Raw genomic sequence first — 55,396 nt, 5'->3', positions numbered from 1 at the left:
TAGTAATTATTAAAAAATATAAAATATATATTAACAATTAAAATTGTTAGCTAAAATAGTTTAGACATACTTATAACATTGAGTATGTATTGTATATATAGTGTATACTCAATGCCTGTAGTTATGCTCGTTATTACATTACATTCGAATTTTTATTAGTCCAGGACGCGGGGCAATGTATAATAAATACTTAAAACTAGGAGTGGTGATGTTTACAGCCTACCAGTAAGGTACTATATTGGATGTATTATGAACGTTTTGAATTGAGAGTTTAAAATAATATTAACCGCATACTCCTCTAATGGTGTGTTTAGTTGACTGTTTTATATGATCATCACTTTTAACCAACGCCAAAAAATAAAAAATGTATAAGTGGTTATCTACTTTAGCCAGCACCCCTATAGGGCCATAACAATACTAACCACCGCCTCTTAAAGAGTTAAAAATATTGATTGATTGAACCGTAGATTAATCACTGGCCGGTTTTCGATAATGCTTAAATTGAGCGCTGACGGTTGACGCCCAAGCGCAATACCATTTGTCATACGTTGTCCGCAACGACAAGACGTTTGCCAACGTACGGCGGTAAACATCCTGCCGCTGGGACCGTTGTTTGACAAATGGTATTAAAATCAAAGTATACATAAATTCTTTTTTAATTAAAATCGTATTTTTTTAATAAGTCTATTCGTTTTTTCGATATCAACTACTATGTAATCACTGAAAAATGAATTATTTTTGGTACAGTTTCATTCCACTCTCAGTAATTTTAGTCAGTTTATAGTATTGTGCCATTGTAATAAGTATGAGTGAATATCTGATACCTTTTCAGACCATTTATACATTTTCTTAATAAAATAGTTTAATAAAAAAAAAAAAAAAATGTAGGGGTTTAAATTTTAAAATTAAACTCTTCTTATAGTCTTTATATTATGTTTAGTCTTGTTATATTCCTGCTGATGTCCATATTTCTATTGATCTTTGGCAACAAATATTTAGTTTACTCTCCTTACTTGTTGGTGATTTCAATTCATTCTGCCGTGGCCTGGGGTTTGGACTTATCTTCCAATGTGGAAATCTTATTTACAATACAATTGAGATTCCCTCGGTATTTAATCTACTCCGGGTAATTAGCTCTGCTCTTGATTTATTGTTTTCATCGTCAGACCCCGTTTGGAATTTAACCTGATTTACACTTGATGAGTAAGAGTAGTAGATTTTTATCTAATGTGGCTGCACTGTAAAAAGTAGTCACTTATCAAACCTTTTTAATGGCGGCTCCTTTATATTATTCTATATTGTACAACACAATATCTATATTATTGACCGTTGTCCGTTAGCACGAATAAAAAAACATTACATACAATAGTATAGCACTATGGAAAATTTATTATTTATATAATATATATCACGCAGTATGCGTGTAATTGGTTTGCGAACGGCAACGCAAACACATATATAACTAGTAACGACCATAATACATACATATTATATTAATACATACTATGAATGCTGTACGTATATATGTATAACGTATTACAGCGATTGTGCACAATATGTATAATATGATCGGAAAATATTGTCGGACGGTCGAGGGACTGGCTATAAAATCGGTATTATGGCCAAGCCACCATCACCGCGATACACAACCAGTTTGATTTGTGTGTGTTCTATCGACCGGCAGAAGGGTAGTTTAACGGCGTAACAGGACGAGATACACGAGGGTTGTTGGCCGAGTTAAGTGCGCTTATGTTGTATAGCGAGCATACGCGCAGAAGAATGAACGAAGACGTTCCTCATCGATTCCACTGTTATACACAATTGAGCCGCTTTCGTAAAGTACAAATCGAATTTTCGCAGACACCTACTTTAATCGCCTTCCTTAGATTGAAACAAAAAAAAAAAAAGCTTGTACAAGGGTTTTATTTTGGCATGCAGTGGGGACAAACCATATTGGGTTTAGGTACAGGAATTATTACATCTAAAAGTGATAAAATCACTTTCAAATAAACGCTTCGACGCGAAACATTACATGGTAACGCTACAACAATTTTGGCAAAAGCGTTATAAAACATATAACGTGGTTAAAACTATATTTTAAGTATTAGGGAGGATATAATAAGGGTTGATCGTCTGGCTATGTTTCCGGGCGAGAGGCCTGGAACCCCCTTTCACTGGGAGGTGTTCCCCTCGTTAAGGCCCACACCGCAGGTTCTGTTTTCACCTAACTAAGGCCCTGTATGATGATGGTGTATTTGTGTACCTGTTCAAGTGTAAATGTTATTTATTTGACCCATTGCCGTGTATGGTATGCAAACATTGACGGCGGCGCAATTACGTTACTATGGCGGGCTTGATGGGCGTTGAAATCCATGTCGGTTTCGTTATTATTATAATAATTGGCGTTTCGAGTGCCGCCGCATAGCTATTCAACAATAAAAAAATTACTCGAGGGTAGAAAATAAATAGAGGACAAAAAATGGTTTTTAAAAATATCGTACCGAGATTATTTTTATTTTGTGCCGTTTATACGTTATATTGATTTATTAATAATTTTTTAAAACACGACATTATGACATTTAGTACACAGGGTGCCATTATACGAGTGTTGTCTACAGTCACTAAATGTAGCATACGATAAAAATACATACAATAATATTATTATATCATATATAAAAATAATAATACAACGTGTAATATAATATACAATTTATAATTGAAAATAAATGCACATCAATCGTGTAACATTCAAACATCCAAACATGTCGGTGTCTTTTCTTGAACACAATAATTATGTATTATTTCATATTTTATGGAAATAGAAGAAATCTCCCGTAATACATTTTTTCTTATTAATACAAATGAGAATTGTATTTTGGTTTTAAATTTTGTTCAGTTCAATGTTTTAGAAATGGTAATAGATTAATACAGCGGATCAATTATTACGTCGAAAATTTCGCTACTACAATATGTATACAGGACGGACAACAGTGAACGTAGTAACCCGTGGCTTGATGGTACCAACAGCTGGAGTCGCGATGCCACTGCGTTGCTTTCTTTCTTACTTGTCCGTCACGTTGAAAGAGTTGTACAATGAACACTCCTCAAGACATAGAATATCGTTTAAGTCTTAATGTTATGGTCTACCGTCTATTGTTATAGGTTTAAGAAATGTTGCCACCCCAATGAATACTTATATTAAAGGTCATATATACGTATATACATACAGGGTGATCCACTTATCGTAAACCACTCAATATCTCATAGGGTTTAATAAGAAATTAAAATATTTTTTTCATACAATGTGATCTCAATTTTTCACAATTGTTTTTGTTTTTACCCCTCTTCCAATGTAGTTTTTTTGATAGCGACTTTTGAAACTTAAACGGTAACGTATATATTTTATTAACTTTTTAAATTGAGAATAACGTATTAAAAATGTTGACTGGTCGATAACCAGTTTCGGATGACTATTTTTGAAGTTTCAAGTTTAGGGCAGGAGGAAAAGTGGAGTGTAAGTATTATTTTTATCTGCGCGCATTTCCCAACTGCACTTCCTCTCCCATCCTAACTTTAAAACTCGAAACTTCAATAACTTCAAAAATAGTTATCCGAAACTAGTTATCGACCAATCAACATTTTTAGTACATTATTCTCAATTTAAAAAGTTAATAAATTTTATACGTTACCATTTAAGTTTCAAAAGTTGCTATCAAAAAAACTAAATTGGGAGGGGGTTAAAAACCAAAAAAATTCTGAAAAATTGAGATCACATTGTATTAAAACAATATGAAAAAAATAATTTTAATTTCCTATTAAAGAGTGGATCATCCTGTATATATATATATATATTATATGCTTTGTTTCGAAGTAACCTTTTAACTTTATAATATTATTCTACACAAGACTAAATAGCTGATGTATAATCGTTAGTAAATAAGTAACGGAAATAGGCAATCCTAGGGCAGAGTTCGGGTATACCGAATAGCTGGAACAGTTGGAATATTATAACAGAAATAATATCGGATATCGATAAATGCAATAAAATAAAAATAAAACTATTGTAGATAAGAAGAAATATACAATAGGAAAAATTATATTATTACTTGCCGCCTAAAACCGGTTTTGGTCGTGGTCGGCGGCCGCCGCCTTCGTGTTCACGTGAATTGCAACCCGCTAGGAGCTGCCCCCACCACCACTGCCGCCGCCGCGTCACACCGCATGTGTTTTAAAGTCGCCGCTAGGATCGCCACAAACTGGCACTAATAACTACTAAAACATGTCTCAGGATATGCAATTTTCTGAGAAACTGAGGGTTTTAACGCATACTTGCCTATTAACAAAATTAAAGATGAAGAGTTTATCTACATATTAACAAAGGTTTTTTTCGATTAAAATGTTTTAAAACGAAGATATACGCTATTGAAAAATGAAAACTTCAAAGATCTATAACTCGGTTCCTAGTAACATAATCGAAAAAAACCTATGTTAATATGTAGATAAACTTGTAATCTTTAATTTTGTTCATTAGCAAGTATACGCTAAACCCACTCGGTTTCCCAGAAAATTGCATATCCTGAGACATGTTTTACGCGCCGAAAAAAAGTGGTGTGACGCCCTCTTAAGGCGGAATTTGTTTGAATGCAACACCAATGTTTTATATTGATGATATATATAAAGAGAGAGAGGCGTTATAACTATGGGTCATGGGCAATATAGGAGAGGCCTTTTTCATTACTATTATTAGACACGGGTTTCCATTAAAATACGTACCTATATATATGTATAATACAAAGCCGTATTGTGAACGATAGAAATAAAAAGAGTGATAGAGAACGAGAGAGAGAGAGAGAGTTATTTGATCAATCAACATTACGTATAAAAGGTGTAAAACCACAATATGTCTTTTATAAATTTATATATATATATTTTTTTTTTGCTTGTTAACATGTACGAATGTTTATGTTTATGTGTGTATATGAGGTGAAAAAAAGGAAAAAAAGAGAAAAAAAGTTGTCGCTTAGGTAAGGAAAAAAAGGGATTCGATCAATTGGCTCAAGGACGTTTGTGGCTGGTGTGACCCCCTTTTTCAGCCAGGCATTCATTTAGAGAGACCAGACGACCCCGAGGCGTCTGTCGGACGCGGAGGGCGGAGTTTCATCGACGGAGACGCATTACGACGTGAAGAGCAGTAGCGGTGGTCAAACTAATACCTCCGTTGGTGCACAAACATGCATGTATAGGTACCACACTAATAAAGGTATACTGTACACGTTCTTACATTTATACATAATAACCTTTGGCGAGTAAGTCAAAAGTTTTACGACAAGTTATGCATAGAAGTCATTTTCAGCATTGAAGCAAAGCAAAGCAAACTAAATTATAGTGTTACAACATATTCATTTATTTTTTTTTTGCTATGTGTATAGTTGCGCTATGCGTAGTATATACAGAAATGGATTGGTACTTGAAGGAATTAAAAGGCGAAATTTTACCAAAATATATTATACATAATTTTCAAACTCGATTTACAAATAGAATACATACATATAAATTCTTCGATATTCCCTACATTCAGACTTTCGTATTACAATATTATTTTCAATCGAATATTTGTAGTGTATCTACATTTATACATTTTTAAGTTCTACAATATAAAATCTTGATTATATTTAATGAAAACTGATTGTTAAAAGTATTCAAGCAGAAAATAATTTTGAAGAGTATATTAAAATGAAAAATATCAACCGTTTAACTAACGTGTTTAAATTGTTAGATTTATCTATGGACAGCAGAATGATATACTTACCTAGATAATGGAAATAATGTCTGGTCAAAAGCTACTTTTGAATAACTATTCCAAATCCTTAAAAATTTACCAGGCGGTTCAGTTTCATCGATTCATCTGATTTTTCATTTTTACCCCTATACTTAAGACAAATACCATACTTACGTTTTTTTACTGCTGAATGTTATACAATAATATAACACGTTTTCGTCTATTATAATGTTTCCGATTCTGAATATTTCTTCTAGCACTCACATCCAACCATTTTAAATCGTACGTCTCTTCTCTATTCTTTAGTCAATCTCCGATGTATAGACTTTCCATTCAAAATAAACGAATTCAATATCTTGGGTTTTGGGTCATTCGGTTAATAAGGTGGCTGATTATCTAGCATGGGTAAATTTTTCTAAATATGTAATTCATTCTTCTCCTCCAAAATTTCCTTTTTCCTATCTCCTAAATTTAATAACTGTATAATGAATGCCCGGCATTTCAAATGGTCCTTCCCCTCTTACTTTTGCTTCATGGCAAAGGAGTTAATAGTTAAAAATTATACCTTAATGCATTAAATTTGGGTTCAGGATTATAACGAATAATGATTATATTTTGGTATAAATGTGTCTAAGGAATGTAAAAGATATCATGACACAAATAATTAACAACAATGAATATAGATTATTAATTCTTCATTTATAGTACAAGTATAGTAAATATGTATAGATCACAATCTAAATCTTCACGGATAGTAGAATCCTTCAGTCATTAAAAGATTACTTGAAAATTTAGTCTATCATTACAAAAGATTTAGAATCGCTGTGAATAGCTTGGTCCTGGGCCATTCGGATTTCCTTGTTGTGAATACATCATTTGCTGTTGGTGTTGCGGTACATGATGAAAGTCTTGTTGATGTGGTTGTTGTTGCTGTAATTGTTGTTGTTGCTGTTGTTGTTGATGTTGTTGTTGTTGTTGCTGCTGCTGCTGTTGTTGTTGCTGTACTTGTTGTTGCTGTTGTTGTACTTGTTGTTGTTGCTGTTGTTGTTGTTGAACTGTACTCGGCATTACTGTTCCAGGATTAACACTAGGATGACCACCAAGTCCATTCATTCGCATTCGTTTTTGGTTTGCAGCATGTTGTTGTTGTTGATGACTATGATGACTTCCCGCTTGATCAGAATGAGCACCCTAAAAATGAAAAAAAAACATTAATACTTTATAGTAATAGGAAATATACCACTATAAAAATAAAACATTTAAGACAAAAAAAAAATATTTATACTTAAACTATTACATATCAATGAAATTATTTAAAAGCATTTATTATTCTTTTGGAGTTTCATTTATACAGGAGTATAAATTACTATATTAATCTGCACTATTGCAGTAAAGCAATAGTAAACAGGTAAAAAAAATAACCCTTCCTCCTTGTACACTTAAACGCTAAAAACCTCAAACAACTCATAGCTAGTCAACATTTTCATTAAAATTATCATTTTAATAAAGTAACGTAAAATGTTTATTAAACAAAAACATTATTATTTATTTTACTGACTACTAAATTATTTACAAAAAAAAACAGTTGGAAGTTAAAAATCTGAATTTTCCTAGGAAATACTATAAAACGTAAATCTTTGAGGAATTCCAAATGTGACTAGCAAAGTGAGAAATTGGGCTTGAAGCACAACATCCTATATAAGTAAGCCAAGTAGAAATTTCATGTCCAAATTTCTCACTCACCTAAAATAAACACATGGCTAAAAAAAAATGTAACATTGTTATAAAAAATTCTTAAGCTAATGTAATTTTGATTAATAAGAATAACTGTGTATTTTTTTTTTTTAGTACTTAATAATTTATAATACATATAACTAATAATAAAAGTTATAAAACTGATGTAAATTATACAATAGTTCTAGATACTTGAAGTTTGATTTATTTTAGCATACTGTAAAAATGTAAATAATTAATATAAACGTTTAATAAAATATTGTATATTATTGTAAATTATTCACAAATATGATACTTACATAAATTATTATCATATTAGAACTGTAAATTTATAAAGATTTTTAAAAGAAGTTTTCTAGGCCACTAGTATTGCATTTGTGTAAACACTCAAGTTGTTTTTGTTTTTTCAAGAACAAAAAACTCTACAGAAAAAGTGATTCACATGGATGTTATCATCATAACAAAAAAAAACTATGAAGAAGAAAATACATTTTTTTAAGCCTGTATCTCCGTCAATATTATTTTTTTCAAATCAACCTTGAGGTTATAATTTGTTTTTTTTTTTAAGGTGAACATTTTCATGTGAATCAATCTTCCTCTAGAATATTTTTATCCATGAAAAAAATTGATAACTTTTAAGTTTTTAATTTTTATATTGCAGTACTACTTTTATATATATATAAACATATATATATATATATATATATATATATATATATATATATATATATATATATATAAATATATATATATACTGTTTTAATAACAAAAAGAAAACAAGAAAGAAAAGCTTTTAAGAGGTTAACATGAAATTATTTTAAATTTAAAAGAATTAAAGTTAGAAAAAAATATCTGTTATATTTCTTTTTTTTTAAATTTTCTAAGATCTAAATATGTGTTACCTCCAGCGCAGTAGGATTAAAGCCATGCCAATTGTGCAAACTATTAACATAAGCGTTGTCGATTAAGCTATTACGACGTTCCTGGGCAATATTGTCAAATCTAGGTGTGATATTATCGTTCTTAATATAAGTGCGAGTGTTAGAACTATCGACTAAGTACCGTCCACGATCATATGCAAATATCTAGTAAAATAATATTTTTATCATACATTTTTTAAAAAATAGCATGCAAGTTAATATGATATTTTGAATATAAAATTTAAATAGCTTGTATTTGAAAAAAATTTAACCTGTAAAGCAATTAAAAAGTCATTAAGCATTTAAAACATTTTACATTTTTAGAGCACCAAGAAGTACAAATTTGATAGATACTTGAAATGTTTCTAAAGCTGCAATCAATTTCCGTAATAATCTATTAACAGTCCTAAGTATTAAAATGTAATCAATAACATAATTAATTTTACTGCTGTATTACTAGCTTTAAATTATATATATGGAAAATATATTGTGGATTATCCCATCATTAATACATTCATGTTTACATAATTGTCTGCAAGTATTTTCATGTTTAAAAGATTTAATAGTTAGGACTGTATAAACATTAATGTCTAGCTGTGTTAAACAAATGATTATAAGTTTTCTAAAAAAATAAAAAATTGAATTAAATCACATAAGTGTAATACAATTAGTTACTCGAGTTCTTTAAAATCATGCAAACAAAGTAAACTACCGTGTGAAATTTAAATAGATACTGATAAAGTAATAATGCAAAACATACATTCGTAGCTTGCTGGCGTTTATCTTTATCATCTTGATCATCATCAGTCAAAAATTCTCTTTTGGGATACGGAATCGGACAGCCAGCAAAAACACTGTTAAGTTCATTTTAAATTATAAATTAAATAAATATGGTAAAAAATATAATTTAAAAGAAAAAAAATTAGTACTCAGAAGTCGGTGTAGGATCTTCTTGAAAATATGAGTCTTGTTTTGCTTGCTCAGAAGTAATTCTTTTGTTTGGGTCCATTAATAGTAATTTTTGCAGCTAAAAGTTGACATTAAAAAATTATAAACTATTATCATATCTCAATAGTTGTGTTAAATACAATTATATTATGGCCCCTTAGAGGTGAATGGCAAAAAACTAAGCAGTGGTTAAGGAGATAACCTAAAAACAAAGATAAATAAAAAGAGTAATATAATGAAAAAAAGAAATGGTAAACACAAAGATGGAAAACAAGGAGGAGTCTTATAAAAATCTAGAAAGTTTTTCAGAAAAGCTAATAAAATTAGAAAATCGTATAAACCAAAAACAATAATAATAAGAAATGAGAATAACAGATTGATAACTGAAGAACAGATTATGTAAAAGAGTTCAATTGAGTATTCCAAAAACTGTTTGAGAATCGAGAGCAGGAGAATGTTAATTGCTATGTATTCATCAATGGAATAAAATTTATACACGTCAGAAATTGAAGAGATTAGTAGCTGTAGAAATGTTAAAGATTAATAAAGCTCCACGCGAGAATTTGATAGGAGCCTAATTATTTAAGAAGATTCTATTGTTAATGATATGTGGAAATTCATCAAGAAGATTTGGCTACTAGAGCAGAACAATGTACTACTCTGCTCCATTCATAAGTTTAGTTGGAAGTCAATATTTATAAGAATTCGAGACACTGGAGGAAATTGTCAGAAAGGTTCAAGAGACAGCAAATGTTGTTAGCTTCAATGTGTAAGAACAAGCACTACTAGCAGATGTGGAGGACGAGTGGCCAAATGTGGCAGTGTGTTAGTGCTCACCCTCGATTCGAGACTCGGCTACAAGTCATGGGTGGTCTCTCTTAGGGCAGGCAACTGAACTAGCATTTAAAACCTAATACTGATCAATAATAGCCATGTACAATAATAATAACTAGCAGATGACGTATCGGTACTTGGATCAAACAGGAGAAAATAAGAACGAATGACTAAATAAAAAACTCTTCAGAAAAGAAGACATAATCCAGTCATTTAAAAGAAGAAGAATGAACTAGCTAGAACACATATAGAGATTGAGTAACATAACAAAAGACATACTGAAATGGAAACCAGAAAATAAAGCAACTCTGGGCAGGCCGAAGAAAAGATACTTGGAGGAAGTAGTGAGTAATAGAGAGGTGTGGAGCAGTGATGGGGTTTTATGTCTGTTAAAGCTGAATAAGACGGTGATGTTTGATTCATACCAAATGAAATGCTTTACTCTCTGGTTTTATTTTATGCCGATCCATATACTTGATCAAAGAACAATTTGAATAGCTAAAAACAAAAGTAGAAATTTTTACAATATAAATTATTTCTCAATATTTAAAATAAAATTAGTCCTTTAACATACTTTGAACGTTTGAAGTCTTTCATTAAAGTTGTGTGTTCTGGCATTTTTTTTATGTCTTCCCAGTCTTTTTCTTGAGGAAAACCCATTACATTAAAAATTCTAAAAATTAAGAACCACATTAGCCATAAATAATGTTCTAAAAAATGATATATTAAATTTTTTTTTTTTATAGTCAATACCTATCTAGTTGATCGTGATGGTATGGATTACTTGTTTTAATATCTTCTTGGCGGCAATGAAAAATCGGTTCTGATGTTAATAATTCAGCAAATATACAACCGATAGCCCATATATCTATTTTACAAAAATCATTATTAAACTACTCTGTTTAATTATTTACAATACATACCTAGTTAAATAGCTATTTTTTATAATAAAAAGAACAATTTTTAAAATAATGTTTGATTACCAATAGCCTTAGTGTAATGTCTTGCTCCTAATAAAAGTTCTGGAGCACGATACCAAAATGTAACTACAACAGGATCGAGATCAGCCAGTGGTTTTAATGGGGCATTAAATAATCGAGCAAATCCCATATCAGCTATTTTAACTCGTCCTCTTTCTGGACCTTCTCCCATAACTAATATATTTGCTGGTTTCTGCAAATTTGTTTAATTGAAAATATATAAATTTTAACTTAAAATAAAAATTTTTATATATAATTAATTATTTATTATATATTTATATACGTATAAATAAAAACAAAAAAAAATAAAGTTACCAAATCTCTGTGTAAAACCCAATTAGAATGCAAATAATGTATCCCATCAAGTATTTGAAACAACAGTGATTTGACCATTCCTTTAGGAACCATAACAGGTTTCTTATTTGCTTTAGCAGCTCGATGAAATTTTATTATATGCTAAAGAAGAAAATACTGATTAATTATCATAAAATAATAAATAGTATTAAATTTATATGTTTACTTACCCAAAGATCATGTTCTGCATAATCAAATAGTAACCATACTTTTCTATCATTGTGTGACAAAAATACACGTATTAAATTTATTACATTTGGATGTTTCAGTTCTCTTAACAACTAAAATATAACAATAACTTAATAAAATTAAGAAAAAATAGTTCATCCACTACATTTAACTTACAGCAATTTCACGGCATGCTGACATTGACAATCCAGTGCCTTCAATTTGCTTTAAAGCAAAATCCTTGCTATTGTCTCTGTAATATATCATAATCAATTATTTAATTAATAATTATGTTTAATGCTCAGTTACTCAGAAAATTTTAATGACTTATTAAATTTTAATTAACTTATTACAAGTCAATAGATAATGTTTAAGGAACAACCAGAAAAGTTCTATTGATTAAAATAAATATAACTAGTATCTACATAAAATTGCAAAAAAAAAATTGATTTTATTGTTTTTAAAACTAGTATGTTCAACCTAAAGCATGTCCACGCTTAAGCAACATTGGTGTAAACATTTGTCGCCTACATATTTTTCTGTGTGTACTTTCAGATTTACTGAATGCCATCGAAAATTTTGGGACAGGCGTAGACAAAGCTTTTGATTATAAATCTAGTCAAAAAACAGAGTTGTAATTATTTCCTAATATTTATTTTTAGTAATTTTTAACTAACTTTTGAAAATAAGATAGGCAAGTAAATTGTATACTGTTTGCTTATCAAAAGAAATCAATCATTGTGTTATAATGTCTATCAGTCTATAATTAATAATAAATAGTCCCCAAACCAAATTCTTTAAAAGTCACATAAGACTAATGGCCTTTATACCTATTTTACTGATATAATTAAAATATTAACCACTGGTTAAAATTATAACAAAAAAAAAATATGAATTTTGTTTAGATATTTTAAAACTAAATGCTAGTAATACTGATCACATTTGGTATGTGTTTTTAAAATTTTACAATGTACATAATAATTGTTCTATTGTTTATTAAAAAATAAATAAATAGAAATATATACAAATAATAGTATAGAATGAGTAAGTAATTATTAATACCTATAATATGTTAAGTTAACAAGTAAGACAAGTCATAATAATAAAAACAAGTTTAAAAAAAAATCACTTTACCAAGCAATTTAATACTTTAATCATTATTTTAGTGTAGATGGAGTAGAGTATATATTTAATGAGTTAGCATTTGGCTAAATCTTTTTTTAAATTAATTAAATTACATAAATTACCCGTCTTTTCTCCGTGCTTTATACACATGTCCATAGGTACCTCTTCCCACTTTACAACCTTCATAATCAAAAAGTTCTTCTACCTTGGCTCTTTCATTGCCAGTCTTAATTTTGAACTCGTAATCCATTTAACTACGCTAAGTCTCGAGTATTTTTTTATGCACGTCTGTTATGACTATTTTTGTAAAGCACATATGTGAGAACATCATTTACTTAGCATACATTTTGATTAGTTACTCAGGATGACTAAAATTACATTAAAACAATAGGTTAATAAATAATTACCTAAATAGTTTTTTTTTTTTACAAATACCTAGTACCTAGTCATAATTAACACATACCTCATCTTGTTAGTCAATGAATTTTTTTTCTCAACGGTATATAACGTCAATAAAGCGTACCTGCTGAGATGTAAGTTAGACAATTTAAGCTGCAATAATGGTTTAAATACGTGTTTAATTAGAATCGGCTATTTGATTTTGTTTTTAGATTTTAATTTTCAAGTATACTTAATCAATGGAAATAGATAAGTATTGAAATTTGAACATTTAAAACGTAAACAAAAAATTCACTGAAACTGATAAGTGGGGCCGGATCATTGTGGCCAACGTTCGCCCAATATTTAGAAACAAAAACACTGAAAATTGGGAATAATTTGTGATTACACTGTACAATCATGAACTATGATAAGATTTAAAGATAAGATTTTTTGATTTTTTCAAAGTAATAAACTAGGATTATAAATCATAAGAATGGTTGTAAAATGTAATTTTAATAAATAATTGTAAAATTGTTAAATGTGCACTGTAAATAAAATAACTAATAGTAACATGATTATAATTGCGTGTTTGTTTAATAATGTTAAATGTATTGTAATGAAAAAAATAGCAAATAAAAAAAACGTGTTATTAATGTATTAAACAAGTTTTAGTTAATTTCCAAAGTTTTTCTATACAATCAATTGTAAATTTATCTGTTTAACAATTTAATCAGGAATTTTTTGTATGCAAATCTACTCATTTCGTCTCTGAAGATGTCTACGTGGAGTTTACAAACAAGCAGTCTCTTGAGGCTGATGCCTCGGTTTCAACTGTGAAAAAAATGTACATCCGTCTGTCATGTTGCCGTCTTTTAAGGCATCGAAAATTGATCTATATTTCTATCTTTGTTTCCATTCTGCTTTCGCTTATTTATGTGGTGATTATTCCTCTAGTTCTTAAATTCTTACAAAAACCCCAAACAAACACTCATACTGAACGGCAGTATGTTGTGCCTCGGAATAGCCCAGTGTTTCAAACAGTTGCACACTGTTCATTTCATGACTGTTTCAATATATATAGATGTGGCCATAAATTGAATGGTGATTTTAAAGTATACATCTACCCAGCAAGCAAGTATGTTGATTCAGATGGCATACCTGTTGGAGGAAAAATGTCCAGGGAGTATTATTCTATATTAAGTGCCATAGTAAATAGCCATTATTATACAGATCATCCCGAAGAAGCATGTGTTTTTGTATCTTCAATTGACACATTAAATCAAAATCGGTTCCGTGTTAAAGAAACATCACAGGCATTAGCAATGTTACCATAGTAAATAACTTAATTTTTTAAATTTAATTTAAATATTTATACTTCATTATTTATTTTAGCTGGAATGATGGGGAAAACCATATCATTTTGAATATGGTTCCAGGAGCAGCACCAAATTATAAAACTATAGTGGATTTATCTATTGGTAAAGCAATGGTAGCTGGTGCTGGTTTTGATACATGGACATATAGAACATCATTTGATATTTCAATAGGAATTTATAGTGAAACAGCATCACAGCTAAGCCACAACTATTCACTTACGCATAGGTAAGTAAAAATTACTTTGGATAAATGAAAAATTAAAATGTTTTTATAATTTTATTTTTATTGTTTTGTAGGCCTACTTTTATCACTACGGTTCAAACTAACTTACATTCAGATTTCATCACACATTTAAAATCAATTGAACAAAAAAGATCCATTCTAAGAGTTGTTGAACAATGTACTGATGACATACATAATAGATCAATTGTTTGTCATGGAAATGTTACATATGAATACACTTACATTCTAAGAGTAAGAAAGTTTCCAATTTATTTAAAAGGTTGTCTTTAGCAAAAATGGCAAAAAATTATAAAAATGTAGTATTACACAGCTGGAATAAAAGAAAATTTTTTTTTTGCTAGGTTATTTGCACTTGATTAAATTTTATGTATTTTAAGTCCCTGTTTCTAAAAATGATATTAATTTTACCCAATTAGCAATTGTTGCCAATATATTGCCTATACTCCATATATTGCACGTCATGTGTTTCAAAAGTGGCAAGTCAAAAATTATGTTTTGAGAAAATTGCGATATTTGTGACCATATTGTAGTATTGCTGGACACACTTTCATCTGTAAAACTTAACTTTAACTAGGTTTATGTTCTTATTTCACATAAAACACATGACACTTCACCTTATTTTTTCAATTTTCATACTAAAATTTAGAATTTGAAATTCTAAAAACTACCATTATTTTTGTAACACTTATTATAAATAATAATTGATTTTTCGACCTCATCACTTATCAATTGTCTTGATAATAATTAATATGTATTATTCTATGATCTTTTTTATCCTTTATCTACAATGTTTTGTTATACTACTCAGCTATGCTGTTCCTATTTAATTTTAAGTGGTTTCCAAAATAGACATTACTCTAATGATTTATGCAAATATATAAATAGTTATATAAAAATATAATACATTAAAAGTTCTAAATTATTTTATAGGATAGTATATTCTGTTTAATATTACCGGGTCCTAGGCTGATGGACACAACTTTAAGTGATGCCCTTGCTACAGGATGTATACCAGTCATAGCTATAAACCATGTAGTGTTGCCTTTTTTTGAAGTAATTGATTGGAAAAGGTACTTATAAATTGTATTGACAGTTTTATTTAGATTACTCGTTGTATTTTTATTTTATGATTATAGAGCAGTGATATTATGGAGTGAAACTGAACTGGATAATCTTTTAGATGTAGTTTCTGGCATACCATTAGATAGACGAAAAGAAATGTCATCTCAATGTCGTTGGCTTTATCATACATATTTATCTTCATTACAAAAAATTACTATGACTACACTAAAAATATTAAGTCAAAGGCTGCATCCGCATTCTGCAAGTTTTTATGAAGATTGGAATTTAAGACCAAACCCTGTAAGTCATAATACATTTATCAATTATTTTTGATAAATATAGATTTTATATATATATAATATATACAGGGTGATTATTTTATTGTGAACAACTCAATATCTCATAGGGTTTAGTAAGAAATTACATTTTTTTTCATAGTATACTAAAATGTTTGACTGGTCGATAACCAGTTTTGGATAACTATTTTTAAAGTTATTGAAGTTTCAAGTTAATTTAGGGCAGAAGGAAAAGTTGAGTATAGTATTACTTTTATTTGCGTGCAATTTCCCTCCCGTCCTAACTTTAAAAACGGTTGTTCAAAACTGGTTATCAACCAGTCAAAATGTTTTGTACAACAAACAAAAATAATTAATAATGTTCAAGCTCAAAATATGTTTCTTAAAATTAGTTTTTTTAAAGAGTAAATATATGTGTTAGATTTATGTATGGTAAGCTAAATGGTGTAATAGAAATAACGACTGATCAATAATTATTTTAAACCTTTTGAGCTTTTAACATGTAAAGGTATGGGTTAGGATGGAAGTGTATGTGAGTGGTGTGTAAATAGAACTACTCAGCTTAAGAAGTACTTATAAAAAATTGATAAACCAGCCAGTATATTAATTACAACATCATTCACTTGTTTACAGGTAATACACTTGTATTGGTTGTCAAATAACTTTTAAAAGTTACTTTATAAAACTACACTTCAAAAAAGTATTATATCAAAAATATTGTACTTTGTATTATATGAATATACCTATAACTGTGATTATTATATTTTCTAATATATAACTTTTTGAACATAAGACTTCATAGACTTACATTCTAACATATAACCTTAAAACAAGTGACCGCCACCCTTTTACAATAATATGTTTATAAGTTTTTAAAAATATAAATAAAGGGTGTCCCAAAAATAGCGCAACCGTTTAAATGGCGCAACTATGTTAAAAGTTGCGCTATTTTTGGGACACCCTATACTTCATGTAATAATTGTTATGATCTGTATTCACAGGAATCTGCGAGAAGTCCATTGTTCCTACCATACATGTCTGATTCTTCCGGATTTACTGCCGTTATATTATCCTATGATCGAGTTAGCAGTTTGTTCAAGCTAATACGTATGCTCAAAGGTGCACCAAGTCTGCAAAAAATTCTTGTTATTTGGAATAATCAGTTTAAATCTCCACCTCGTTGTAAGTACTTTTTTTTATTTTTGTTGTTCAACAATTCTTATTTATAGAACAAAATTAGTTTCAGTATGGCCAAAAACAGAAATACCAATCAAAATTATTCAAACCGCAGCAAACAAACTGTCCAATAGATTTTATCCTTACAGGGAAATAGAGACTGAAGCTGTGTTGTCATTAGACGATGATATACTTATGCTTACTATTGACGAGATTGAATTTGGTTATCAGGTCTGTTATTTTATATGTAAAAAATTAATATTTGTATAAGTAATTCTGTACAATTTATTTTTCATTTAGGTATGGAAAGAGTTTCCAGATCAAATTGTAGGATTTCCATCCAGATCTCATGTTTGGAATAACAACACTAAAACTTGGAAGTATGAATCAGAATGGAAGAATGAAATCTCTATGGTTTTGACTGGGGCAGCATTCTATCATAAAGTATGAACATTTTTAATTAATTTGGAAATAACATTGTAATCGCTATAATTTTTGTTTTTTACTTTGTACTAGTTTTGGAATCATGCTTACACATATAATATGCCTGGTAAAATTAAAAAAATTGTTGACGATAATATGAACTGTGAGGACATAGCAATGAACTTTTTGATAGCAAACACTACTAATAAGGCTCCAATCAAAGTAATTGTAGTTTTTTTATTCTATTAAAAATTATTTATAAACAAATAACATCCTTAATATATAAAAAAGGTTACGCCAAAGAAAAAGTTCAAGTGTCCACAATGTACAAACACAGAAATGTTGTCTGCTGATGAAGGACACATGGCTACTAGAACATGGTGTATTAATCAATTTGCCGAGATTTATGGAAGAATGCCATTAAAACTCGTTGAATATAGAGCTGATCCTGTTCTTTATAAAGACCTGTTTCCTAAAAAGTTAAAGAGGTATAACAATGTAGGAGACTTGTGATTGATTTGGTGGAGTAGACTGTTTAGACAATGCTCAAATCCGGTGACATTATTAGTATTTTATTCTTCTCAACTTCTTATGTTTTATGTTATTACAATATTGTTGATCTCTTTTGTATTTTTTTTTTTTATTATTATTATTGTAATTGTGTACTTTTAAATATTGCAAATTAGTTGTTTATTACCATGTTTAATATTGAGTATTTTAAAATTAAAACTAGTAAGCATGTTACCATTAATTTTATATAATGTGACATATTATTTTGCATTATTTTAAACTTCTAGCATAAACAAGTAATATAAATGTATTCTCCTCAGTTATGCAAAGAATTAATATACTACTTTTCTTTGTCAACAAACAAATTCATTTTTTATTTTCTTATACCCACTATTTGTCCAGCTATGTTAAAAATAATTGTGCTGCTTTATACAATAATTTAATATAGACTTTTAGTTGATACAATTTGTTTTTTTAAGATAAAAATTGTATTTTGACCATTTGAAATTGTAATTTTTTCGTTTGAATACAATTCAAGTAATAAATAAAACACTAAATTGTTCTTGCCATTTCATATAAACAATCACAGACTCCAACATTTGTATTTTGTACAGGTTAAAATTAATATGATCTTATAACTATTATATTGTGTAGCTATTTATTATTATTATTGTTGGTTATTTATGATATTTGTGTATAATAAAAGTTGAATTGTTGGTAATGTTTGTGAATAAAGAGTGAAGATAATTGATCATGAAACATAATAATTATTATATGAATTAAAAGTTAAAACTATAGTAAAATGTTAAAGACTGCGTTCAACTCTTATTATTGTGATTTTTTGTTTAAACAACACCTTAATACTTATTAAAATGTTAGATTTTATTTTATTGTTCCATAAGACAAAATTTATCAAATGTTCGAGCTACATCGTGCAGGGCGCCACCTTGGAGGTACATTTTAGAATTTTGTGATTGCTTAAATGGTAAACACTGTAAACGTTAACGCCGCCTATCTTCTTTCCGCCGGTGTAGGGATCAAACACCCGCCACCCCTATTTGTTGGCCCTGGGTTTCAAATATTGAATTGTTTATAACGCCGTCATACCACCACTACCACCCGCGCACCCCATTAAACTTTCAACCCCCCTTGTTAAGACTTTCACTACTCTGCAGTCTGCGGCGTTTCTCTACTTGTAGTCCCCGGCCCTGTCTAGAGGTGTACTGCTGTACACAGTTATACGAGGAAGCGGTGCACTGTTTGGGTGAATTTATGCACCGTTGTCGTTGAAATGAAGCTAAAAACAATATCGGAAACAGTCAACAAGAAAGAGCTATTTAATAAGGTAAACGCGCGATGGCATAAATGATTTGATATAGAGAATAACATTTTGTATTTTGTTTACATCACCCTCCAGCCTATTCTGTAACAGGTAGGCCTTAGTAACACGAAAACCCTTGAAACCAAGCTACACTTTTGCATATTATTCGTAAATAAGACATCCTAGTTTTATATCTTAATAATCACTACTAATCATTATGACTTAATATTTCCCATTATTATATTCATTCATAGTGGAGTTTTGTTTTCATGTCGGATCACTTAAAATTGATACAATATATACCATGAATTAAAAATTACTAATATAAGTAGTTATTATAAATAAACAAACATTATAATAAAATAAATTGTAAGTCATCATCATCATGTAGCTTAACAGGCTACGATGACCCAATTTCTTGACAAATTCGCTACCCGAATGGGTCGGCAGAAAGGAGAATAGTAGCTCCTATTAACCGGACAATTGCTTGCCTAGCAAACAGAGCGCCTGAAACCGAGTATCGAACTAACGACATTGAGCGCTAACACACTGCTGTCTTACGCACTCGGCCACTCGTCCTCCTCTGTAGATATAAATATTTGTTATATTCCTTCCATTGTCCAATAACGAGAGACGTCCACCGCACATTAGTTTGCCTGCATCAATTCATCTTCCGTGCATAAGTTGAGGTTCATTGGACATACTAATGGATGTGCCATAGTCTGTTCTCGGTCACATCAACATTCTGTTAATTCGTTAAGTCGTTAAGGTATTCCCATTTAAACATATTATCTTTTGATCTACCTACACATACTCTCATTCTGTTAAGTGTTCTCCATGGCTGCCATTCTAACTCATGTCCTGGTGGTAGCGGTTCGTCTGGCTCTATTCTCCAACTTATATCTGAAATTTGAACTTTACTTATGTTTATTGAACTCGATAATGGGTTTTCTGTTAGGATCTCTTGACACCTTAAGGAAGATATTCCTAGGTGCTACAACATTGGCTGCCTTTTTTTATAATTTGTTTGTTTACTCTTTTTAAAGTCTGCATATGTAGGGAGGTACAACACTTGCTAGTAGATACACTTACTTCACCAATGTATATTTAAGGCATCCTGTAATAATGCGGCAGCTGTTGTTTAGGGCCACGTCCACTTTTTTGGTATGAGTTGACTGAGTTGGACAAGCGTACTCCATAACCGAGAAGCTTAGTGCCAAGGCTGATACCCATAGTGCATGCAGTTTAACACTCCAAGTTGATCCAGTTAGCTTACGAATTAAGCAGTTTCTGGTGTTTATCTTTTTGGTAGTTTTTTCACAGTGTAGTGACCTATCAATATTCACTACTAGTTATAGTGGTGTTTTGCAGTATGTAAGTATTTCTCCTTCCCGGGTAACTTGAAAGTTCCTGTTTGCCTCTTTCTTCTTGAGGTGAAAAGCGCACACATAAGTCTTGCTAAGGTTTGGTTTAAGAAAGTTAACATTATAGTGATTACTCATTTTTTCCAGTGTTTTAGTGAGTTTTTCTTTTATTGTTTCAAATTGATTTCCCTGAACGGCAATTGCTGAGTCATTGATGTATATAAAATGTGTAACGTTATTATCTCTAGAAATTGGTTGGTCATTTGTATACATATTAAACAGCGTTGAGGCCAAGACAATGCCCTGTGATGAACCATTTTTTTTGTTTCTCCACCTGCTTTGTTTGCCTGCTAATATCATGTAGAACCTTCGACTACTTAAAAGGTATAAAGGAGCGGCCATCCCCTCTCCTCTGACGGAATGACTTCTCGTACAGGATAGCGAATCCGTATAGAAATCATCATCTCACGATGGCATCGTTGGGCCTTAAAGGCCCGTTAAGCTGATTATAATGATCATGATATAAACAGATTATATCAATATCTTCTCCACTGCTTATCAAAGCTTATACATTAGCTCTAGTATTACAAAACTTGCAAATAATTCTAGAAGTCTTTTGAGATCAAAATTAAGAAAAAATAACGTTGTATAGACACAAATAAATATTGATTTGAGGACATATAATAACAATGAATGGCAGTTCAGAATTCTTTTTTATGCATGACGAAGTTTATCTAAATTTGTTTTTGCCATTTTAACTTATTGCCAGTTATGTAGTTGGAGGCTGGAGTCCAAGAATACACATTGGTAAAAGAAAAACTGTTGCTGCTGACCAAACATTATATATCTCATTAAAAAAAAAACATATATCATTAACTTAAAATTATAGCCAACGCTAAATATTTAAATGTTTATTATTTTATAAGTTGAGTGAATATTATTCACTTGAAAAAAATACATAATTATACGTACTGAAATTTGTTTTATGGATTATAATTTAAAATGTATGCTACTTCATGTTTAATATAGGTTTGGAACCTTTCTGCAAAACATTGTATGGATGTGGTATTGATGATGTTTTCACATGCAGATGGAACAACACTTCTTGGCACACATAAGCTTGAACAGTTCATTGTAACTACTGAACTTTGCCATTTTACTTCCAAGATGCGCAATCGCCCAGCACTTTACCGTCCGACTGTGGATTGTACTGTTACTAATGACTTTGTTTCAACAGAATTTGAACGCTATATTGATTTGGTTGAAGACACCGTAAATTTATTTATAAAGAATAACTTTTACATTAATTAAATGTTAACATTTCATAATTTTATCACATAGGCATACGAGTTATCAAGTGTTCCTAACAGTGAAGTGCTCGTTATTATTGCCAACAATGAATGCCGCAAATATATATTTGCTTCTCCACGTTTACGCCCTTACATTACTTCTCAAGAATGTATTTCTTTAATTGAGGGTTGCTTGGGAAAAGGCACTTTCGCTGCTCATCAAGGAACAGATATTGATAAATAGCAATTAATAACCTTTGCATCACTAAAAGTAAGAAATACATTATATTTTTAACAATATTAATGATTTTATATTATATTAATTATGGTGTTCCTTATTTACCATATTTTTTAGATCTCAGTGTTGCTAAATGTTTCCTCGTGACATATAATAGTCTTCATGGAAATTTATTTTAAAAGTACCTATCTTGATGCTTGTCTGTATTATCTACATAATAATAATAATAATAATACAAATAATAGAAATAGTAATAATATAACTTCTAGTATAATATTAACTAATGTATTTAGCGAACATTACTTATAGTATTCGGCATTTTCATTTAGTTTTTAAAGCCAAAAGTTACCTGTTTTTTAAGACTTATTATTTTGTGTTTTATATTTTTAATTTTTTTTTTTTAATTATGTTAATTTTTAAAAAAAGTATTTCAAAAAATAAATAGTACTTTTTAATTTAATTTTTTAGTTTGTTTATAGTATGTTTTAAGAGGCTGTACAATTTGCATTAGATCTCATTTTGTTTTGTTTTATTTAATTATTTTTAATTTAAAGAAAGCGTATTTTTTTTTTTTTTTTTTTTATATAAACCCACACATAAGAAACCACAATCCCTACAAGATGTCCAATTTTATGAGATGTACACAAGTAAGACTGGATAGTAAAGCACTAATTACCCTTTATTTAATTATATTATTTCTTTTAATTAAATTAATTTGTGTGACTTTTTGCAATTTCATTATAAAATATTAATAAGGTTTTTTTCTTATCTAATTTGTGTTTTTTTTTTTTTGTTGATATCTGTCAATTTTTTTGTCTTAAATAAATTATTATAACTGTACATCATATTAATTTCATTGTGTTTTTTCTTCTTGTTAATATTATTATAGTCAATAAGTACTATAGCAATGTTTATTAGATTGATTTTATTACATTCCACTTGTATCTAATATCAAATAAAAAATGAGATAAAAGATGGTTTTTTGAATTAAACTTTAATAATTTAATGTAATTTTGAAACTCTAAGGCCCGTTTCACACATACACAATTCCTGTGTATACATGTAAACCGTCACGGGAACCGTGTATGTGTGAAACGGGCCTAATTGCTAATTATAAAAAAATCTAGATGATTAAAGATAAAAAAAAAATTTTTCAACCGAAATTAATGTGGTTTGGTAAACCACGATTTTATTAATTTATTGGAATAATGAGCAATGGAATAGTGTATGACACAATGTATGATTATTTGTGATTTATTAAGCTTACAATATAATTAGAAATTAAAATAAGATGACTGTAAAATCAGTAGTTATTCCTATATTAGTTATCTACGGACTATGTAATATTAGTGTCAGTTAAAATCTGACATCTCTCTTTTTTTTTTAGTATCAGTTCTTGTTTGTAATAAACAATACTTGAGAACCTCATTAGAACTAATTAGACCTCATTAAATAGTTATTAAGATCTCTAACACTTAAAAGGACGTCGTACAGACAATTTTCCAAGTTCAAACCTATCTTACAGTATGCATTTTAGTCGCTCCGTGATGATTTTAGAACAAAAATACTTATAATAAACACGAAAGATGACAAGATTTTGGAGATAATGTCATATATTTTTTTGATAAACCTAATATTTAACATTTAAAATCACATTCTTTTTAGCCCCCATAGAAAAAATAGTAAGCTTCGCATAAACAAAATAAAACTTGAAATCTGTCCAATAGATAAAGCCAGAAAATGACTTCTACGAAAGTCATTTTTTATCAAACTTTTGTCAAACTTGGAGAAAAATAACTTTAAAAGTAATATATTTAGAAATTTTTAATATGTGTTCGCCTTGAAATTAGTAGACTTATAAAAAATAGCTATTAGTAAAATTGTTGTCCAATATTACTTATCCTTAGCCCCTTAATAAATAACCGGTGATTTTCAGTGGTAAAAACATGTTTACGCCAACTGAAAATAACTCGATTAATTTTGGTTTTAGAGTAAAAGCACCCATTATAAAATTAAAAGAGAACTATGTTCCGGAGGGCAAGACGGTAGACATATGTAGAGATGAAAAACCATTTTTAAATCGCTTTCAAAGATGCTGTGATAGTCAAAAAAATAAATTAATTACCAAAATAGAGTCCTATTTTTTGAACTAATAATTACACATCACAGTTTAACCTTTAAATTAAGATTTTGTAAAAAATTGCCTATACTTTACTCCTTAAAAGTGGGTGGTGCGACGCACTTTTAAGCTTTAAATTAGGATTTTAAAAAAAATTCCCTATACCTAACTCCTTAATAAATAGAGGGTATAACGTCCTCTTCACTAATAATTGTATTTTTTTAACATTAATTATTATTTTTTTATTAAATTTTACAAAATACAGATTATAATTATTAATTTTTAATCATTCATATGCCGTAGCCCATATAGTACAGAGTACTATAAAATCTATAAAATATACCAATTACTATACTAGAGTATGGTAATAGATTTTGAATTTTTATGTATTTAGAGTGGTTATAATATAATTAGATTATGTTACCGTAATGGTTAGGGATTTATCCGTTAACAACTTCAGACCTTGTGTTCACATGATTTAGTGATATGAAGTTAGAATCACTAATGATAATACGTAAAAAAAAAATATTTAACTCGGATTTTAGCCATTCCAAAATTAAGTTACTCGTGTCCGAATAGTCATAACATGGATTCGGCTTCGTAGTTGTGTCTTATTAATTGTTTTAAAGTCTGCTGACTTATTAATTATGATTGACTGAAGTAAATATTATATAAATTATCACCAATGGAGTTATTCGTACATTCTTCGGTATACTTATATTGGTAAGTAAAATATACAATTAAGTATGAAGTACACACCAACCCTGTGTAAATATTTTAATTATTTTGTGTAGACCAACGGAATCCACAATGGCATTTTGGTATTTTGATAAGGATGAAATACGTCGAACTGCCTCAGCCCAGGACGGTATACCATATGAACTTGAATCTCGGTATCGGCAAGAAGGAGCACGATTTATTATTGATGCTGGAACTAAGATGGACTTGGGATACAATACCATGGCGACTGGGGTTGTATATTTTCATCGTTTTTATATGTATCATTCATTCAGCACATTTCCGCGTTACGTAAGTTTAATTTTCATTTAATTTATATTTTAAAGCATCCTAAAACTATTCATAATAATAGTTTGTGTTGTATGTACGTTACAGACCTACGTATAACATGTGGGCTTATGTACTAGAATGTACTCTACAATATATTTTAGAACAAATTTACTCTACCGGACACGCTTTTTTTTTTAACATATAGAATTTTTTAAGTTAATTATGAATCTGGAATCAGAAGTTTGGACTTCTCTAGTTCAAAAGTTACAGCTACTTGAACTTAAATAATATTGTTGCGACGACGACAGTATGGTTCCCGTGGTTACAGGCTCTGGAAACTAACCTAACCAACCTAGCTTCTGACCCACCCCTCTAAAAGACTGATGAAATAATCATGAGTCCGGCAAAAAAAAAAATCACAAAGAGCGGGGTCTAATTCTGACTTCATATTTGTAATCAGCATAAAAACAGTATAATATAGAAAAAAAAGTTACAAAAACAAGGTGTCCAGTAAAATAAATTAACGCCTAATTTTTAGTCAAATTTTTTCCTAATATTAATTTTTTGATAAGTAGCATAATACACATTTTTTCTAATATTTTAACTAAATTACTTAAGTACTGTTTTAACTACTAACTTAGTGTAGAACAATCATTTTTCATTTATTTAGTCTGAATTGTATCTACAATTTTTGCTACATATTTTTTACTTAATTACTTGATTTTTGAGTAATGGTCATTATGGTGGTAAATGCAAATCTACTGTTAAGAGTCGGGATTGGCAGAAAACGTAGATATAACGCAACCCCTACGAATAAATTTACATCTGATTATTAATTTTATTATATTCATGTATTGTAGTAGTTTTTGCTTAAATTTTTCGTTTTGTTACTAATTATTTCAATGTATATTGTGGTTTCAGTTAACAGCGTGTTGTTGTTTGTTTCTGGCTGGTAAAGTTGAAGAAACACCAAAAAAATGTAAAGATATAATAAAAATAGCAAAAGCATTATTGCCTGAAGATAAGTACGAAACTCTCGGACTTGACCCAAGGGTAAGTTATTTAAGAAACTAACAATTTATTTATGTATAATATCTTTAAATAAATATTAATTTACTATGATATTTTTTTGTGTTTACGCACAATATCTTTGGAACTTCTGGCTGTTAGATAAGTATAAAGCAAACACAGTTAAAAGCTAGCACAGTATATTCTAGAACAGAATAAACCAAGTATGGTATAAATTAGCAAAGCAATATAAACCCAGTAATCTATTTGAAAGTAATTATCACTGTCAAAGGCTTATTGCCATTCTGTGGATGTCTAACTTCTTTCTGTGCTGTTTTTCTCTGTGCTTGGTTTATACTGTGCTTAATTTTGTTACTTTTGGCGTGGTTATTAAGTTAGACAAAATTATAAGTACTAAACATTATTTTACTTTGATTTTATAAAAATAACTTAAAAAATATATTATATTGTTATAGGAAGAAGTGATGGTACTAGAACGAATATTATTACAAACAATTAAATTTGATTTGCAAGTTGATCACCCATATCAGTTCCTTCTTAAATATGCAAAATGCTTGAAAGGTTAGTTTTGAGTAAAATAACAATTTACATGGCATAAGTGTTTTATTAATAATATAATTTCATAGGCGATAAAGCTAAGCTTACTAAAATGGTTCAAATGGCATGGACATTTGTAAATGATAGGTAAATATAAAAATTATCTGATTTCAATATTAATAATAGTTTAATATTGACAAGTTAATATTACAGTTTATGTACTACGCTTTGTCTTCAATGGGAGCCAGAAATCATTGCTGTATCGTTGATGTATCTTGCATGTAAATTAAGTAAATTTGAACTTAACGATTGGCAGGGCCGTACGTCTAATCATTTACGTTGGTGGGACATGTTTGTTCAAGGAATGAATATGGACTTGCTTGAAGGTAAATTAAAAATGTCATTTTATTATTATTACTCAATTTTAATTAAAAAAAAAAAAATATATTGTTTTTTAGATATTTGTCATCAAGTACTTGATCTGTATTCTTCCCCTGTTGAAAAATCAGCGCCACTATCTCCTCCATCTCATGACAAATTTGTGGTACCTAAGAAAGTTGTACCTCCCCAGTCAATCTATCAGAAATTATTGTTACAAAAAATGGCTGATAAGTACAGTAAGTATAATAATTATTTTGCAATATTAAGTGTATGAATTAAAGCCAATGTTGCATATATGCAATTATATTTTCTATCTAATTATTTATTTTTCATTTCTTCAAATGTTGAGTTGTAATTTATATTATAGGCCTCACACCCGAACAGGCAATGCAAGCAGCAATGACCAAAAATGTTAAATTGTTATCTACGCAAGTTTATAGCACACCAACAAAATCAATTTTACCTATGCCACCAGGAATTAAGCCTCAAACAAATTCTACTATTATGTCGTCAAAACCTCAGACTATACAAAAACCATTTTTGCAACCACCTCCTATACCGCCAAAACTTTTGTTGCAACAACCATCACAAAAACGTCCTCCGTTACCATCAACTAGACCACCATTACCTATACGGCCACCGCCACCTCCACCTCCATCGCAACCACCTCTTCCACCAACACCTAATCAAATAATAATGCCTCCACAAGGTGTTGCGCCATTACCACATCCACCTATGCAACCGCCACCTATGCCTCCTGGAAATTTCCCCATGTACCCATATGCTCCACTTCCAACAAATCCAGCACAACAGTTTGCTAATCATATGTTTCCGCCCCAACCGCCTAATATGATGCCTACTACCTCATCATCGTTCCGTGGCCATGAATCGATGACTTCTATTGGTGTTCAGTATATGAACGAAGCACCCCCCTCTAGACCTCCTTACAATGAAAAATACAATCAAAGAGAAAATTTGTCGCATCCACCAGTGCAGTCGTATAATGAATATGATATGCAAGATGGAGGATTTCAAGATTCATATGATGAAAACAGACAAAAGTATATTGATGGACGATCGTACACCCGTGAAGTTGCGTACGGTGCGTCAAATTATGGCAATGGTCAGCATTATAGTGAAAGTGCTCAACATTTTAGCGAAAGTAGTCAGCATTACAGCGATAGTGCTTCACATTATTCAGATGCTACTTATCAACAGTATAGAGGCAGTGGTCCTCCAACCAATCGGAATTTCAATAATAGAAATAGTCGTCCTCCTCCTACTTATCAAAGCAGACAAGTTCGAAATCATCCTTATCAGAAACGATAGTGTGGGACTCGTCTATATTTAAATATGATGATATAATATACAATGAAAGGTAATTTAGCACTTTAAAAGTAATTGTCCATTATTGTATTCTCTTATAAGTGTTTTGACTGTTGTAGGTACAAAATACCTATGAAGGTATTTTTTTTTTAAATTATAGGATTTCTGTTATTTTAGTTCAATGACTGAATTGTAATTAAATTTTCGTTAACATATTTGTAAATAGGATAATTTGATGTACAATTTTGTTTAGTTTCTTTTAGGTATGTCTAATATACTAATTTACCCAAAACTTTAATCTAAGCAGTATAGTTATTATTATTAATCATTGTTTTCCCTTGGAGATATAAATTATAATACTGGTTTTGGGTTTATAATAATTCTTTTTCCTATTTTGTTATCTATAAGATAAATAAAGTTTTAATAAAGCCAAACAAAATATTAGTAACTATCTTGTTTACCACACTATTTGTATTAGCAGTCAAAAAGAATAGAAGAATAGTAATTTGGTGTTATTTATGGTAACAGTTTTTTTCTTTGTTACTTTCGACCTATAATCAAAACCAATTTATAAAATTAGTAGGCGTTCATTTAAAGCTTTAATGCCGAGTTGCATAAACGTTCACTAAATGTTTTATAAACCAATAGATGTTTAGTGATTAAAACATAATTTAGTGGCCCGTGATTGGTCCATTAAATTTTAATGAACCATTAAATTTATTAAAATTATGTCCATAGATTAAACAAAAAACTATTACAATAGTATTAAAGAGAGAAATTTGGCATAATGTTATTGTCAGAAAAGCTGTACAATGTTAAATACTTGGCTTAACAGCATTAGTTTTTTGAAGTTAAAACCAAAATTTAAAGAATAGATTAAAATTCTATGTGATATATAAGTAGTTATCTAGTTGGTGGGCATAGAATAGTAACTGGGTTTCTCTATCTACCATACTTATATTTTATGAATTTGTATTGGTTACTCTCTAGCATACTGGTTGTCATGGTCACCGTTATGTTTTATAAACAAGCCTGTGTTTGAATATTATTTAACGAGTACAGTTTACAATAATTTCTTAAAACAGATCAATATTCTTATATGAATATTTGAATGCAGTAATTTTTAATTCTATTTGAGTGTAAAGATCGAATCACATTTAATTCTAAAAAACGTGAAATTTTATGACGAGAGTATAGCTGTATTTTACTATTTAGTTAAAATCAATTTCAGTTCAGACAAACTAAATATCTTATCTAAACTTAAGTCTTAAATGGTAAACCCATAAAGAGTAACGACGGTTGTGATAACTGATAAGCCTTATCTTTATGTTTACTAAAAGCCAAAAGGCTACTACAATTATTATAATTTGTTGTAAGGTCTATGATATTAACACTACTTCAAAACTTACTATTGTTAAGGATATAACTATTTCAAGTTTTAAAATTTTGTTTGTTTTTATTCTGTCATAGACTATAGTTGTAATAATTGATCGAGAGTTTAGACTATCCGTTTGTTCACTTATTAATTTTATGTTTAAAAATATTCGATTTTTTTGTGATATTTAGTTCAGAAGATGTCTGACAACGGAATGGCTTCGGGAATGTTTTTAGTTTCGGTTATTGGCCAAATTGAGAAAGCTCATTTCCCTGAATTTGATAATATGTATTGCAAATATGCATTTGTTCACGGACCCGATTGGGAAATTGTTACTGTGAGTGCAACCTCTTACATGAATATAATATACGTTATTGTAACTATTTTAAATATTTTATTAGATTATTTAAAATCAATAATTTCACTAACCTCTTTTTTCTATTATGTGAATTAAAATTTTAAATTGGCAGGGTATGGAAGAAGGCATTTCCCAAATAGCTAAAAAAAGTCAAGATGAAAGACAACTAGTTGTATGGAATTTTCCGTTAGATGCTTCTTTTAGAAGTACCAATCCTCATGGATGTATGTTTATTTAACTAAATTTGATTAAAAGCACTTAATGAAAAAAAATGAATGAGCACATCATTTTAATTCGTAGTTAAATTGCAAAAGCTTCGATGCAAGACTACCAAGTTTTATACTATTTGGGCTACGTTATAGAAGTTACATTGTAATCATCACAATTTAGAATATTCATTGCTAGGTTTTTTTAAGTAATATAAAAAATACAATTAGTAAGGTTAATCGTGCTTATCACATTAGTTACTAATACACTATAAACAATAATAAAAAATTATAGTACCTAATAGGTACTATAATTTTTTATTATTACATATACTACCTATGTACTATTCTATAGCTATGCACATACATACATTTATAAGATAAATTGTGTGTTTTGAAATTAACCACGCTATAGTACATTTTATTTATATGTTAACACCAAACACAGGCTATTAGAGTAGATTGATTAACAAGTTACAAGCATACTATTTATATAATTATATTAAATTTGATTGGGAATGTTTTATTAAGAAAACGCTCAACAGCGCTTATTTAAAAGCTGACAATTTTCCAATAATTATTACAATAGTCTTATGAGTCATTAGTTTTGGGACTAGGACAATTTGGTCTACTAATAACATACAAATTAGCTCCCTTTGGTTAGCTAATTAAAAATAATGAATCTAACAAGCTTAAGAGCTCCTTAAACTCTCCCCACTGGTCTAGTACGCTACTGAGGCTCGTACTAAATTATGAAAATGCTAATAATTATTCTTGAACCAATTTCAGTTTGCTCTGTGAGCTTCTGCAATACAACCAAATATGTATACAAAAAACATAAACTTGTAGATTCATTTTTATAGGCTAATTTCTACGTTAGTGGACACATCTATTAGAAATTAATTATTTTTAAATATTGATTATACAAAATTTTCGTGACTAATGCAAAGGTGAGTTTTTAATTTATAAAATTAATACCAGAATATTTCTTGAACAAATCGCTTTACATGTTTTTGTATGTATATCATTTTTTTACTCAATATCGTTTTGAAAAACCACAAACATCAATTGAAATGTTTATGCCGTAAATTATACAACAGTACATATTATGTTTTTTTGTTATAATGTGTGTTTACAATTCTCCTTAAAAATAAATTATGTAGCACCCTCTTCAAATAGTGTGAAAACTCAACTAAACAGTAGTTAAAATGGTTGTTTCTTGTCTCATCTTTTCATTTCGGTTCTGGAGAGTAATAGTTTTAGAAATATTAAGTCGCCCAACCAGAAGTGACGTTGGGGACAGTGGGGTAGGCCCCGCTATTGTTGTCCATCTTGGGCCACTAGGAGACTGTTACTTAGCTTTTCCAAGACAATACACTTATATTAATTCATTTTAACGTATCAGTAATTAATATTTATATCTGCAGGGCCCCAACTGATCATTAGCGTTTATGGTTTGGATACATTTGGAAACGATGTTGTAAGAGGCTATGGAGTGTGTCATCTTCCAATTGTTGGAGGTAAATCATGTAAAAAGTTAGTATAATTGATAAATTCTTAATAATATGAATGAAAGTGGCAATGTTTTCTTATCCGTGAATGTATATTTTATATATATTAAGCATATCTATGTTCGTACCTCAATCCAGTTCCTTGTTACAAAAAGTTACGTCGTGGTTGACTGGCAGGAGACCTGAATATGTGGATGCACGATTATTAGCTAGAGGAGACGGAAGAGAAGGTATATTTTCTGATTTAATTATGATTTATTATTTTAAGTGCCAAAGAATAATAAATTTTCAGTAACAAGAGTCAGAAGTCAAGGAAGTGTAACTGTAACCTTGGATGTTATTTTTAAAGATTTCCATCAATATGGTTTTGAAAATGGTTCTTAAATGACAAACAGCTTTGACAACATTTGTCCATTTAGTTTAATACATAAAGAATTACTAATTTTATATAAATCAAACATCTTTAACTTTAATATTTTTAAAAGCTATTATTTGATAACATTTTTTTTAACCAATTAAAATATAAAATTTAAAATAATTTTTAAGTATTCCTATTGATTTTAATTGTAGTATGACTCCTGTAATGTACTCATTACAATTTTATTAATGTAACCTAAACTAGTACTATTTATTAATCTGAGTCATCTGTCATTATATTTCTTTTAGATAATAGAAATACATAGACCCTTCATTATTTTGTTTTAGAAAACTAGTGTATAAAAAATACTTTTTTTCATAATATAACAATAAGTTTTTTTATTTTTTGAGAGATCTATAAATCCTAAGTTTTTACAGATCTATAATAATTATGTGGTAAACAATACCGAAAATAAAAAATACAGTTAAATAAATTATTTTTCAAACAGACATTTTCCATGAATTTTTTTAATGGTATGCACAAAAGAATACAATTTTATTTAAAGTTAATTTTAATAAATTAAGTTTTATCATGAATAGGTTTTTTTAAAATATATGTAAATATAATTCTCTAAAACATTGATTTTCTGCTCTAAACTTATATTTAATATAAATATATCCACAATCATAAAGGTTATAATTACATATGTGTATTATGTTTCACTTATTTTTAACAATAAATTAGGTGATAAACTAATTAAAAAATAAGGAACAGCTTGTTTGGTATACAGTTGTATATTTGAAAAAAAACACATTGGCCCAATAAAGGATTGTACTTATAAGTAACAAATTTTTACTAAAAAAAATGCATTATATTATAATAATAACATAAGACTTAAGAGGACGCTACACTCCTATTTATTAAGCTTTTCGGTATAGGTTAGGTTTGCAAGTTTTTTGCAAAATCTTAATTTAGAGCTTAAACTATAATGTATACTTATTAATACAGTAATGAGAATTCTTTATTGGTTGTTAATTTTTTTTTTTAGACCATCACAGTCATTTCTATAGACATAATTACAATTGTTTGACCTAAAAGGTTAAAACCCGTTTCGAAGCGATGAGAATCACTCTCATTTTGGCTACAGTTTTTAGACAAAAACCGAATTTTTTCAGCATAAAGATTATAACACTATATGTGTTTGTATGTTGGTTCTTCTCTATAGCAATAACACATTCCGTTTTATTAACAAATGAATATTTGTTTTTTTATCATTTTTCTAAGACTTGTAAAAAGTGACAGGATTAAAGTTGATGTAAAAACCAACATACAAAACACAGGTAAAGTGATTATAGTTTAATCTTTATGCTGACATAATTTGGCTTTTATCCGATCACTGTAGTCCAAATGAGAGCGATTCTCCAGAGCCGTGATTGTAGGCCGTAAAAAACTGGTGTACAGCGTCCTCTTAAGGGTTTGCTTCCTACAATAAATATGTACAAATAATAATTACTTATTTACATTATAAAAAAAATTTGACTTGAATTTTATACACTAAGTTAAAATTATACACAAACACTATTTTTTGGTAAATTTTCAATTGCCCGAGTAACGTTGCACACATTATGTTGAATAATAATTGTACGGTATCTCCATTGTATGCTCGGATAGATATTAGCTTAATACTTAGTTTGACTGTTGTGTGAGTAAGTTGAGCAACTCTTCCTGATCCATGTGTATCAACGATTCCATGTCGATGCCTAACTCCGAGGACAGGTTTGGTATGTCGACCCCGAAGGATTGAAGAAGCTCGATGAAATCAACTTCTTCGCCTAAGTGAACAATATCAGTGTTAGTCAATTAAGTGTGTAATACATACGAAACGTGATTTACCTGTGGCCGGATTTTGAAGTTTTGGACATGAATTGTTGCACTGTGGCCAAGTACAACTCTGAATATGTTGATGTCGACAAGCTCCACGTTTTCTATTATGGCGCCGACGTTTTCTCTGCATTCTGTCTTCATCGTCAGACACTATTGAACAACAAAGTCATAAATAATAATAAGTTATCTAAATCTTTATTGTAATTTTTTTTATTTGAACAAATAATAACATTTTACATTTTTAACTATATTTTTTAAGAGTAAAGACTGTAAAAAATGTATACCTTTTTTGTAAATATTACTACAAATTCGTATAAATAATTTAGATCTGCCGTTTCCTATCTATTTAAACAGATTTCTAGGAATAATAGACCATTTATAAAATTCAGATTATGGTGGTAATTAGGGCATACAGATTAAAATGCACGAAAAAATACTTCCAAAAGTATTTATGACCTAAATTTAAAAGGAGGGTTTTATAAATGACCCAAAACCCTTGAAAATTATTCAAAACAATGTAATGTTCCAAAAAATGTTTTTACAATAATGTTTTACTATTTTCGTGTCCATGATATTTCTCAAACCACTGAACCGATTTCTTCATGTAGAAAGTCCATATATCAGACATCACACATCGGAGGGCAAGACACACATCGAAAGGTACTTTATAAGGCCAAAACCTTAAAGTCGAAACAAACAAAAAGTTTTCACCCATCCTAAAATCTAATTTAATCCGTACAACAACGTAGATAATGCCATGCAATTGCACATACTTCTGGAACGTTGTTGACCGTTGTTCTTGCGATGTAGTTTTTGTTTTCTCCTCGGATCTTTACCGACCGACTTGTCCGTTTTGGTCACTCTTTTGCTGTCGCCGTTCCTAAGGTTTTTGTTGATTTTTGCAAATCTAGTTTCCGTCTGCCAACAGTGTAACGCCAACGGCAAAGACACCGAATCGATTTTAATGTTCTTCCAATCCCTTTTCGTCAGAACCGTATGAGACACACACGACGGGGCGAACACGGCCCTAATAGCGGACAACAGCCATATTAATGCGATATAATTATTTAGTATGGCTTAAATGTATATTTAACGCGAGTGACAATTCATTATTTTCTTTATCGTTACCGAAAAGCTCAAATCCTAAACTCGGGGATGGGTGTACTCACGTGACGTTAAGCAACGATTTCCTCAGGCCTTCGCCCATCTTGTGTATGTAATCCCATTGCTGTTTGGTGACCGGAGTGCCGACGTCGTTTTTCAACTGGAATTCATCATACAGCCATTGGAAAACGAACAGTGGAACTATAAGCGGGGATCGTGACGGTGTAAATACCATAGTAGAGCGTATGGGTACAGTAGGTTTACAGTTAAAATGTTTTTTATCAGTATTACTGACCCGAAAGCGTGGGGTAAATCTTGTAGCCGATGAAACACTTGGAGGGCTCGTTGGTGTACAGGTTCCGGCATTTCGACGGTATTTGACTGTGCCAGTAAGGTATGCCCAGTTTGACGGCTTCTATGGGCGAGGCCGAAGTCAGTTGTTCGTCCTCGAAGTCGTAAGGCTGTTGGTCCATAAACCAACCGGAGTCTGTAATGCCGTGCACCGACATACCGGTGTATCGGCGCAACATCTTTTGGATCGGATCCAGATTCAACATCACTCCCACACCACCGGCACTGCAAGTATAGCGGTAACGACAATTTGAAAACCAACAACAATGACATCTACCATCGCGCGCGGTTGTTAAAAAGATCAAACACGAATAGATATTAAAAGTATATTTCGAGAGCGTAGAGGTGCTAACCAACCTGCTACCAGACAGAATGAGCGCATCGGCGTTGGCTAGTCCCATGGTCAGCAGTTCCCTGATGACTTGTTTGATTACAATAGAACCCATAAAAGTGAACTTGGATCCGTGTTGAGGTTGAGCTCTCCGACCGGACCATATGTCGCTCGTGCAGTAAGGCACGAATCTAAAAAAATCAACGACACAGTTTGTTCTTAAAATGTGCAATTGTTTTTCTCAAAATAGACAATAAGTAATAACGTTTCGGGTCTCTTCGGTAAAGTTCATATAATTGTACATAGGATAGTACACATATCGATTTTTGCAAAAAAATAGCCATTAATTAGAAATAGCGTACAAGTCATTCATATAGGTACTTATTATAAAATTGGTATCCAACTGAAAAATATATTCAAAAATGTAAAAAAAAAACTCGGAAAAATCTGAATTTTTGTCGGTTGTTATTTAGTTATTATTTACTGTGAATTTTACGTAATCAGAATAGTCTAATTATAATAACGAAATTAGACTACCTACCTAATTAACGTTTTAAAAAACACAGGTAATTACTGATAACCAGTGGCCGACCCTATTTACGGGGAGTAAAAAACAAATGTATTAATTAAAAAAAGTATATTAAGTTTTATCAGAAGTCAGAACTGATTGTCAATAAAATATTGTTACCAAGCAGATCCACGTAGTGTTAACTACTTTAAGGAAAGTTTGGTACGGGGATTTTACATTAAAAAAAAATATAAGAATCGAAGCAATAGTTTGTTCCGCTATGACGTTTTAGCTTATTTCTTGTAGATAGTCTACTACAAATGTTATACACCCCTTCCCTCCATCTCTGAAAGTAGTTTCTATTGCTGCATTACTAATAATAATACTATAAATGAATTTCTTCTAGTAAACTTTTTGAAAGTAAGTTATCTGATACTCACACGTGATTTGCCTGCCACCAGTATGGATTTTCGATCGCGTTGTTGGACAGTATACCTCCAACTAAACGGACACACAAACAATACGGTTAACTTGACATAGCTGGCAAAGGCTTTTAATAAGATACGCCACACCACCCGTATTTGGGCCGTAAAACGACTAACCTATTCGTCGTGAAACTACTAAAATGTTTAAAGAACACAAGGAAGAACTTTACCTGTGTCGTAGCGTTTATATTTTTTTGATAAACGCCACATGATTTATTCGTAAAGATTGATGTTTTTTTTTCTATGTATTTGGAAATTTTCGGTAAATCTACTGTAAATACTGCCCTCATAAGTTTGTCCCGCGTAAAACAGTTTTGGTGAAAAAAAAATTATTTTTCCTATGAAAATTACCGTGATAGTCTGACAGTAGATTAGTACTGATTTTTGCAAAACATTGCCTATACTTTAAACGTTAATAAATAGCTGGTGTGGCGTCCTCTAAATAAAACAAAAAATCCTATACCTATTCTGGTCTCCGGCCATTCTTTGGACGACATCAGGTACTCGGCTCGCGACCACCGTTCATCACAGCTCTGTTTGTCGTAGCAACACCATCCCTCTGCAAGATAACAACCCGTTTGTTTATTATAATCGACCACCGTTAAAATTCGACTCACCTTCGAGGAAAACTATCCACGTTTTACTGTAGTTCGAATGGCGCATATAAAAACTAAAACACAACATCGGAGACCAACAAATTAATCTTTACTCTATATACCTAGTGTATATAAAAATACTCACCCTGCCGGAGATCCGTCATTGCACGTAACGTCTGGAGAGAGCATGTACTTTTTCAAAAACTTTTGCTCCACGTTTTGCGGTTCTACATAATTAGAATCCTGAAACGCCAGTCGTACAGCAAGTTATTTTATTTACAGCCGTTATCATTACAGTTAACATCACAACGATCAACGTTACCTGTCCATCGTGGCCTTCTGAAGTCACTCGGTAAGTCAGAGGATTGACCGAGTCGTCTTCCGCATTAATTTTCCTGGCTAAGAAAACGCCTGATATAACGAGTAATATCTGCAAAAAAAAAAAAAATATATACATATATATATATTTACATGTAATCGTGGGACTTACAGCGCACAGGCGATGTGTGTTATTTTTCATGGTTTTTGTTTTTTTTTAATTAAGCGCTAAATCGGTTCAATATTGAACTGGCGCTAACTTTTTACATCAGCTATATTGTTTTCACTATTTTTAACAACAAATCTGCGTGTAGTAAAAAAATATTTGTAGTTATTGAATTTTAGAGTTATTGTACGCTTTGTTTTTTGTTGATGGACAACACGTTTGTTTCGAAAACAATTAACCGTCGATCGACAGTTTTATAAAATAAAAATAAATAACAATCTATCACCAGCGGCGGTGAAGGCGTTTTTTTCTTTGGACCGGCCGGCCAGCAGAGGCATATAATCGGTAACGGCGGCTAAACATGAAAGGAATTACTGACCTCAGCCCATGCCATGCCGCTAATTACATGCTAAACAAATTGACCGACAACTCGCCTTGAACACGAACTCTATTTCTTTCATAATACCATTTTTTCTTCGTGTTATTTTCCAATCGAACTGACGTTAATCATTTTTCCCCATTAGAATATATTTCTATGTAAATACTTTTCCCGTTTATAAATTATAAGCCGGCATTTAGCTTTATCGCGTTGTGATTTAAGGTCTACCTATAATATTCTCCTTAATGCATTTTTACACTATTAATCTTAATGCATAAGAGTCACACAGCTTCTGATCTTCGATAAAACTACTTATCTGACTAAATACGATTAAAATTATTTACCGAGAAAAATATTAAAAAAAAAAAAAAAAACTATTTTATATTTTATTTATATTTTAGGAATACATTTTGTATGTATTTATGAAAGCTTAGTTTAATAGGTCTGATTTAAATGGCCAAAAATACCATATTTTGTAGGCTTTATGTTTGAACAGCAAAGTAAAGTTGGATTACTAATCTATTAATGAAATAAAAAAATTGATACATTTACACTTTACTCTAATACATAGCCTCCAGGAGTAAAAATAAAACTTATCCGGAGGAGATATGGACATTTCAACAGCCGATTTTTTTTAAATACATTTTTTAATAATCTCATGTCGGGTTGCATAAAACTGTTACTTTTCCTACAGGTAAAATAGGCTATAATGGTCCATGAAATAAATGTAATGAAGCAATGAAACTAGTGATTTTGAATTTTGGTACATTTGCAATCTCCATTTATACATTTTGAATACAATAATAATAATAATAGCGTTCGTTAAAAGATCAAATTGGAGTACATTTCCTTAAATTTTTGTCCAACTATAAAATCTGGCCCCTATGATTATGGTCGCCAATTATATACTACATATTTTTTGCTTTGAAATACTAACATTTTTTTGTATAAAATTCAAGTTTGTTTCAATAGGTTTTCTGAGAACTAATACACTCGAGATTCTATAAAAAAAAAAAATGATTATATACAACGCGCAAAACTAGGTTTTTAGAAATCTCTATTCTTTTACGCTGATTTCACTCATAGTATTTTTTAGTTTTGAACCCTAATGCCTACAGGGCCCTCCTTTTTAGGTTTTACGACCGTCTAAGCTCCCTATAGCATTTTATTTTTTTTCTTCTTAATTTTATGACATGACAAAATGTAGATACTTAACCGCGTTATGCCGGTGGGCCTAAAGACTCTTATTATTTCTAAAAGTTACACACGTTTCTTAGTACACAAGAACGGCCGTCAGATTAGAAATATTCTGTAACGGTTCGTTTAGAACAGAATATTTAAGTTTTAAGTACTGGGCGCGTGCAATGTTTCTAGAAGATATTCAAAGAAAGTGACCAACAATTCAGAAATCAGTATTTATCAACGGTTTATGGGTACCCCTATGTTTACCGCCAGCATTGAAATTGTAATAAAATTCGAAAAGTATGAACAACCAGGTACTATAAAATACCGATGGTTCGTGTTAGGTTAGGTTATGCGACGTGCTCGCAAGTAATTATTATTTTATATATATTGTCAATAAAAAAAAAATTTTTTTTTTTTGGCCTTTACGGAGACTTTAACGGTATAATTACTATTTGTCGGAAGTACACGTGCGAAGCCACGAGCGGAGTAGGAAAGGAGATGTTAACAAAAAAGGGGAAGGACGAAGAAGGGAAGCGGTCTAAGCACAAAAAAAAACGGGTCGATGTCACTGATCCTCCACCGCCGGCGATTACATAGTAATTTAGCCGCTATAGAAAACGTGAACAAAAAAAACCGCGTTGTTTACGATGTTGTTGCTGTTTCTGTTGTTGTAAATCCATATAATAAAATATATTGTGCCTCTGTCATGTTAACAAACCGATACAGATCTTACTACTGTTATCACACAGTACATTATGTACCGGAAGTTGTGAATACAGTGACAAGACACATTATAATATTGAATGATAATATTAATTACCACTGCAAAGAATTCAATAATCGACGTCACTTGATTTTCTTCTTGTTTCCCTAAGATTAGTTTGTTGCAGCTCAATATTATGCATCCCTTGGTTGGCTCTGTAATTTTTTTAGGTCCTTGTATTTTTCTTTGTTCGCGTCCTTCGTAATTTCAGTCATATACTCCGCCCTTGGCCGTCCTCTTCCAATGTATCCTTGAACATCTCCCTCAATTATCGTTTTTAATAAACTTTAATCATATCATCTTATCTCTTCTAGATTGGATACATTGCCATAATTGCCGGGTTTCCCCTATTCGTTTGTTGAACTCGTTCAGTGCGTGGGATCTAAAATATTTTTTTTTGAAGCACCACATTCCAAAGGCCTCCAGTTTATCTTATTCTACTGAGCTAATTGTCCAGGTTTTGTTGCCAAACAAAACAGTACAGGGTACAGGGTACAGGGCTAGTACATTGTACTAGCTCTTGTTATTTGTACAAAATGTATCATATTTGTTGACATTTTTTTTTTTTGCTTAGGTATAGTACTCGGTTAATATTTACATTTTTACATGAGGTTGGAAACTGAGTCTGAAAAAGAATCTCGTCAATTATACACTATGTATGTTATTACATCGGTTGTTATTCTTTCCACAAAAGTCCGAAGCATAGTATAACTTAATACAAATTAATCGAATGCCTTCATACTCTTTACTTGTTACCGCGTTGTGTTTTTACCATGTACTCATCGGAAGCAATAGTAAAGCTTGATATACAGGCGAAGACTACTTTCGAGACTAAAGTAACAAATCGTTTTCCTCTTTTGTCACATTATTATTATTATTATTTTTTTGTTTCGCATTGGTACGGAATGTCTTTGGCAGCTGTTTTTACAGCTAAATATATAATATAGATACAGATCTAATTACAATACCTCGGCCGTCGCTCTATGTTAATTATCCATTTCTAAAACTTCCTGACCGTGCGAAACCGTTAGCCGGTTTTTCGAAATTCTCGGAAAACGATCATTCTACATTGTAATATATTATTATGCCGTTTGCTTGCCCTTTCGCGGCATTCCAACACAATATTTAGCGGTATATCGCAGAAAATCACAACACCGTTAAAGCCGACCTTCCACCAAAGTAGTATTTTTTTTTTTGTCCTTTGGAATTGAAATTCAAACAGGAAAAACGCATAAAATTATATACTACACGTGATGTACAGGTGTCGTATGTACATTATACACATATATAGTATGGTGAACGCCTAAAACCGAAATCGTTATGGGCACCAGCCGCGACGACGGCGGCGGCGGATACATCAAAGGGTGTAATTTACAACCGATTCCGGCGTAGATTTATTATAGGTAGGAATAGACCCAAGACGTGGGAAGTCCGGGGAAGGAGGAGCAGCACAGAACATATATAATATATATAAATACGGATTAAATGTATTCTACACGTATATAGAGAACGCGCATCCGATTTTTAAGCGGTACATTGTGCGTGCCTCGTGTTAAATTCGGTAGCAAACTGGGTAGATCGTAATTTAGCGGTTAATTGGACACCACCAAACAGGACTACTCGACCAGGAGACGACTCTCGTGCACCAACAACGCCCACCGCCAAAGCCACCACTGCCGAGCACCTTGTGTGCATGTACACATTAACATTCTCAAAGTTATTATAATATGTTGTTATACATCGTGTGCTTGTGTGTAGATCGGGCGCGCGACGGTGGTTGTATAGATAATGAGAAATGTATAATATTATTATACGTATCATATACACCGAATGCGATGAGAAGGCTACGTCTTTAGCGGGAGATCGATGCAAATCAAAATGACTATTCGGCAATAGTGTGACATGGATATCTGTAAATATGATATACCTATAAATTATAGACGCGTAAATATATGTACGACTTTCTCATAGAAAACCCGACGATTTATTGTGTTTTAATTTGGTTGTATAATATATAAATATATATTAACGTAATATTACTAAAGCTTTCAGTTAAAATAAAAACTGTCAATTATTTTATTTAAAAAAAATCGTACTTTCAATACAATTTTTATAATTTAATAGCAAAAAATAATTGTTTGACGGACAAAAGCAGCTATTTGATTTATTTATTCTGTTTTGGTAAATAAAAAACACACCTAAAAATAAATATACGTTTAGCTTCAGTGTTATTCGACAACAAATCCCGTTCAATTTGATTGCAGGTGTTGCAATCAATGAATTGATTGATAATCATGACGAGTCCGCAAACACAGATCTTATTTAAAAGCGAAAGATTAGTGATTTTATTTTTAAATTATGCTCAGTACATTGTTCTTGTACTTAAGGGACATTATTTAATCATGACCCGGATTCAGGACTTATAAAGCAATTCAAATCATCAAAATAAGTCATTAAAAAAACGTTTAAAACTTCATTAAAAACATCCAAACTGGCACTTAAAAGACATTAAAAAAGCAATCGCAAAAATAGTAAAGATCCCCTCAATTCCATAAAAAAAAAAATAGAGTGCTCCTTAAAAGCTTGCAAGTTTTCCTTTTTATATTGTAAAATACTATATGCTTGTGCCTACTCTGAGTATATTTTTCTAAGACTACAGAAACCATTAACATTGAATTATGTTTAATTAGATAAAAAATGATGAATTGAAAAACAATAAATTTTTATAGAAAGCAAAACCTTCTAACATTAAGTTTTAGTATATTAAAACGTAATCGTGTTGATTACAGATTTGTCTAGAGTAATGTTCAATGATTGAAAAGACAGCTACATACTTGTTAAACTGTTGAAATTAACTTTTATGTACCGATTACCGATGTTGTAATTAACTATTTGATTGGTAACAAACAACGACCACACTACATTTTAGTAATAGTCATTTGAAGCCTTTATTAAATCAAATTCGTGTACCATTAATATTAATTTTTGCACGATATGGCTTATAAATTTGACGCTGAATTTCACGTGTGTCATTGTCGGTTGACGGATACGGATAGATTGTGCTATAAAAGTAAATCTAACAATGAATACCGGTTCCTTTTTTTTTTTAACAGATACTTTCGGCCTCAAACGGCATTATCAACGGAATTCCATGCATGCTTTTCGGATCTCAATGAAGACGTCTGCCGGTCTCGGAATCCCGCGAAAAATGCGGTTCCATAACTTTTATGGAACCACAATTTTTTGGAGCATCGTCGCACAGTTTCTTTTGCAGCGTCACACAGAATCGCCACCAAAATTGATTTCAAAACGGATTTCTCGGGACAGCTTACATATAGGATACGAAAACACAAAACAATGTTCTTATTAAAGTAAAAACATTGTTTAGGTTTTCAAACTTAAACATTTTCTTTTCAGAGCTAATACGGTTTTAGAGAGATTGAGAGGACGCCGCACGAGCCCTGTTCTCCAATCGGTTCAAGCCACATTTGAATAAAATTGAACTGCACATATGGGTCCTCTTAATCTGAAGTTGAGTTATTATTGAACGATAAATTGTACGTTAGCTACAACTGACTTAACTGGCAGAATGCCTTATTTTCGTCGGTAGTAAATGGTTGCAGACAACTTGAAAATGTGCTTAACATATTTGACTCATCCGGTCGTTTTACTTTTACCATTTGCTCAAAATTGTTTTCGGGTAGGTTTCTATGTAGATTTCTACAAATAGTTATTATAGAGGATTTCCAAATCCAAAACACTTAAAATGCCCACTTTACTAGTGGCAGCACAAACAGATTCATCTCGAATACCGATTCCCGCCAAATTTGATGGCAAGGTGAAAACTGTTAGTTGTATTACCATTGCAATCGAGCACGTATTTGTAATGTAATTTTACTTCACATCAGAGTTGTGAAACTTATAAAACCAAACTTTTTCTTCAAAAAGCAGCTGATTGACAAGTACAGCAATGTTTGTAAACTGCTACAAATGTCTTTTCAACACTGACTTTTACTATTAAAATTGATCAAAGCCACCGTTGTGGAATGCAAACGGAAGTTTTTTTTTTGGTCCGTAAAGAACCTAAATAACTATCGTTTACGACTTGGGCTAAATACTTTGTGTTTTTTACTGCGTTTATTAGCCTATAGGCTATAACGACGGCGGCATAGATTTGATAAAGTCTTTTAAAAAACTCCGATCGTAAACCGCGTGGTTTCGACCACACAACCGTAGTGGTCGAAATATAATTATTATTCCTCATCGATATGATAATAATATAACGACGAAAAATGACGGGCAACTAATGATATACACACTGATATTAATAACTGCGTTACAACCTTAATACTGAATAACGACAACGACAATATAACATAATTTACAACGATAATCACAGACAAAAATCGATCCCGTTAGGTGTTTAACAAGAACAACGTAAACGGTACACACAAACGAATATAATAATATAATATTGTACAAGAAGAAAAAGTCCCATTATCGTGGTCGGCGATGGGAAAAAAATGATAATATACATAAATGAATCCCGGGAGAATTAGGCGGCGTAGGAGGGAGTACGGGAAAAGAATGGCTAATATGATCGTCATAATAATAATATAAAGAACAATATACCGTTTTCTGCTCGGCTCTCCTTATGGACGTGCAAAATCACAATTGGTTTGCCGCCTTTGAATGCGTGCCGCCTATGTAAACAAAATACGAACGCGCCTGCTGGGGTCGAACCTTTGATGTTAAGCCGCCTGACAGCTGTGCTGCTGTTGTCGCCGCCGCCGCCGCTTCTCTCCGGCGTTGGCGCGCACACACACACACACACACACACACACATGTACACAATAATATAATATGTGTGGTAGTGTGGCCGCCCCATCTGTGCCCATGCCGCCCAACGATTTTTCACAACAATAATCCGCCTCTTCCAGAACAACCCGCCCGTAGCGGGACGCAGGTAAAGATGGAACGATAGTGATAATAGTATTATGATAATTATTCTTATTATATTTTATATACATATAAATAATATACACGTGTATATATTATTATATTATGCGATCTGTGTGTGTGTGTGTGAAGATGGTATATATTTATAACGCTGCGCGGGTCTGCGGGTTGAGACGAGCTGTAAATCTTTCGACGGGTCTTTTGTGAGACGGCGGCATAAGACGACGGAATGCCCATTGCTGTACCGCGAGGAATCTAAACACAATTAAACGATATTGCCTTCTGCGACCGGCGGAGCAGCAGCAGCACAGCACACGCGCGACCAGATCTTTGGTCACGCGCGCTGTGTTGTGTTCGGCGCGGCTACATTGACCGGTAATCACGCGCGACAGAGCGGCAAACTTGAGTGACCTGCCAAAAATTAGATTGGTAGTTCGTTTAACGCAGACACTGAACGTGTAAATAGGTGCAAGCCATAGCGTTAGGGCCCAGGAATGAGTTGGGACCTGATGTGTGTTTAGGATTTGACAGACCTGAAGTCGGTGGCAAACCATTGCCACATCAAGAACTGTATCCGCCGATTAGAGCTTAAAATACAATCCCTTCCGAAATTCGAAAACAGTTTTTTTATACCTAACCGTCTGGGTTCGACGTGTTTTTGAAATGGCCGCCAACCAATATACGTATAGCGCACAGGAGATAAAATGTACATTAATAATTGATAAGACATCTGGCGCGCTAAAAGCTCTGTGGCCGTATTGTTGAATAATGGGTTTTACCATGATTGATTTTAAAGCGAATGGGATGGATGCGTTCTGGCTTTAACATCGCAGAGAGCGCGTTTATAGGTTTTCAGCAAATTTTTCTCTCTGGAGAATTTATGAAAAACTATTTTTTTTATCGAGCAATATTTTCTATAAGCTAACGCGTTATTATAATATTATACACATTTTTTGTTATTCCTTTTTTTTTATATCTCTAAGGAGACGACGCTCATCAATAATGGCGCGCTTTCTGTTTCGCTGAAAGAAAAAAATGTTATCTGCGTTTACCATTTTCATCAATCAAAATTCTACATAATACTCTTCATACATACATACATCAGTACAATAATACATATACAGACAAACTGTGTGTGTGGTGTGTATCCGCTGTATCCAGGTCCTGTGCCCATCATTATATACTCCTCCCATGGTCGTTTCCTAAGAACCTATAATCTCTATCCTATGACGTAACTGCGCTCTTAACTGCGCGTAATTCGAAATTAAACTAGTGTCCTCTTGCTGTCTGCGATTCTCAAACTAAAACACGTCCAGCTGTATAAATAAATTTTAGTTGAATTTAGTGAATCGATATTTTTTTTTACTGAACGCAATTTAGTTAAGTCAATTTTAATTTAGTTAACGTAATTTAATGTTCAGTAGGATAAACCATAACATTTTTGGTTAACATTGATACAATAAATTTAGTGTAGATGCAATTAAATTTTCATTTATGTGTAATGCGCTGGTACCTAATACCTATAATTCGTTTTGCAACTTCTTGTCAATACTCAATAAGTATGTTGTTACAACTTTCAAGGATCTAGAACTGGCGCTAAACCTTTACAGGTGTTTTCTATTTCAAAAATTGTTATCACAGTCCAAAATCCATCCGTATACAACTGAGCAAGTACAAATAATTAAATAATTTTAATTTTAACTCCACTAAGTTTCCAAGTCATAAATTGTTATAATACCTACAAATATACGACCACAGTGAAGCAAATGGGTTAATGGTGGCCTCAGCACACGTGGGTTGTTCTTCGGTTAGATAATTGATTTCGGTCTCTCTAATACTTATTCTTGTAGATAATGGGTTAATCGATTTCAGTGGCCACAATAAGCGGTTAATGGGCGATTAAATTTATTCTCGACGCATATTTTTCGGTAAAATCTTAACGTACACACATATTAAGAATTAATCACTCTGTTCCCTTTGATGTCGGTTCTCGCTTACCTATGTATGTGTGTAATCCGAGATTCATTGTAGATTGAAAAAGAACCACAACGACTCATTTACGATTAAACGACTTTCGGGTTTGTATACGGACTATTGTTTCGAAGCGGTAGATTAGGATGAGGCGGTTTCGTAAAAAAAAAAAAACCTGTTTAAAAAAAAACGTTTTCTAAAGATCCATTTTGAAACTAACCGCATAGGCTTCTAGTGTTTTCGAAAATAAAATATACATAATAAATGATATATGCCGTCGTTAGGCTGTAGAAAATGTTAATTGCTCTTGGCTGGAACCTAATGCAAATATTATGTTATGTACTAAGAGATTTTCTTGTTTATAGAGAAATCTCATCTTTCCAAGGAGGTTCAATATCGCATCATCTACATAAACATAATTATAACAATGGTTATTATTTGTATGTGTTTTACGGTTACAAAGACTCCGGATTTAAGGAATAGCGGGCAAAGCCCACCACCTTTTTTTCTAGGTTTTTTTTTATAATTTAAATTACTATAAGACTATTGTGGTTTTATCCTAGTCTGTGTAAGACTTATGCCAGCTTAGCTTTTCATGTTATATATTTTTTCTAGATCCGTGTCTGTAGATCACATATCATTTAAGTGCGTAATGAAATCTTTAATTACAACTATTTTATCACTGTATAAAAGTATTTAACCTTGCCTGAGTTGCCAGGCAAGAAACGATAGGACTCAAAATTGTATAAAAATCGATCTAATGCTATTACAGTCTTACCGTCCACGACGGAGGACGATTTTGATCGTTGTGACATTATAGCCCCCCCCCCCCCCACTGAAATTTGGCTTTTCTCCAGTGGATGAGCAGCCTAAAATTAAGAAATTGGAAATTTTATATTTTATTTTAATCTCTATTAGGAAATTTTAACCTCACCATTGGAAAATATTAGGCTCTGGTCACTGCTCTTGTGGTTACTATATTTCATTTTTTTTCATAGACTTTTGAACGGACATCATGGTTGTGGGGTTAATGATCAAGATGTGTGGAACTCAAGAACACGCGAGCGTACACTAAGAAAAGCCGTTGAGTCAACTTCGATAATGGTCTAATAGGGAAAAATCAACGTACGCAATTTTGTTCAACAGTCTACAATTAATTTGTATCATCAAAAAAAAAAAAAAAATAACTAGTTTTTTGTTATTTTCATATGTTTAGAATAAATTAAGTCGGCCGTGCGCCGTCGATTAGCTATAGTGCCTGGTTTCATGACACAAACAGTAGACGAGGTAATATTGGTACTTACTACATAACTTCTTCATCAAATTATACCTTGTTTTATTTTATATTTTTACATGGTATGTGTAGTAACAAAAATTAACTTAAAATAATTTTTAGTTAGTTTTTCATGTTCAGGGGCGGTGAAAATTAATCTGCTTAAAATTTAGTCATAACTCATACAATTAGGGTTTTTCGTGGATCTATGGAAATACATCTATTTTTTTTATATTTGACGCGTGAGAGCAGATTATATAAGCTCGGTTGAATGACAGCAATTTTTTTATTATAGCTTATGTTATAGGTAATAGTGTAATTACATACGTATACAGCGTACAAATGAAATAATTCATATCATTTCACATTATATGTATCTAGATATTAAAATATAATTTTAAAATAGCATACAATATAATATTGTTAGGTTATACATATATATATATTTTTTTTGAAGTTGTACCACAACAAGTATAGTATAACTTTTTACTTCCCGGAAGCTATATTTAACGATTCGTCCAATATATAAGCCGTATCTACTATATTATTATTATTATAGACCAATTACTAGTAGTAGTATTAGTCAATAGCCGATACATCGGCTAGTCCGGTTCCATGTACCAGTCATGATGGTAGGTTAGGGGGAACACCCCTTCTCCGCTCCCGCCAAAGATTTTTTTTTGGTTTTCTCCAATTAAACCGGGTTCTTGGTACGGATACGGTCATGTACATCACTCTCGGGAATTTCCACGCGGCCAGAGAAAAATAATAACAATAATATAAATATTATTATAATATTATGTTGTTATTATGATTTCGATTTTTGATGCACGGGGGAGGCGAAACGTGTGTGCGTGATGAGTAGGAGCGGTCAGCCCGGCAATGGTCGTGCAACGGTGGACCGGTGGCGACGGCGAGGCGGCGGCGGTGTCGGCATAGATCAAACGGAATTTAGATCCCCCGCTACTCAGGGATGTGCCGTAGCGAATAGTATAAGACGTACAGAGAAATCCCCCCCCTTCTATCTATCTCTCTCTCTCCCCGGACACCCGCCCCTCACACGGTGTCGTTATTATTATTATTATTACACTAAGCCCATAACGAAAATTGAGGGAAACGCGCATTTACCTACGGGGGGCTCTCTCTACTACTCTAGCCGCGCGACCGCCATTAATTTATATAATAAAAAGAAGAAAAAAAAAATATCACATTATAGAAACGTAGGTCCGGAAGGTATAGGTAGGCTGCGTGTGCACGTATCGGTTACGATATTATTTTTATGGATTTAAAAAACAAACTGTTTTTTTATTCATTATTATTATTATGTAGCGTTCTCTGCGGTTATCCGTCCGCCGCCGCCGACAAAGTCGACGCCGATTGTCATATTATTATATTGTCATTTGACGACGGGACGCAATGACGTTTAATAACCGTATTAATAATTCCAACGTGAAAAATATTATAATTATTACACATGGATACACCACGGACACCCACTTGAGTACCGCTAGATACGCTTTTTATTTAGGGCTATGTCATCTGGTGTATAGCAATATTCAACATATTCAATGTGTAAGTAAAATTAATTATGTTTCTAGGTCCTAGGTATCTGGTATATAAATGAATTGCTATCAGGAGTAAATAACAAATTGTACGTGGCAAAATATGTATTTCATATGAAAAATCGTTGTATCTAACTTTCAATAATTTGATATTTTGTTCGATTGTTACTCATTGTGAGTATAATAATCTACATTTTGGCTAACAGCGCGTACTTTCAACATTGTCAGCATCTAGAAATACTAGATGTACACAAATCGTATAAATGTATTTACCATGCTGTGGTATATGTATAATTAAAAAAAAAACATATCACGATGATCGATCAATTTTTATGACGTACATAAAAGTTAAAACATTTTGAAATAATTTTTATTTTATGCACATCTGTAATATTATTGCTTTGTTTTATTGAATAACACGATACGAATTATTATCATTTGGATTAGTTTCGGATATATCCACGTCAATAGTTATAGACCGACGTTTCGGTCTCATTGCAGAGTCCATCTTGAGGGCGGTAATGGTCTCGACTGTTCAGCTGCCGTGACCATTCTCAGCCATGAAGATGGACTCTGCAATGAGTCCGAAACGCCGTCATATAACTATTAACGTGGATATATCCGAAACTAACCCAAATGATATATAAATCCACGAAAGCTTTAACGCATTCACGAATTATTATGTTTGCATGCATTTACGATAATTTAATAAAAATAAGTACATAACATTTAACAATTAGTAATTAATATGTGCATTATGCGCTATAACTTGTACTGTGAGTGTTATCGCGCTGTTAGGATTCTTTACTATTTTTCTTTACATTTTTTTTTTTAAAAATCCCGCCAAACGAGATAACGCCTGATTCTCTTTTCCGTCAAAAAAATAATATAATTGAAATAATTAACCTATTAAATGCTTAAAAAGAAATTTGCTTTGTATCTGAGTATTTAACTCGTAATTACCTAGACAGCACAAAAATTCAAAACTCTTCAATATAATGTTATTAAAATATTTTTGAACATTTTTATAATATTCAAAAACATTTGAAAGACATTTGAACTATTGTGCTGAACTCTGGTATTGGTACATGAACGGTTTTAATATATAGGTACTATTATAGCACGCTGTGTTGATTATTATTGTTTTTTAAGTAGTAATGTGAATTTTTTACTCATTAATTATGGTCATTAATTCACAATTTATTGTTATTACATTTTTTTAAATTATAAATTTCTTAAAATATTTTTAAAAAAAATCACGTACACGAGTTTATTTATTTTTTCTGAAAATGAATTCTTATAATTCTTATTAATTGTATAATTAATTGAAATCTGCGATTCACTGATGTGACATCCTTTTATTAAGTAATTCATCGACTAATTATAACTATATTTTTTTTGGCGGTAAAGGGAGAGGTACGGTCTGTTGGAAAAGGTAAAGTGCTGTTTTTTGCGATCAATAAGTTATAATTTATAAACTTACTATGCAAACTGAACGAAGAAGTTCAATCTTGTCTATATAAGAACATGATATTATATTTGTAAACAGACATAAATTAAATACCTTAATGTTAAACAATGTGATTGATGGCGCACAACTCCTGAATAAAACAACAACAAATTAGCTTTTCATATTCCTTCTTTCAATACTCGTTCACATCTAAAGACTAAATTGCATGTAAGTTACCACCGCCGACACGTCTATAGCTTCTACACACTTGTTAGTCGTATTAATATTAGTCACCTATTATCGTAGTGTATTTCTTGTAATAACTGCCTCCCTCTTTTGATACCTTCCTCGACTCTCTGTTTAAATTAAAATTAATTGTTTTAACCTTTATAAGCTGTAGTATTGATTGGTTTAAGACAATTTTTACACGAAAATAAGTATAATATCTATTATTTTTTTTATCATTTCACCGTATTTCTTACGATACCGTTTATAATTTTTTATGTATGCTGTAATACTGCCGAAGACGACGAAAAATAAGAACATGATAGAGAAGTGGACGGAGAGGCCCCGGCCGTCGCGTTGTGTCACGGCGGCGTCGGGCTGATCTGTTATCTGTGCGTGCGTGCGTGTACGCGGGCACAGGACTGTTCTATGAGCGGCGGCGGCGGCGCGCGCTCGTATGTGTGTGTGTCGGCGTCGGCGCTTTTGATCCTAAGCGCGTTGCCTCTGGCCCGAAAACCGGTTGACAGCGGGGCCGGTTAATAGTGTGTACCGGCGGCACGGGCGGACGCGTATCCCCTCGGCCGCCCGCCCGGACATAATTTGTACCGTGACGCGCGGCCCGACGGCAGCGACGGCGGCTCACCGTAATTAGATCTATCCGCGTCTATGCATATCATAATATAATAATATATAGGTATATGACGATGACGATAATAATAATAATAATAATAACAATATTATATAGATGATTCGAGTACGAGTATCTATATAGTTACACGTCGCGGTATTGTGTACGAGTGTGTGTGTATATAATATGCCTATAGGCCTCAGCCACCGCCGCCGCCGCCGCCGTCGCCACATCCATAGCCGCGATGCTGCGGGCGCGTGTTCCGCCAAAACATCACGTGCTCCGTTCCGAGCCGAAGGAAGCTTTGAAATAATATTATTATTTACACAGGATCAAATCAGTCCGGATCTATTTTTTTTTTTTAATATCTATGGTTCTGTTCAGCGTTACAATATACAACTAATTTACTTATAGCTGATAATATTACATGATATTTCGTCGATAAGAGCCAAACATGAAGTAAAAGCGTACTCTATAGGTTGGCGGGTATGATGAAAACGACGGTCATCTAAAATGTGGAGGATACCTATACTATTATATGATTAAGAACAGGACTTTATTAAACGACCAATCGAAAGTCGTGTACCGTTTTAACCATAATAAAACGTTTTGAAAACCCCACCCATGTACAACGCAGAGGAAAACATTGAACGGTATTTTGCCCAAGTCCACATTAGCGGGAAGTTATATCAGTTTAATATTGACTATTGTTTTCTTGCATTGGATTGTACTCTTATACCCCGAAGATAAACAACTTCAGAGGTTTAGAATTATATATATTTTATATGTATATAATATGTACTTTAATACTTGTAAAACAGTTCAAAAGTTATAGTATTTGTTAATTTATTCATGTAACAATATTCTTAAACGATTATGACTTACGAGGTAACCAAAAATTTGTAAATTTACAACTGTTATCCTTGTTTAACATTAATTAATAAACATTAAAATCTGTAATGGATAGTGTTTTGCTGAAATATGTATATGCAATCATGAATCAACATGTTGTACTCGACGCTCATAGATTAACATATTTTTTGTATCAAGTCCAATTATAGGACTGTCCTAACAATAATCAGTGAAACTGGATGATTGTAATATGTTTTATTAAATAACAATAAAGGAAAACGCGTTTCCAGCGACTGGCAGTAAATGCAGATAATGCGATGGACACGTTATATATGCAAATAAAATTGAATACTCTATCCTGATTGTGGGCGGATTTATTGTTTACGTTTTCATAAAAGAATTGTCGCGCCTTTTTTATACACATGTCGGCGAATTTTTTAAACTTCTATGTTTTTATTGTGTATGTACAAATTATGTAGATGTTAGTGTTTATGGCACGTGTATGGAAAACTTATGAAACACTCAAAACCGTCAATAATTGAATAAACCAAAATTATCTTTTAAGGGATATTATCGATAACCGTTCCAAGATTAACACTTATTAAAGGAATTTTAATTTTTAACATACTTATATAAATTTAAATTTAGGTCAACGCGTGTTATCCCCGGTACGAAAACAACAAAAAAAGACATTTGTTTTAAATTAATTAGTTAGGTTTTTTTTTTTTTTAATTGTACCTATACTCTTACTTGTGCGATATCCATGTGTGAGCGCTGGTTCTCATTTAAGCATCCGGAAAACCTATCGCTGCGCACTCGCTCGGGTAGTTCTGAATTTTGAAACGACGGATTTTACTTTTAATAAATTTCGAATAATAATTAATTCGCTATTTGTGATTTTCGAGCACACAAGCGATCGTTGCACTTTTAACGCACATATAACGTTTACAAAAAAAAATAATAAAACCGATAAGCCAAGACCGAAGAGATAGATATCGATTGCAGCCGGTCCAGACCACTGGAGCACACGGACGTTTGGTTCGAACTGGCGTGCCACCAGAGCGGTTGTCATATGGGTGTCGCGAATCCAAGAAGATCCCACCCCCACCAACAACCGCACCACCGGCGCTGGTCCCCTACCCGTAAGCACTTGAGAAGGGCTGTCGTCGAGTGATCACTCAAAAACATGAGATATTTTCATCCCGACCGGACGTCCGTCTTGTTGGTTTAATTAACAAATCGAAACGAAAAATCTTTGGAAAAAAAAATATATAAAACGTACAATCCCATGCACAACAACGTGGTAATTCATAAAAGAGGAAATATTTTTATTTGACCATCGAATCCGTCTTATGTTCATTGAGAAATCAGCGCAAACTTTCTCAGAAATAATGTACCTGTGTCCACCGTACTATACCGTCGAAAAACGAACAATTATTTAGATACCACTTCAAAGGCGAGAACCAACGGTTCTTGAATTGAAGTCGTAAAAACATAAAATATCATATAAATAATATATAACATAACATATTCCCGAACCAATAGGTTTATGTATGCATATAAATGCCAAAAGGCTTATATTGGTCAGATTTTATGTCAGGTTTATCCCTTTTTCCTATTACAGTAAAAATACATTTTACCGCTAGCTCATAAACAATCCACTACACGGAAAAAAA

General features: G+C 31.7%; 6 protein-coding genes across 11 annotated transcripts; 4 read left to right on the top strand and 2 right to left on the bottom strand.

Moving 5' to 3' along the window:
- Positions 1–6,457: 6,457 nt before the first annotated feature.
- Positions 6,458–13,506, bottom strand: LOC126846337 (cyclin-dependent kinase 8). Of its 3 annotated transcripts, none has more exons than XM_050585656.1 (13): positions 13,366–13,506; positions 12,965–13,210; positions 11,895–11,970; positions 11,720–11,830; positions 11,511–11,651; positions 11,199–11,388; positions 10,969–11,083; positions 10,790–10,888; positions 10,641–10,713; positions 9,363–9,460; positions 9,194–9,287; positions 8,416–8,598; positions 6,458–6,970 (listed from the first exon to the last, which is right to left on the bottom strand). In XM_050585656.1, exons 2-13 carry the CDS (start codon positions 13,090–13,092, stop codon positions 6,593–6,595), a joined length of 1,686 nt encoding a protein of 561 aa, XP_050441613.1. In that variant the 5' UTR covers positions 13,093–13,210; positions 13,366–13,506; the 3' UTR covers positions 6,458–6,592. The 3 variants fall into 3 exon arrangements, with proteins under 3 accessions (XP_050441613.1, XP_050441611.1, XP_050441614.1); XM_050585654.1 differs by having other exon boundaries at positions 13,306–13,504; XM_050585657.1 differs by lacking the exon at positions 8,416–8,598 and having other exon boundaries at positions 13,306–13,503.
- Positions 13,507–13,701: 195 nt separating this feature from the next.
- On the top strand, positions 13,702–18,865 carry LOC126846336 (exostosin-2). 3 transcript variants are annotated; one of them, XM_050585653.1, is made up of 11 exons: positions 13,707–14,161; positions 14,305–14,556; positions 14,616–14,825; positions 14,897–15,074; positions 15,774–15,913; positions 15,980–16,205; positions 17,203–17,383; positions 17,442–17,608; positions 17,678–17,821; positions 17,894–18,022; positions 18,092–18,861. In XM_050585653.1, exons 2-11 carry the CDS (start codon positions 14,396–14,398, stop codon positions 18,311–18,313), a joined length of 1,758 nt encoding a protein of 585 aa, XP_050441610.1. In that variant the 5' UTR covers positions 13,707–14,161; positions 14,305–14,395; the 3' UTR covers positions 18,314–18,861. The 3 variants fall into 3 exon arrangements, with proteins under 3 accessions (XP_050441609.1, XP_050441608.1, XP_050441610.1); XM_050585652.1 differs by having other exon boundaries at positions 13,702–14,556; positions 17,203–17,380; positions 18,092–18,865; XM_050585651.1 differs by having other exon boundaries at positions 13,705–14,556; positions 18,092–18,862.
- Positions 18,866–19,351: 486 nt separating this feature from the next.
- Positions 19,352–23,114, top strand: LOC126846578 (uncharacterized). The gene is made up of 4 exons (XM_050586170.1): positions 19,352–19,655; positions 22,025–22,267; positions 22,337–22,555; positions 22,640–23,114. The coding sequence occupies exons 1-3, from the start codon at positions 19,602–19,604 to the stop codon at positions 22,526–22,528; spliced, it is 489 nt and encodes a 162-aa protein (XP_050442127.1). The 5' UTR covers positions 19,352–19,601; the 3' UTR covers positions 22,529–22,555; positions 22,640–23,114.
- A 2,050-nt stretch (positions 23,115–25,164) lies between these two features.
- LOC126846847 (cyclin-K-like) lies at positions 25,165–28,925 on the top strand. The gene is made up of 8 exons (XM_050586665.1): positions 25,165–25,364; positions 25,436–25,670; positions 26,571–26,702; positions 27,134–27,239; positions 27,305–27,362; positions 27,429–27,601; positions 27,674–27,832; positions 27,964–28,925. Exons 2-8 carry the CDS (start codon positions 25,452–25,454, stop codon positions 28,923–28,925), a joined length of 1,809 nt encoding a protein of 602 aa, XP_050442622.1. The 5' UTR covers positions 25,165–25,364; positions 25,436–25,451.
- Positions 28,855–33,065, top strand: LOC126846849 (B9 domain-containing protein 1-like). The gene is made up of 6 exons (XM_050586666.1): positions 28,855–28,974; positions 30,489–30,634; positions 30,768–30,879; positions 32,289–32,397; positions 32,484–32,602; positions 32,665–33,065. Exons 1-6 carry the CDS (start codon positions 28,968–28,970, stop codon positions 32,754–32,756), a joined length of 585 nt encoding a protein of 194 aa, XP_050442623.1. The 5' UTR covers positions 28,855–28,967; the 3' UTR covers positions 32,757–33,065.
- Positions 33,066–33,419: 354 nt separating this feature from the next.
- On the bottom strand, positions 33,420–54,750 carry LOC126846347 (palmitoleoyl-protein carboxylesterase NOTUM). Of its 2 annotated transcripts, none has more exons than XM_050585675.1 (12): positions 38,480–38,581; positions 38,312–38,419; positions 38,135–38,232; positions 38,011–38,063; positions 37,857–37,952; positions 37,349–37,409; positions 36,427–36,591; positions 36,014–36,294; positions 35,784–35,919; positions 35,388–35,641; positions 34,624–34,764; positions 33,420–34,562 (listed from the first exon to the last, which is right to left on the bottom strand). In XM_050585675.1, exons 1-12 carry the CDS (start codon positions 38,507–38,509, stop codon positions 34,417–34,419), a joined length of 1,569 nt encoding a protein of 522 aa, XP_050441632.1. In that variant the 5' UTR covers positions 38,510–38,581; the 3' UTR covers positions 33,420–34,416. The 2 variants fall into 2 exon arrangements, with proteins under 2 accessions (XP_050441632.1, XP_050441633.1); XM_050585676.1 differs by lacking the exon at positions 38,480–38,581 and adding an exon at positions 54,471–54,750 and having other exon boundaries at positions 33,421–34,562.
- Between the last annotated feature and the right edge of the window lie 646 nt (positions 54,751–55,396).

The sequence above is a fragment of the Adelges cooleyi genome, unplaced genomic scaffold (assembly GCF_023614345.1).
Source record: "Adelges cooleyi isolate 19-005CV unplaced genomic scaffold, UGA_ACOO_1.1 ACOO_flye_CR_arks_rails_tigmint_CR_PRNA_9, whole genome shotgun sequence".
In the NCBI taxonomy this organism is placed as follows: domain Eukaryota; kingdom Metazoa; phylum Arthropoda; class Insecta; order Hemiptera; family Adelgidae; genus Adelges; species Adelges cooleyi.
Note: the sequence above shows the minus strand (reverse complement) of the source record. Positions and strands in the feature narration are given on the sequence as shown.

Bases quoted from the DNA above. Each gene is read 5' to 3' on its own strand.
- LOC126846849 (XM_050586666.1), top strand. The intron at 30,635-30,767 runs GTGAGTGCAACC...TTAAATTGGCAG, and splicing joins CCGATTGGGAAATTGTTACT to GGTATGGAAGAAGGCATTTC. The intron at 32,398-32,483 runs GTTAGTATAATT...ATATATATTAAG, and splicing joins GGAGGTAAATCATGTAAAAA to CATATCTATGTTCGTACCTC.
- LOC126846337 (XM_050585656.1), bottom strand. From the start codon at position 13,092: ATGGATTACGAGTTCAAAATTAAGACTGGCAATGAAAGAGCCAAGGTA. The intron at 11,389-11,510 runs GTAACTTTATTT...ACAAATTTGCAG, and splicing joins GGGTTTTACACAGAGATTTG to AAACCAGCAAATATATTAGT. The intron at 10,714-10,789 runs GTATGTTAAAGG...TTTTGTTTTTAG, and splicing joins AAAGACTTCAAACGTTCAAA to CTATTCAAATTGTTCTTTGA.
- LOC126846578 (XM_050586170.1), top strand. From the start codon at position 19,602: ATGAAGCTAAAAACAATATCGGAAACAGTCAACAAGAAAGAGCTATTT. The intron at 19,656-22,024 runs GTAAACGCGCGA...TGTTTAATATAG, and splicing joins AGAAAGAGCTATTTAATAAG to GTTTGGAACCTTTCTGCAAA. The intron at 22,268-22,336 runs GTAAATTTATTT...TTTATCACATAG, and splicing joins TTGATTTGGTTGAAGACACC to GCATACGAGTTATCAAGTGT.
- LOC126846347 (XM_050585675.1), bottom strand. From the start codon at position 38,509: ATGAAAAATAACACACATCGCCTGTGCGCT. The intron at 37,953-38,010 runs GTGAGTCGAATT...GTTATCTTGCAG, and splicing joins GTGGATAGTTTTCCTCGAAG to AGGGATGGTGTTGCTACGAC. The intron at 35,920-36,013 runs GTCAGTAATACT...CCCCGCTTATAG, and splicing joins GATTTACCCCACGCTTTCGG to TTCCACTGTTCGTTTTCCAA.
- LOC126846336 (XM_050585651.1), top strand. From the start codon at position 14,066: ATGTACATCCGTCTGTCATGTTGCCGTCTTTTAAGGCATCGAAAATTG. The intron at 15,914-15,979 runs GTACTTATAAAT...TTATGATTATAG, and splicing joins GAAGTAATTGATTGGAAAAG to AGCAGTGATATTATGGAGTG. The intron at 18,023-18,091 runs GTAATTGTAGTT...TATATAAAAAAG, and splicing joins CTAATAAGGCTCCAATCAAA to GTTACGCCAAAGAAAAAGTT.
- LOC126846847 (XM_050586665.1), top strand. From the start codon at position 25,452: ATGGCATTTTGGTATTTTGATAAGGATGAAATACGTCGAACTGCCTCA. The intron at 27,602-27,673 runs GTAAATTAAAAA...ATTGTTTTTTAG, and splicing joins GAATATGGACTTGCTTGAAG to ATATTTGTCATCAAGTACTT. The intron at 27,833-27,963 runs GTAAGTATAATA...TTTATATTATAG, and splicing joins AAAAATGGCTGATAAGTACA to GCCTCACACCCGAACAGGCA.